This window comes from Varanus komodoensis, unplaced genomic scaffold, assembly GCF_004798865.1.
Source record: "Varanus komodoensis strain SLA01 unplaced genomic scaffold, ASM479886v1 scaffold80, whole genome shotgun sequence".
Classification (NCBI taxonomy): domain Eukaryota; kingdom Metazoa; phylum Chordata; class Lepidosauria; order Squamata; family Varanidae; genus Varanus; species Varanus komodoensis.
In genome coordinates this window covers 1,257,499-1,310,544 of record NW_025336482.1, presented here as the reverse complement: position 1 = coordinate 1,310,544, position 53,046 = coordinate 1,257,499, and the positions used below count along the sequence as shown (strand labels likewise).

Genomic DNA, 53,046 nt, shown 5'->3' with positions numbered 1-53,046 from the left:
GACCAGGACTGGGGAGAGATCCAACATGGGAAGCTGCTGGGTGTTAGTCTGGTCCAGTTTACTCACTTCTGTCCATGATTTTTGGCCACAGCAGCTGTGCAGGAGCGGCAAGCAGGCCTTTTTTCCCAGCCTCACCTGAGAAGCTGCAGATCAAACCTGGTGCCTGCAAAATAGGGGCTCTTATCCAGACTTCCTCTCAAGCTAACCTACCTCACAGGGTCGTCGTGAGGCTGCAGCCTTCTCTTAAAAGAGAAGGAAGGAGGAAATGCAAAGCTTTCTTTGGCCAGAGTGAAATCTGGGTTGCATTTCAGTCTGTGGAGGATTTATCTAGGACTGCTGCAAAGCAGGCGGAAGAGTCAGTGATGCCAGGCAGTCCGTTTCTCTTTTCGTTTGCCCTCTGGGCCAGCGGCCCTTGTTTCTTTCCCCAGAGCCCCCATTTTGAGCCAGCTGCTGATCCCCTTTGAATGCAACCAGCACTGCATTTCAGGGCTGGTTTTAAATAAAGGAACTTTCCTTGCACACCCAGAAGGAGCAGAAGCCATGTGCTCTCTCTCTGTGATGCTCTGCCAGGCACAGCTGGCCGCTGTGAGGCGGCTCTTGTGTGGTGCTCCACAGAAGTTGTGTTAGCAAGAGGGAGCAGGGGTGGATGGCTGCACAGCTTTGCAGGCCTCTGTTCAGCCTCTTCCACCTTGTGCCGGCCTGTCTTTCACCAGGTATTTTGCAGTGGCTCCTCAAGGTGGGCTACAAAAAACCTGCCACCCAAGCAGGGCGCAGGGGGAGAATGGATCCAGATTTGGATTCCTCTGAAGTAATGAAAAGCAATGTTAGTCCCGGCTAATTCAAGCTGCATTTCAGTGGCTTCCCATGTGCTTAGGTAGGACTTAACCTGGATCCACGTTCTAATCCACTTGTATGATTTCCTGCCTCTGGGTTTTCCCTTAAATCTGCACAAGCCAAGAAGACACAAGAAAGGGACAGAACTGTTTGTTTGTGGGGGCCCAGACATGAGCTGGTGCACGTGTTTTAAGGCCGCTGAGAAATGGGACAGATGCCATGGCAAGTCAAAGAGGGCAGCCAGGGGTTGGGTTTTCCTCTCGTGCCCAAGGGCATTCCAGTTGGGTTGGCCCTGTGCCCAGCTGGGCTGCTCTGAGTCATCACTGGCATGAATTAAATTGCCTGTTGTGTTGTGTGACAAAGTGAAACCTCTGAGCTGTTCTGTTTGGCAGTCAGGCTGAAGGAAATGATCCTTCTGCCTGGGGGGCGGGGGGCGCGGGGGGGCAGGGTTAGGGTTCAGGTGAGGGACTGCAAAAAGGAACTTCTCTGCAACTGACCAGTTTGGTGGAGGTCATTGGAGAAGTGCCTTGTTTCCCAGGCCAGCTCATTGCCCAGCGCTCGCTCGCTCGCTCGCTCTCTCTCTCAATCTCAATCTCTCTGTGTGTGTGTGTGTGTGTGACATGCCTATGAAAGTGTCAGTTGTGCACTCAGTGAAGGAGGCCCTGCATGTTGCCTTCCCCTGGCTGAGATCCCTGCAAAACTTCCCGCTGGGGCCTACATAACTCCCACTGCAGCCCATTTGCTGGGACTACAACTCCCTGCATCCCCAGCCATCGCCCGGTTGCTCCCCTCTCTATCCTCTCCCCCCCATTGGGTGTTCTGAAGGCAGCAGAAGCAAAGAACATGAGATAAAGACCCCAGTTATTTATTTATTTGTTTATTTAGAACATTTCTATGCCGCCCCCATCCCAACAAAGCCTTGGGGCGGATCTTCTGATAAGGGCTGGAATTTGCCGCAAAAATACAATTTTTTTCAGCTCATGATAACTTGCTCAAAAATTTGAGTTTTGGAGCGCTTCTGCGTCACAGTTCTGCAGCCTTCCTCCAAGGCTAGAAATCAGCCTTGGAAAGGCAGATCAGGGGTGCCAGGCGCAGAAGGGGGGAAGCAAGGGAGGGGGGGCAGCATTGTTCCCTGGGTGCCCCCCGCCCCTCGAAACCGGTCATGTAGGTAAAAAGCCACAGAAAAAGGGGGATTTTTTCTCTGTCACGCTCCCTCTACCAGCAGAGGTGGTTGGTGAATGCAGAAAAGGGGGGTGTCAGGAAATGTGGGGTGCTTGTCAGCAGTGTGATACTGTTTCCTTAAGTCCAGTTAGGAAAGGCATGCAGTGCAGGGAGCGCTGGACTCTCACCCAAAATGGAAAAACCAAAGCGGCGGGTGGCGGAATAGAACCCCAACAGGGAGCCCTGCACGTACCGTGGACTGCAACACCCAGCACCCTGGACCATCGGCTGCTGGGGCTGCTGGGAGTTGTAGTGCAAAGAGTCTGGGCAAGTTCCCTCTGGGTCCCCCAGGGGTGGAACTTTTTGGGTTCAGGTGGGATTCCCTCCAGTCACCTGGTCTGACAGCGGGCTGCCCTTGGATCTGTTTGCTTCCCTCATTGGGTAACCTCCCATAAAACCTAAATTTCTCCTGATTGCTCCCTAAGTCAATATTTACTCCCAAGGGTAGTGGAATGCTGCGAAGCAAAGGTGAAGGCAGACAGCAAATCCCGGTATTGCAGTGGATTTCCGCCTCAGAAACGGGGTTTCAAGTGCCTCAAGATTGTGGGTTACCCCTGGCCAGCAAGGGGGAACTTGGGGTCACACACGCTTGATGCTTCTTGTGACACTGCTTGGCTTAGGAATGCTGCATTGGCTGGGGATAATGGGAGCTGTGATCCACCACAACTATCTATCTATCCATCCATCCATTACAGGCATTTATGTCCCGTCCTATCACCAAGCACTCAGGATGGCTTACAAAATATAAAAGTACAATATAAAACCTCAGTTATTAGAACCAGTGTGGTGTGGTGGTTAAGAGCATGGGACTGGGACTCTGGCGATCTGGGTTCTAGTCCCCGCTCAGCCATAGAGCCAACTGGGTGGCTTTGGGCCAGTCACAGGCTCTCAGCCCAGCCTACCTCACAGGGTTGTTGTTGTGGGGATGAGATGGAGGAGGAGAATGATGTAAGCTGCCTTGAGTCCTTTGCAGGAAAAAGGCAGGATGTAAATCGATAGATAAATAAATAAATATAAAAGGCATCATGAACTTAAGAAAAAGGAGGGAAAAATAGAAAGTGTGACTGTGAAGGGAAAAAATCCTAAAACATCTAAAACCGTCGGCTTTTAAAAAAATGGTTGAATAAAAAGGTCTTTACCTGGTGCTGGGAAGAGTATAATGTTGGCGCCAGGAGGACCTCTCTGGGGGGAGCATTCCAGAGTCTGGGGGCTACCACAGAGAAGGCCCTCCTCCATGTGGATACCCTCCATGCCTCAAAGAGGGTTCCCGGAGCAGGGCCTCTCCTGCAGATCTTAAGGGGCATGAGGGTGTATAGGGAAGGAGATGTTCCTTCAGGTATCCTGGACCCAAGCAATTCCAGGCTTTATAGGTCAAAACCAGCACCTTGAATTGGGCCTGGACTTCAACTGGGAGCCACTGGAGCTGGTGGAGGACTGGCGTTATGTGAGACTAGTTGGTCCAATGGAAGGCTGCACCATCCCAGCCCACGGGGGGGTGCAGAAACTCAGCCCCCCCCCAGGCTGAGTCAGGCCCCCTCAGCAAGGCCAGGCTGGGGCCAGAACAGGCCACCTGGGGCCCCAGCCTGGACTTGCAGCGCTCCAACAGGGACACTCCTTTCCCTCATCACTGACTGCTTGCGGGTTTAAAACTTTGCATTGCTAAGCAAAACAACATTTTAAAGCCCGAAACGGCTCGCCAAGGACATTTAAGCAAAGATACAGTGGCATTCTGCCCCGCAACAGCTCCTCCGGGGTGGAAAGTGTCCCTTGCTGCTGAAAATCATCCAATAACCCTGACTCCAAATGCAGTTGCAACTCCCACTTAGCACACCTGTGGCTTCAGACACAGAACTCTCCAAATGCTGAGCAGTGCTGTGTGCATCCTTAAAGGAGAAGGTGTGTGAGAATCGCTTTATTCCTGGAGATTTTGACATGCAGGGCAATCTGCACCCTGCAAGCTGAGACATGCTTAGACTGAGAAATATCCTACAATTCCCAGTATCCCCCAGCAAGGAGAATGGGGATTGTAGGCCTTTTCCCTTGCAGGCTGGGCTGGGACTTGTATGGCTTTTTTCAGCCTAAACATGCAAAGGATTGGGCCCCAAGGTATTATGAAGGCCTAGGTGTGAAGGAAAGACGTTTTAATTAATGGAACCTTAGCAGACATGAGCAAATTAATTTTGCTTATGCAAGGCAGCAAAGCAAAGCAGAAGCATTGTGCATCTCCGGGCACGGCAGGCATCCCAAGGACTGCGGGAGCCATATGTCTGCATGAGTGTTTTCCTTTTGCAGCGTGTTTTGTCTTTGTTTTGAGGTCAAAACAGGGCAGTATGCAGCTATTTGCAAACATGACAGTAACCCTGATATGATGTCAAATGGTTGAAGAGCCCCAATCACAGGAGAACCAATAAAAACTTCTGTCCTGTGTAAAAAGAGGTTCTGGGAATTCATAGCCTTGCGACCAACAGCCGCTAGCTGCAATAGATTCTCCTCTTCCTCCTCTTGCATCTTCCTCCTGATTTATGGGACAAGAAAAGGGGGGTCAAAGGAGACCCGGGCCCAGCTTGGTAGGTGTCTCTTCCCCCTGCTCAAGGGGGCTGCTGTGGGGAAGTGTCCTATCAGCTGCCCACCCACAGCAACAGAAGGAATACTTCCCCAACCGGGGCTTCTCCTGCCTTGCCTGGGACTGGAGCCTTCCCGCCCACCCTGAGTTGGTGTATCAGCCAAGAGGTTGCACCTGATGTCGGTAGGAGGAGGTGGGGCTGGGAAGGCAGGTGGGTGTTGGAAAAGGGGCTGGGCTTGTCCGTCAGGAAACCAAGTTCCAGCTGGGAGAGAGACGCCAGTTAGCAGGCCGAAGCAGACCGCTCTAAGGCTCAGACGGGCGTACCTGGTGGGTCGCCCATCTGAGTCCCTAGACGGTGCGCGACGGGCAGGCGCCTCCGTGCCAGGATGAGGACCAACCGAAGGGACAGTGGGGACGGCACGGCCGTGCGGTTTCAGGCAAGTGTTCGCGCGCGCGTCCCGAGCGGGCAATTCCCTGCGGGCAAGAAGTGTGCTCGTCTCTGAGGCATTGCAGCCGCGGTTGGATCGTGGGAAAGCACGCGAGCCATCCCAGCTCTCTGCACATGCATTGGGCTGCAAGCCCCATTAGCCCCAGCTGGCTTGCTCCAGGGAGCCATGGAGGCTGTAATCCGGCACAGGTTAGAGAAAGCTGCTCTCATCCGTATGCACGCGCAGGAGGGAGCAGGTAGTGGGGGAGCACTCTACACATGCCGAGAGGTGCCCTTTCCTTCCTCAACTTCTGGGTGAAAATGCTGGGCTCTGTGAGGGGCTTGGGGCACCTTTTTATACCTTCACCTTAGGCTGGAGCCAGAAGACTCGAAGATGATGAGTAGATCTTGGAGCATGTGCTGAGAGCTATACTGTGCAATAAACTTGGACAGCTTGGGGGGGGGGGTTGTTCTGAGCGTTTGAGAAACGCGTATGGAGGAGTTGAGAGGGAGACATTTTCTTGGAATCCCATAGAAGTGCGTTTATCTGAATTATGCTATTTGCTTTCCCGTTGTGTTTGTGTGCGTGCATTTTCTGTGGTGTTTTCCTTAGGACTGCTCCCTTTGGAGGAAGAGTCTGGAGTAAGCAATTTAACTCAAGGTATTTTCCAATCCATTCTGAGTGAGGAAAAAAGCTTCCCCAAACTTCTGGCTTTCCAGCTGGAAATTCTACATTTTTAAAAGAATTTTCTGTCTTGGAGATGAAAGTTGTATGAGTTTTTCCCCTGAACTTGCTTAGGTTTGCACTCTGAATTACTGAAGCCCCATTTTCTCAATTATTTCTTAATTATCTAATGTCTTAATTAGTTCAGCCCTACTTCTCTTAAATTTTCACTCCTCTGGATCACAGGTGTTTTTGGAACGATTAACTCCTCCTCCCTTCACAGCAGCAAAAAGGCTGACATTCAACCGGTGCATTTGCTGGCTCGGCTGTGCGGTTTGTAGGGGGAGCACTAACGTTTGGGGGCGCTGCAGCGACAGCTGTTGCAAGTGGCCCCCGAATGTCGGGCCTGGATCCGCGTTTCTCGTTCTGGGCATTGCTTCGCAGTCTCCCGGCCGGTGGGGCTACTCTGGTGCGCAAGTAATTCGCAGAATTGCTCTTGCTTCAGCTGTTCCCCCCAGGAAGGCTGGCCGCGCATGATGGTGCAAAGCCCAAGGATGGCACAAGCCTGGGGATGATGGGTTCTGTGGTGATGCCTGTCCAGAAAGCAGCCGGTTTCGGGAAATGTGATGGTAGGATGCACATTTTACTGTGAAGTCTGTTCTCCCTGACGGCAGGTCGAGGTTTTTGTTCTCGTACCCATCCCGTTAAAGAGGCATTTTTGATCCAGACTCTGGCAATTTCTCTTGTCTTTGGAAACTGGGGTGCGGGGGAGAGGGATTTGGTCAAGAGGTGGGTGCATGCATGTTTTTCTCTTCTGGGCTGCTCCACAGGTTCAGTCTTCCTCTCCGCTTTCTCCACACACCCTCCCTGACACCCCCAATTTTCCAGCAACTCCCTGACCTAATTTTTAATGCAGGATTTCTGGAATGCTCTCCCTGCCTGCCAGGGAAGGGTTATTCCTCCGTGTTTTCTTTTAAAGAAAGGGGTTTTCAACCGAGAAATGCTGATCGGCTTACGAAAATGTTTCCATGGCCAGTAATTCTTCTCACTGTAGGATTAGGGGGTTTGATCATCTCGGATGCTCAGCCGAGGCGAGTAAGTTTCCTTATGGTAACGGGCGCAAGCGGGCACTTTGCTTCCACTGAACACAAGCGGGTTTTGGCTTGCATGGTACACACAACTGGTCTCACTGGGCTGCATCAAACGTAACGGTGCTTAGTTGGACACGCTAGCCGCTGCGGGCGGACAAAGCTTTGCTGGCACCCGTCTCACTTTCGAAATTGCGCTTTTCATCCACCTGGAAGCGGCTCTGGAGTTTGTCACACTTGCGGCTTGAAGCGAACGCTGGTCCTGGCCTGAGGCGCGGCGGCGGCGGCGGCGCGCGGGCGGGTGGGGGGGCGCAACTTGGTGTGATTTGAACTTGCAGATCTCGGTGGAAAATGTCGAGCGGATGTGTTGGTGGCGTGGAAAGGGCAAGTCTTCTTAGGCATGGTAAGGAAAGGAATCGGAAAGAGGGCCACCTAAGTGCCAAGAGCACCCGTGGAGAATTGCAAATAGTCCCGGTTCCCGGTTTCTTAAGAGGATGTTGCAGAGTTGGAAAAGGGGCCTGGGAGGGCAGCGGTCCGGGCTGGAGAGCTTCAGGTGGCAACCTCTAGGGCTGGTTCAGGAAAATGGTGCGTAAGGGCAACACGAGGGAGGTGCGCAGAATAGGGCACCGGGTGGAGAGAGCAACTCTGACCCAAACGTGGTCCGTTTGGGGCAGGATCACAGGCCGGGCAGCTCCTAGTCAGACTATGGAACTCGCTTCCATACGAAGTGACAGCCACCAACTTGAGTGACTTTAAAAGGAGGTAGAGCATATTCAAAGAGGAGAAATCTATCTGTGGCTACTGCCCTTCATGACTGTGCTCCCTCCGGAGTTAGCGGCAGTGTAGTGTACTCAGGTGCGCCAGAGGTGGGAAGCAGGGGCTTGCTTGTGCAAGCCTGGTTGCCCGCCCGCTGCAGGGCGCTGGACCCCCTCTTTGATCCAACAGCAAGACTTGTTTTCCGCAGTTTGCATTTGAAAGGGGAGGGGGCTATTGCAACTTCACTTCCAGAGGTGCTCACTTTTCAAAGGTGTGGAGGGGGAGGGCAAAAGAAAAACTGTGGGTTCACTTTCAGTTTTTGCAACTTGGAATTCAGTCTTTACAAGAAGAATCTGCAGATTCAGAGTTGGGGTGCACAACACAACCTATGTTTGGGGAACTGCCCTCCAGGTGATGGGTTACCATATTTGCAAATCAGCATCTGTGCAAAGGACTTACCTGTATGAAATTACACAAGTGTATACATATTTGGATCTTTTGCCAAGTCATGGTTATTTTAAAAACTCTCGTATGTGGGAGTGGGGGTTATTTGCACAATTTCATTGGTTTGCACAGGCACAATCACAAGTGAACAAACTGTTCAGAATAAAAAAGCAAATAATGGGATGACAGATGCCTGCCAATCGATGAAACAGCAACTGACAGATTTTCATTTAATTAATTTAATTAAAACATTTCTATGCCGTCCTATGCAAGGAGCCTCAGAACGGTTTACCAAGATAAAATAACCATATAAAATACCTAATAAAATGATACAAAACTACAATTCATAACTGAAAAAAGGGGAAAAAAAAACCCATGGTATAAAATTGATGTTACTATTAAACAGCATCCCTAGGTAACCGGCTTGAGGGGTGCTCAATTCAGCCCTCTCCAAGATGGACTGAACCCTCTAGTGTACAAGCTCCAGAGCTGGATTTTTATTTTAAGAAAAAACTAAACGTTTCACCTCTTGCCCTGCCTCTCCATAGGAGGCCTGGGGCTGGCAAGGGAACCGTGTGCTTAGCAAACTCTGCCCAGAAGTTCAGCTCGTCCCACGGGTGAGTTGTTTCCATCAAAGTGCTGTCTAAAGACAGACAAACCTCTTGGACAGCTGGGTAAGGAACAATGCTTTGCTCCTTCTCTGGACACTGTGAGGGCAGCCACAAACAAGGTTTATTCCAAACCACTAATAACTGTTTTGGCTAACAAAGAAAACACGTTTGAACCACCCCGCCGTTTGGGGACAGTGAAGCGGACCACAAGCGTGGGGGAAACGGGTGGCAAGGAGTCTGTGAAGTGCCTTGTCCATCGCAGCTTTTCTCTGGCACCTTTCAGGAACGCTTTCTGTGGTGTTCCCTGCTGACAAGCCTCTTTGGGTGCTGCTGTTCAGCACCACGGAGAGCTCCCCCTATGCCCAACATGGAAGCTGCTATGGCTAAGGTGCCTCGCCGACGACGCTATTTCCGCAAAAAGGTGATGGGGCACTTGAGGGAGGGGGCTTAGGGTGATGGGAAACCAAGGCGAAGGCGGGCCATACTGAGCTCATTTGTGGGGGGGGGGGGGGCTGCCCACTTTGTGTGAACACGATGTGTATGCTTGTGTGTGCAAAGATCTGAGGCCATTCCACAATTTTTCCTTCCCTTTTAGGTTCCAGACATGGAGGAAATAGAAATTTGGGAGCAGTACACAGTCACTCTGAATCGCGTAAGTGGCATTTAGATTTCCAGTGTGTGAATTCACGATGAACAACATTCTTTATCAGGGTGCTCAAAACAATTTCCTTTAGACTTGCTTATTGATGGAATTATTGCTTTCGTTTGTCTATCTATTCTATCTGTCTTTCAATGTATATCCTGCCTTTTCCTGCAAAGGGCTCAAGGCAGCTTACATCATTCTCCTCCTCCAACTTCTCCCCACAACAACAACGCTGTGAGGTAGGTTGGGCTGAGCGTCTGCGACTGGCCCAAAGCCACCCAGTGGGCTCCATGGCCAAGTGGGAACTTGAACCCGGATCCTCTGAGTCCCAGTCCCATGCTCTAACCACTACACTGCACTGTCTCTTTGCAGAGTTACTGGAATTCGTTTGTCTCTCCAATGTTCTCTGTTATGTTTTATGAATGATGACAAATATTAGCAGAAAACATGAGCATGTTCCTCTTTTCACAGGATCCCCGTAAGGGGTTCGGCATTGCCATTTCAGGAGGCCGAGATCGCCCTAATGCTGTTGATGAAGACACTTCAATTTTTATTTCCGATGTGGTGTCAGGTGGTCCCGCGGATGGCCGCCTCCAGTAAGTGACATTGAGAAACCCAGCTGTATGGGGCCATCTCCATGACAGGAAGACCTAGATGGTTGCAGCACAAACATTCTGAGATGTCGTAGCAAGTTAGGTGAAGGATAGCCTCATAATAAAAATAATAATTTTGGGGGTGAGGCTTATTTCAGCTGGCTTCTTCCTCATGAGGACCAGGATCTTAACTGTGGTGGCCCTACAGTTTCATATCCCACTGCAGGTAAGGCCAAAGTGAGCTAGATGGATCAAGGACCTCCCTCTCTCTTTAAGGCCAGTTCTGATATTCCTATTTAAACGGGGCTGTTGTTCAGAACCATGAGGGCTAGAACCTTAGCTGAGTTTTAGAGAAGAATGCTGTCATGTTGCTGCAGTGTTTGCAAGTGGCCCCAAGTTCAATCCCTGATTCCCCCTTTCCTTTTTACCTTCATGCAGTGTGCGTGACAAGATTGTTATGGTCAATGGCCATTCCATGGAAAATGTGTCCTCCTCGTTTGCTATTCAGACCCTGAGAACCTGTGGAAATCAAGTTAATATTGTGAGTGCAGACAAAGGGAAGGGGTGCTTTTTTGGGGGTGAGCAGGCTCCCCATCCCCCAGTGCTACTCTTTTGCTTCTTCACAAACCCTTGGAAGAAGCCAGCCCTTTCCAAAAATGGCGCAGAGGTTCTGCCAGCCAAGTAACACCTCAAAACCAGCTAACTTTCCCCTTCAAGCACATGCTTCTATTAATCAGAAATACATATTTTTACAAAGGGGACCCATTAAAAGAAACGCTGTCCCTTTCCTCAAGCATCTCTCCCCCTCAACAGCAGGCAAGGCGTTAGGCTGGTGTCCTGAAATGTACCCAAATATTCCAACTTCTCTTTTGGGGGGATATAGGTCAGGCTGCCTCCCTGAACCACCAAACTGATCAGAGCAGGCCTATCAGTACATTTCAGCAGTTCATGTTTCATCCCCCTCGCTTATCTCTCCAGATCAACAGTGGGGGCAGTGTGGCCTAGCGGTGAGGGTATTGAACAGGGACTTTGGGCATGCATCTTCTTCTAGATTTTTTGATGCGCTGCTTTTCCCTCCCCACAGACAATAAAAAGACCTCGGAAAGTGCAGCTTCCAATCACCAAATTTGGAATTGCCAGAAACCCGCCTCGCCCTGGTCAGAGCTCGGTGGAAAGCCGTGAGGATGAGTTGGAGGACAATTTCCGTGCCCCTGCGGCGCGTGAGTCGCCACGCAGAGCCAGTGGCCGCCGCCGCAGCCGGAGTACACGGAATCACAACCGGGGTTATGAGGGGGATTCATCCAGTGAAAGGAGCTCAGGCCGTGTCCGCGGGGAGGCAGACGTCCACCGCAGGCCTCCCACAAGGAACAGGAGACGTAGCCGGCCCCGCGAAAGTGTTAGCAGCTGCTCCAGCCAGGGGGCGAGCGCCAGTGGGCTGACGCTGATGTCCGGGTTCAAGAGGCTGCCGCAGCAGCACGTCCCCTCGAAGCCGATCTGCTCGGTCCTGAGGAAGAACATGGAGAACCAAGGTAGAGCTGAATCTTCCTTGCCCTTCTTGGGGCAGATTCCTTCCCTTCCTGTGCCCCCTTTCTCCAGCCTGAGCTCCCCCTCCACAAATCTGGCAAAGGCCTCCCCAGAAATCGGCCACTGTGCAAGCCGTCTGCAGTGCCATCGCATTGCTTCAGAGGAATAGCGCACTTAACGGATTCCAAACATTAGGTGGCCAAGGAAGAAATATGTCCTTTAGTCCTCTGGGGCTGACCAAGTGACAGCCTCGCCCTCGTCCCCTTCTCAGCCCTCTCCCATTTTGGGTGTCTTCCCAAACATTGGCAGTCCCCCTGCCCCTCTGCCCCTGCTCTACCACAGTGAGAGCTTTCAACAACAATAGACCTGCAATTTGGGTATTTTAGCCCCTACCCTTTTGCCCTCAGCTCTGCCCACCACGGGGAGGTAGCCCCTGAGAAACAGACTTTGCGCCTCGGGCTGGCAGAGGTTCTGCACCCCGTCCAACACCCACTTGGCCGCGCAGGGCCTTTCTTGCACTGGCCCCAAAGCATTGGGCAGGATGGAGTTAGTCAAGCCAAGAGTTCTTGCTTGGGATATGAAGGGCTGAAGAGCAGGCCTCTGGGTTGTGCGGGACACATCACTGTTCTCCAGAGCTTAGCTTACAATTTCTTGTCCCCTTGCAAAAGCTTTCATGTTGAACCTTTTTATACTGATACTTTTTATACTGATAATTTTAATTTTGTATTTGTAAATCAATGTATTTTTTGTATTGTTATATTTAATGGTAATTTATTATGTACTATTGTATTTCAATGTATTTTATCATGTTGTAAGCCGCCCCGAGGTTTCGGCAAGGGGCGGCATAGAAATGTTATAATAATAATAAAATAATAATAATAATAACCTCAAGCAAAGTACCTGCTGACATGTTGGACTCACTGCTTTCTCTCCCCCCACCCCACCCCACCCCCCTGCCTGGAATCAATTGACCGACGCAGAATACGGTTTAAGACTCGGGAGCCTGATCTTCATCAAACATATCACGGAGACGGGACTCGCAGCCAAAGATGCGTCTTTGAGGGAGGGAGACGTTGTACTGAAGGTATGCTGTGGGGCAGAAGCGATGGAGGGAGTGTTTTGGTGTCTTTAGGCTGGGCGACCCACATGTCTCTTGCAGAAGTCCTGCAAAAACAGTAAGAGAGAAAGAAAAGCAGACCTTCCACCAGAATCGCCGGTGTGCAGTAGCGGAAGAAGTGTTGTTAATGTTCAGGCATGGTACCATTCATGACCCCAAGTGTCTGCAGCTGTGCCCTTCTAAGGAGCTTTATGCCAATTCCTGCAGGTGTGCTCACCTTTGCAAGCATGGACTTGCGCACATTTCTAAAATGCACAATTGCACATATCCGTCAGCTATCCAGGCTTAGGACCTGGATATCTGGAGGAGCATCTCCTTTCCTGGGTGCCTGGCAGCCCCCTAAGATCGGGGTTGGAGGTCCTCCAGAGCTGCCCTCAAAGGAGATCAGGAGGGTGGAAACCCAGGTAAGGCCGCCATCACCTCCTTCTGGAAGATGCTCCCCAGAAAGGCATGCCTGGAGCCAACACATTATTCTTTTTGTCGCCAGGCTAAAACCTTTTGATTTTGCCAATATTTTAAGGTTTACATTGCTATAGAAATAATGCTGTGCTTTATTTTGTTTTTACTGTAAAACCATCCTGAGACTACCAGGCAAGAGACACATTTTAAACAAATAAATAAAATATAGGGAAATCCATATTTGTACACTGTGACTTATGGGAGGGAATGTACACTTTTGGGTGCAGAGAATGGGCACTTTTAAAAATGCATGTTTCTTTGCTGAAAATGTGCATATTTTCCTGACTGAAAGAAAATGGAGAAAGAAAAAAAGGACTATAAGACCCTATCTTTGCCCAGCCATTAAAGAAGAAAAAAATCCATCCTTTCCTAGGTGCATTTCAATACCATGAATGATGCATTCCAATTCTTTGCCAATATTTAGTTTTGCATCGAAGCCCTTTAACACTAGCACTGCAAAACTCCAATTTAAAATACAGATAAACATTGTAAATGTTGCCAAAAGCCATTCTTAAAATGCAAGGGGAAAGAAGGCCAGAAAACATTTGAAATATATACCCCCACATTTGTGTAATTTGCTAGCTCCTTCCGGTTTTTTTTAGGATATTAATTAGAAATTGCATGGCTGAAGAGAAGGAAAGCAAATATTTTCAGCTTCCTTTGGCTGCGGGAGAAGACAAAATCAACAAGAAACAGAATGGGGAAAGGAAAGGTCAAAGATCTTTCACCGAGTGGCACCTTTTCGGTGTTTTGACCTACCGTTCCCATCAGCCCCAGCTGGCTTGCCTAGAGCATGGGAAGACGGAACTCTAGTGTGAAGCTTCTGGAGGGAGCCACTCTGGAAAGTCTAATGGGGAATTGGGGTGGATGTGACATCGCCGAGGTATAAATGGGCGAACTGGTGTGAGAGTTCCTTTCTGCACATGGTGGGCATGTCGTGAGCGGAGCCGGCTGGTGCCGGAGGTCAGACTAGATGGCCCGGAAGACCCCTTCTGACTCGCTCTGTTTCTCTGTTGTAGATCAATGATGTGCCCATTGCGAACATGTCTCTGGAGGAAACCAGCCGTCTGATCGAGCAATCGGAGGGCAGACTCACCTTGCATGTCTTGCACAATAAGAACCAGCTGCTGCTCAACATCCCTGATGTTCAAGACAGCGAAAGCGACAGTTCTCCACTGGATGGTGAGTGGAAGGAACCGCAATGGTTTGTCATCATGCAGACACTGCAGAGGTACCTAAACCTTGTCAGGAGAGGACCTGGGAAGACTCTAGGGCAGGTGAGGCACATTCAGGTGGCACTGCCTCAGCGTCCCAAAACTCCACTGCTGTGAAGAGTGCGGGAAATGCAGTGCATTCTTTTCAAAATGAGCAGGTGGTGGTGGTGGTTGTTAGTCACGAAGTCGTGTCCGACCCATCGCAACCCCATGGACAACACTCCTCCAGGCCCTCCTGTCCTCCACCATCCCCGGAGTCCACTCAAGCTCACACCCATTGCTTCAGTGACCCCATCCAGCCACCTCATCCTCTGCCGTCCCCTTCTTCTTTTGCCATCTATTGTTCCCAGCCTTAGGCTCTTCTCCAGGGAGTCCTTCCTTCTCATTAGGTGGCCAAAGTATTCGAGCTTCATCTTCAGGATGTGGCCTTCTAAAGAGCAGTCAGGGTTGCTCTCCTCTAGCACTGACCGGTTTGATCTCCTTGCAGTCCAAGGGACTCGCAGGAGTCTCCTCCAGCACCACAATGGGCAGGTAGCACCCCACAGCCTGCGTACCTGGTGATCCTTTGCACAGCATCTCTGACATTTGCTGATATTTTGTGCTGCACCTTCACATGGAGAACCAGGCTGGCTTCCTTCTGGGAATGGACCGACATCATCCAATCTGTTCTGTCTAGATTTTGCAGTTTTTCAGGTACCTTTCAGTCACCCGTCCACATATTGACGGAATTGGATTTTGCACAAAGATGTTTATGTGCAAATTCACAAGACTCTGCAAATTCCCCCAATGTATGCCTAAAGATTTATTGATTTATTTTGTGCCACCTAACTACTGAAGCACTGCTTGTGGGCATGTATGGTCAGTGTTTTGTTTTGTTTTTTTTAAATTCTACATCAAATTGTGTGAAGTTTAAAAAAAAGGTCTGAAAGACTGCAGAATTTGCGTGACTTCATAAGAGCTTTCTGATTTCCTTCCTTCCTTCCTTCCTTCCTTCCTTCCTTCCTTCCTTCCTTCCTTCCAGCTTGTCCACACAGGTCAACCTTTGTTTATCCGACCTTGCTTTGCAAGGGCAGACTTGAGCCATGGGGAATTTGGAGGGGAAAATTCTTGCTTGGCGGCATCTCCCACCCTACACCCCGCAAGAGTGACTTTTACAAATGCATCTAGAAAACACATTTAGGAAATGCAAGCTTAAATATACCTTATAGCAAAATTTTTGTGCAGAAATACCATAATGAGACTGAACGGTTATACCTGTGCAAACTGGACACACACCATAAACTCTCCATCCCTCAACAAAAAGGTGTAATTGAATTGCATGTTGCTTGCTTGCTTGCTTGCTTGCTTTAAAGTGCCCTTAGGACAATCCAAACTGACACTCCTGTTCTGTTGTTTTCCCCCCGATTAGATATTTCTGATCTTGGGTCAGTCACCTTGCCGGTGCTGCCACGAGCTGTGGTCAGTTCCTATCCCCCTGAATGCTCACCAAGGAGTTCTCTTTCGTAAGTGAATCTTGTGCCTTTGTCTGCAGGCCGTGTTGTCTTTTTCTGGCTGTGATTTTCATTTTGCAGAGGCTTCCCCAACCTGGAGCCTTCTGCAAGTGTGGAAAGGGTGGTCAGCTTCAACAGAATTGTAGCGTCTACAGTGTTTTAGGGTACAACCCCCAGGACCAAATGCCCTCCAAGTTTGGAGGCTTCTATGCACCAAGGGCAGACCACACCCTTATTAAAACTCTCCAAGAATTGCAGGGAATGACCCAGGATTGGATTTTTGAAGGGTTTCCTTTAGTCTTTCATGACTTTCTTTTATCCTCACCCTCCTTGATTGTGGGTTTTCCTGCCTTCCAATTTGATTATTTTGGGGGAGAAGCGTTGCCTTTCCTTGTGGAATTCTGTTGCTCTGATAGCTGGCCACCAATTTGGGGGCTCCAAAGCAGCCTAGAAGAAAGAATAACATTTTGAAAGGGAAAGGGTGACCAGGGTTCTAAAAAATCAAAGGCATGGCAGAATATTGTCTTCCCCTACTCACATTATAACTGGACTGCACTTTCTCCCCCTGGACTAGGAGAAATTCCCACAGGGAACCGGAGCAAGATGAAGAGCCGACTATGGATTTATTCTTTGGTGAGTTCCAAACTCTCCTTTTCCTGAGGTATCATATGACATTCAGGTGATAGGTAAACACTCCTCTTTCCATGGGGTCTCCTATCCAATACAGCTTTCATGATGAGTTTTAAAGGAGCTTCCAGTTCTGAGCTCAACCCCCCACCCCATCATATCATTCCATGGAGCACCATGGATAGCTCCTATAAAGCTCAAAATAAAAGCTGTAATGGATAAGGGACTCCACTGGGCTAGGTGTTAAGACCCCCAGGGAAGATCTCGGGTCTATACTGAATCAAAACTTTTAGCTGCTAAGCAAGTCTTTCAAATCACTGTACTGAGACTTTTAAAATGGTGTTTATGCTATTTTTACTGCCTTTTGCACGCTGTGTTTTCTGAATTCTTGTGTGTCTCCTAGAGAGCTCCACCATTTCACAGTGGAATGGAAAACTGTGTGCGCCTCGCCATCCTTAAGCCATCCAGATTTTTCTTCCGCACACACAAAAAAGACATAGGCTATGGAAATAACTCGCTTTGATTTTGTGGCTTCACTAACACCCACCCCATGTTCCCTTCCAGATGATGAGACCTCTCCCAGGGATCACGGTGATCGCCAGCCTGCTGTCCCCTTCCAGATCACCAATAATTACAGGTAAGGGCCATGGCAGCAGCAAACAGGTATGAGGCGCAGCAGGTGAGACCATGCAGAGAGCAGCAGGTGGCTACACAGCCCTAAGGTGACCCCCCCGCCCCCCGGTTGCTAGATCAGGCCCTGGGGCCCATTGTTCTGTCCGTGAAGTGGCCACAAGGACACCCACAAGCAGGGCAGGGGGCATGGCACCCTGCAGCCCATGTTCCCCAGCAGCTGGGGTTCACTGCCCCAGTACTGCAGGCAGTATGGGGCCCCCGTGGATGGACCACACCTCCTCCATGAATTTGCACGGTCCGCATTTAAAGCCCCCCAAATGGCCATCCGAACACCTTGTGGCGGTGAGTTCCATAGGTTAACTCTCTGATGTGGGGGGAGGCCTGCCCACCATCGTGGGGTGACCCCTTTGAGGTCTCTTATTATGAAAGACAGTCTCTCCCTCCACTTTCCCATTGAACTTTCCTTGCTGTGGCTCCGCTGGCATTCCTACCCCACTTCCTGCACTTTTTCCCCAACTCTGATGTAACCTCATTTTCTGCTCTTGCACTACAGCCCTCTTCCTAAAATTGTGCGTTTCATCAAGGCCAGGAACATCGGCCTCCGTCTGACTGGTGGCAATGAGGTGGGTATATTTGTCGCCAGTGTGCAGGAGGGCAGTCCTGCTGAGATGCAAGGAATCCAGGAAGGTGACCAGATCTTACAGGTAAGCCTGTGTCAGCGGAGGTGGAGGAGGGTGCTGGGTTCAGGAGGGCTCAGAACAGAAATGGGGCAGCTAGGAACACAACTGTTGATTGAGTCTTTTGCGTCGGACAAAAAGTTGGCCTCACCCAACATCCAGTTTCCAAGAGGGGACAGCCAGATGTCTTGGGAAACTCCTCCAGCTGGAATTTAGAGACCTTCACTTTGCTCCTGCTGTTACCTTCGGATGTCTTTGGACTTCCCGCTCCCATCAGCCCAAGCCAGCAGATAAAGAATGATGGGATGCTTTGCTTTCTCATAGGCCCCCTTTCCCCAAGTGTAATTCCTGAAACAGAAGGGGCAGAACTAAAATTGGATGGATGTACAAACAATGTGAAATTCACACATCCCTCTTTTTTATGGATTGTCAGGCAGCTTTTGTTTCCAGCATCTGCTCCTTGACAGATTTGGAGAGAACGTTTCTGTATGTATTTCTGCAACTTAACATTTGCAGAAATGCCCAGGTTTTCCATGAATGACACACATCCCCTGAGAAATGCATGTTTTCATACTAGAGAATATGGGGAAATATACCTTTTGTTTGAGTTGGCAAAAGTTCATCTCTCTCTCTGCCTCTTGGCTATTCTCTCCCTCTGCTCACTTCTGATTAGGTGAATGAGAGACTCTTCCTTAACCTGACTCGGGAGGAGGCTGTTCAATACCTCATGGATCTGAGACCAGGAGAAGAAGTGGAACTTCATACCCAGAACAAGCTGGATGGTAAGTAACTTCCCCGTTGGACGTTTTGCATCCACATCTGTTGCTGTCATCAGAAAGAGCACAGCCCAGATTACCTGGCAAAACAAATGCTTGGGACACATCTGGGAAGACCATGCATGCAAACCTCTCTGAATGCCAGCAAGGCTGAACAGTAGAAGAATATGACTGGGGGTTAGGAGAACCATAGAGTGTCAATCCCTATTAAAAGGGACACACTTTTCATCAGTTTTGCAGGAGCTTATGCTCCCACGAGCTTTTCTGAACTGGCACATGGCTGAAAGCGGCTCGACACCCATGCTTTACGTGCCTTGCCAAATGCCAGCAAGGCTAAGCACTGGAAGAATGCAACTGACAAGAATTGTGGTGGGCACTGCTATAGGTTAAAGTGCTTTTTTCCAGTAATTTAAGCTTTTGGAGAGGCTGGATGATCTCTCCCAAGGCCAGGAAGCAGAGGAGGTAGGCTGAAGGAAGTTCCGCCTGGCGCCGTCGTTATTTGTTTCTCCGTGCCAGGCCAGGACCTTTTTATTTAAACAATATTTTAATAACTTAATATTATTTATTGGTTTTAATTTTTACAGCCAGGGTGAATCCGGATTTTAGTATGTATTATTTATATGCTTATTTATTTATTGTGTTGGAAGCCGTCCCGAGCTCATGCGAATGGGACAGCATACAAAAACTCCAAATAAATAAATAAATAAGGAAGGAGGTGTGAGTCTCATGAATGGCCCCCAGGCTCAAGATCTTCCGACAGGTGATCCTCAAATGCCTCCCTCTCTCTGTTCTCCACAGCATACAGGAAGATAGTCAAGTCCACCAAGGCCGACTCGTTCTACATCCGCACCCACTTTGATTTTGAGAAGGAAACGCCTTCTGGGTTGAGCTTCACCCGTGGTGAGGTCTTCCATGTGGTGGACACCATGTACCGAGGCAAGATGGGCTGCTGGCTGGCCTGGAGGATGGGGAAGGATTTCCAGGAAACTGACAAGGGGATCATCCCAAACAAAAGCAGGTAAGGGGGTGCCTGGGATGTGGCAAAAACACAGAAAGGCTTTGCACCAGACTCTGCGCCCAGAAGACTGAAGAATGTGGGACCAATCATCCAGCACCTTGGTGGGGCATCTAGTTTGAAAAAGCCAAGTTGTATTTTATATTATAAAATTGTATTTATTTATTGCACTTAAATCCTGCCCTTTTTCCCCAAAGAGGAGCTAGAGGCTGCTAACAGAACCCTTTTGCTCCCTTTCTGGTTTATCCTCACAACAACCCTGTGAGGTGGGTTAGGTTGAGAGGCAGGGACTGGCCGAAAGGCCCCCTGTGAGCTTCATGATCAACAGGGAACTCCCAAGCGCCAGTCCAACTTCTTCCCAGGCATCTTCCCATCCAGCTGTGCCATAACCATGAAACCTAGACACCTGAAATTTGGTAGGTATTTGACGGTCATACCAGGCACTGGACTTCAGCCTTTTGTGGATTTTTTTAAAATAAGTTTATTTAAAATTATAATCCTAAAAAACAAAAAGAAAACTACAAACAACATCCATCATCAAAAACATCGAGCCCACTGGGTCAGCCCCCACACCCTCCTTTTTCCATTTATGAAAACTTTAAAAGCATATTTAAATCTATGCGAAGTCCTATTTCTCTAGCCAATACTAAAAAGAGTCCCAAGTTTGATAGAAGTCAGTATCTTCCTTCTCCTCCAATGATAAAGTCAATCTATGCATTTCTGCACAGTCCAGGGTCTTTTTTAGAATCAGCTCGTCGGTGGGTGCTTCCTCACTTTTCCAGTGTTGAGCAAATGCAATCCTCGCCGCAGTGATTACATGCAAAATCAAGTACATTTCTTGTTTACTAGTAGTCTTTTGTCGTTACTGGTTTTTCGGCGCCAGGTAAAGACCTTTTTATTTAAACATCATTTCAATTGTTAAAACATATGATCTGGCCTGGGCAACTTCTTCTTCCTTCTCTTTCTCCTCCTATATTTTTATTTTATACTGATAATTTTAATTTTGTATTTGTAAATCAATGTATTTTTTGTATTTTTATATTTAATGGTAATTTATTATGTACTATTGTATTTCAATGTATTTTATCATGTTGTAAGCCGCCCCGAGGTTTCGGCAAGGGGCGGCATAGAAATGTTATAGTAGTAATAATAATAATAATAATAATAATAATAATAATAATAATAATAATAATTTTTAAAAGCTTGTTGTAGCATCTGCAGCAACCAAGTGACAGAACTGCATTCAGGGACTCTCAAGCTAACCTACCTTACAGGGTTGTTGTGAGGACAAAATGTTGAGGAAAACCTTGCAAGCAGCCCTGAGTAAAGAAGGTGGAGCTAGAAATGTAATGCAATAATATTTCATGTACCTGTTTCTAATACTGGTAATTATTATTGACCAGGTATTTTAATAATGCAAAGACTTTTACTTCGGTTTTAACATCGTGTTGGTATTTTTACCTGCTGCTGCGCCTTTTCCACAACTTAACTGCAGCCACTGTAGTGAGTCTATTGCTGTTTTAGTGGCATTATCGGTGTATTGTTCTTTGTAGTTGTAGGTTGTGTTTTGTTACTGTTTTCTTTTAATTTGGTTAACCGCTCAGACAGCCTTTTGGCTGCTGGACAGCACTAAAGTGTAAAATAATAATAATTATTATTCCACTGCAAATTTTGTAAGGGCAATTGGATAATAATGCTTCTATACTTATGCGGATCTTGTGTTGCATCCACAGGGCAGAACAAATTGCCAGCCAAGAATCGGCCCTCAAATCTTCGCAGGCGGCCTCCACCTCCTCGGGGAACCGGGCTGAGTTCTGGAAGTTTCGGGGCCTGCGTGGGGCCAAGAAAACCCTTTGGAAGAGCAGAGAGGACCTGTCTGTCCTTACCAAACAAGGCCGTTTCCCCCCCTATGAGCGAGTTGTGCTCAAGAAAGGTGCGAAGCCCTTTTGCAAAGCTGGGAGTTGTACTCGGTCTGGGCAGGGCAGTTGTTTTGCATGCAGGATGGATTATTATTTAAGATATCTAGATCACCACCTCCCTCTGAAAGCTCTCGGAGCTGTGCATGACCATGGAAGGCCATAAAGACATGAAGCACTTTTTAAAATGTGAGCAGGCTGAAAGCAGGAAAACACGACATTGACTTTGTTTGGAAGGCTAGTTTTCGAAAGAGGCATCTCTGAACACTTTCGGAAAGCTGAGGCAGCAGCGCTTCCGACACAGATAGACTGCCACTGAAGCAGGAGGTTTTGTCCTGCCATTACGAGAGCAACCACTTGCAGCCTCCCCCCTCTCAATTTATCTAATCCCCATTAAAGCTTCTCCAAGTCCCTGTAGGTTTGTAACCCCATATGCCGCAAGTCACAACTACTTTTTAGTGGTCCTTTCTTCTACATTGCCATATGAAAGAACTAGAAGCTTATGTATATGGCAGGGCCTAGGGAGAAGGATAATGCATAATGGGGGCTTTCAGTTTTTACTCCCTGCACTGGCCCAACCTCCACGTGGACTAGAAACATTGACTTTGCATTTGAAAGGGCAAAATGTTCTCAGGGCCGATCCCAGAGTGGCCTCCAAGACTATCTTTTGCCCCCTGCAGCAACATTCAAGCGTCCTGTGGTGATTCTTGGACCAATTGCTGATATTGCGATGCACAAATTGAATTTTGAAATGCCGGATCAGTTTGAAGTGGCTGGTGAGTCCTCCTTTGGTACTAGAGTTAAGGGTTAAGGTGCTGACTCTCCAGTGGCCTGGGGTTCTAGTGTCGGTCTCCAGGTCTCTCTAGGGGTCCAGATGCCTTTCTATGGCCTCACCACTTTCTCCTGACCCCCAGTTCTTGGGTGGTGTCCTGGCTTTGGGGTTGTTTTCTCCCCTTCCTGAAAGTCTGGAATTTCTCTCCCAAGGGTGAGTTACTGGGATGAAGAGTTTTATGCTAAAATATGCTGGCGATGATCCTACCACCTTCTGCTTTCAGCCCCATATGCCACTGTGCCCCCAAGCACAACTTTGAATGTAATTCAGCCCTCGGGCTGAAAGTGATCCCACATCTCTGGATTGGAGACCTGGGCAGGCCCAATCACTTTCTGGAGGGTCTCAGTTCAGTCACTCACTCTTTGTCTTGATCCTAACCTACCTCGCAGGGCTGTTGTGAGGCCAAAATTATTATTGTTGTTGTTGTTATTATAACATTTCTATGCCGCCCCTTGCTGAAGCCTCGGGGCGGCTTACAACACAATAAAATACATTGAAATACAATAGAACATAATAGATTACCACTAAATACAAAAATACAAAAAATACACTGAGATACAAACATAATAATATAAAATTAAAATTAACAGTATAAAATAAGTAAAAAATAAAAATGGGGTGGGAAAGAGAACCACATACACCATTGCAAGGTCTCTGGAAGATTTGCAGAAAATGAAGTGAACGGAGCAAGTGAAAACACAGCCACAACAAGACCAAGGCGCTGTCTTCAAAAGTCCAGGGACAATTGCTAAGACTTTAGGGTCTGTGGTTGTATTTGTGCACACCTTACACACACCCCTCTTTTTTCAGGGAGTGTCTTCAAAGACGATGGATTGACCAAAGTGATCAAGCTTGAAACAGTTTGGGAAATTGCAAGACAGGTGGGTTCTTTTTTCTTTGGCAGTGCTGAGAACAGGGACAGGATAGAATTGGGACCTTTCCGGTAAAACCTCTGTGTATGCTTGTGTCTTGGCGGGGCTGCCCTCCCTACACTTTCTCTGCCCCCTAAAACAAAGTTTTAGAAATCACGTATTTTAAAGTTTACTGTTTTGTCTTTAAAAGGCCTGCAAAGCAAACAAACTGCCCAAGTATTTTGGCAGCCGCCCATCCGAATTTGGGCCTGCCCCGAATCTGGTGTGGAATCCCATTAGATTCACTTGGAGGTACCCCTTCATGCAGTCATACGAAACCACCCAGTGGGACAGCCCAGGCCAAGCCGGTGTCTTCCTGTTGTGGCGGATTACAGCTCCCAACATCCCCAGCCAGCCCTTGCCCAAAGCGCAGGGAGCAAAAGTCTGCTCGCTTGCTCCTGACCTGGGATCCTGCAGGGGCACTCTAAGCCTTGCATTCCCGATCGTTGCCCATGCTGATGTCCAGCCCAGACTGGAGAAGGCTGCCCAATCTGCTGCCCCACTTCTCTCGGCAGGACAAGCATGCGCTGCTGGACATCACCCCCGTGGCGGTGGAGCGTCTCAGGTACATCCAGTACTTTCCCATCGTGATCTTCTGCGAGCCGGAGAGCCGCCAGGGCGTCAAGGCGATGCGGAAGTGGCTGGCGCCCGAGTCCAAGAAGAGCTCCCGCCGCCTCTTCGCCCAGGCCACCAAGATGCGCAAGTACTGCAGCCATCTCTTCACGGCCACCATCAGCCTGGCCGGCAGCTCCGACAGTTGGTACCAAAGCCTGAAGGAGATCATCTGGACGGAGCAGGGCCAGCTCGTCTGGATGTCGGAAGAGAAGGTGGGCACCTCGTCCCGGGGGGCCTCCAAACCCCACTCGCTTTCCTAGGTCAAACACTCTGAGCAGAGCATGCCTTAAATTTGTTTCATAGAGCTTTCGATTTTTTAACTTTACTTTCCCAGGACCCTTAAGCTAAAAGGTACAATCCTGCACATGAAAAGATCAAAATAACTCCTACAACTCCACTCCAGCAGGGAGAATTCTCAGAGCTGCTGGATTTATTTCTCTCCAAACAGGCATACAGCGATGCCCTAAATCGTTCTCTGGTTTAATCGTATGTTGCTTGGGCTGCCTCATTTGGGTCAGCAGGTGACCCATGCATTTATAAATGCAACCAGAAAATAAATAAAAATAACAGTTCCCTCTTGGGAGCCATTTATTCCGAAGAAACAAAGAGTTCCGCTCTCCGGCTTGCCAAAGCTGCCAAAGGAACCTAGCTTATGAACTCCACTACTCCTCTGCAACTAAATTCTGCCACCTTTTCTCCACAGGTGGATGCCTCGGCAGAACAGGGGCTGAATTTTCTGAGCCTTCCCTCGGCCATCCCTCCTGGCTATCTGACCTGTGAGAGTCACATTAACAGTGACTATGAGGAGACGGATACGGAAGGAGAGCTGTTCACAGATCCGGAGATGGAGGAAGGAAACTGGAATGCATCCCTGATGCGCTCGTCCGAGCCCACTCAGGAAGACCTGTCTGACCGTGGAGCAGCTGCTTTGATCTTTCCCATTGAACTGGTAAGGAGAGGCAGGCAGAGTTGGAAGGGTTCCTAGAGGTCATCTATTCCAGCCCCTGCTCTGAACAAGGCCTGTGGTCCAGGATGCAGTTTCAATAGGGATGCAGAGCAGCTTCAGCCCGAGGGATGAATTCCATTTTGGGAACGCTTTTGAGACCAACACTTTTCTGCAGTTTCTCCCCTCTTCTACAAGCAAAAAACTGCTCTCATAAGGTGTAGGAATGGACAGTTCCGGCTTTACGCTGCAATATGTTAGCACTTGGGGTATCTTGGCTCCCCTCTTTTTGTTTTGGGCCTCACCCACAATTGGCATGCCCCCCTTTCCCTGCCGGCTCCCTCCACAGTCTTTGGAGTTCAGTTCCTATTTTCCCTGTGGTAAGGAATTTTAGAAGTGGATTGATTTCTGTGCGACCCAATAGCCAAAGCATTGTTGGGGCTTATAACTGTGATGGGATTTGTAGTTCAGACTCCCTGGGGGGCCCAAGTGTGTTGAAGCTTCTACATTCAAAGCGGATGTTCCCTTTGTTCAAAAGTTTTGGCAAACGCTATTGATCCACTCATAGCTGGTTTGCCTCAAAGCACTTTCAGCTTTTGGATATGGATGCTGCTAGGGGCAGAGGACTTCTTTTGTTTTCCCTTTCTGCTTATGTTAAACGCTAGAAGTGCCATGTAGGGAAATGTAAGAGTTGCAACTCAGAATACAAACCCCTCATAACATGAAGGATGCGGTGTGTGTTGCGCACACAAATTCCCGAAGTCACACTTGTGTTCAGGAAAGCTGCATTTTTTCAGTCCATGCTTCAAAAAATACATGCTGCAAAAAATGTGTGGTTTTTAAAATGCAGGCTTTAAAAGCAGTAGTATTTGTATGCATTACTCGGAGAGAGAACGGTGCCATACTGAAAATAAATGTATCCAGAATTTTGAATGTTCCCCGTCCAACAAAATGAAAAAGCAGGTTGCAGACAAGGGGATCAACCAAGACCAAGCTTGTACATTCAGAGAATTTTGGCCGTGCATCCCTCAATCTCTCATCAGCTGTGTCTTGGTGGTGCACCTAAGGGTTTGGTTTCTTGTATCTTTTTTAAATTTCTCTCTCTCTCTCTCTTGCTCACATAGCACAATGATGACCAACCAGCCCAAGGAGGAGAGCGGAAGGAAAGCTTCCAGATGATGTGAGCATCCGCCAGTCCCCATCTCAAGGCATCGGGCCGAAATGGGAATGTGGGGTGGGAATTTCACTCCGAGCGCCACATTCCTTGTTGGAGAAGCTCTTGGGCTGCATTTTCATGGTGGGTGGGCCAAAAGCAAAGGAGCAGGGCTGTAGTACCAAAAATGCCACCCTGTTTTAGCTATGTTTTAGCTACCAGCTGTTAAACTTTAGAGAGGCATTTCTCCCAGACTGCTCCAGCCCTTCTAGTTCTGGCTTACGAAGCTGCCCAGGTACTCTCAGCCTCTCCTACCTACTGGGTTGTTGTGTGGATAAAAGGGAGGGGAGACCGCCTTTGTAAAATACCTTGGGTTCTTTGCAAGGGGCAGAAAGGCAGTGTATAAATACAATTTAAGGATATCATAACAAATATTCTTAAGACCTTAGTGGGGCTGGATTACTAGTCCCAGCCCTGAGAATAGGCAGAATATTAATAAGTGACTTTGGTCCAAGGGCTCCGGATTCCTCTCCTTTGCTCTGCTTATTTGTGCTGCAAAGCCCTGGGGGGTGTCAGAAGTAACCGACCCAAAATGTTTCACTCCATTTATGACTCCGTCTTTCTCTTTGGCAGGGAATTCGGGCGCAAAGCTCTGCAGAAGAAATTCAGTCAGGCATATGATTCGGATTCAGACCAAGAGTCCTGCTTTGGTTGGGGTCCTGCCACAGATCTCTAAACTAATTTAAAAAGCACTAACTTCCCAACACTGCTTTCAATGATACTGGTGGTTTCTTCAGAGATAAGAGGAAAAATTCCCAAGGTTATTCCTTCTCTTACCGGGAGAAGGAGAAGAAGCGGAGAAGAGTGATGGGAAGATGTTTTCACGAGTTCACTCCTGCATATATTTGGGTTCAGACCAAGAGTAAAATGATTGATGAGGTCTTGCCATAGATCTGTAAACTAATAAATAAAGCACAATTTCTAGCATTTCATTCAGTGGTACTGCTGCCATTTCTTCCGGGACAGAGAATAACTTCCCAGACTCTGTTTTCTTACCGGGAGGGGGGACAAGAAGCAGAAAAGGGAGCAGAGTGGTGGGGAGCTGTTTTCATAAGCTCAAAGCCCCCCTTTTCCAGGTGTGCCTTCCCTCATTCCTCACCTTGACTCATTTTTTAGCCATCTCACCCCACAGAAGAGAAATACATTCCCATCCACCAGTGCTCAAGTATCCCAGCTGCCCCAGTGCTCAAGTCCCTGGTGGCCCCTCTCCTGTCCTCCCCTCATGGGTAGCTATCCACAAACTCGGGTTTCTTGGGCACCTCCCACAAGGTACATAATCTCCATCTTGCCAACATATTGTCCAGAACTTCATGTATAGCACTTCCTCCCCACTCCCTCCCTCCCCCTCTGCGTTGTCTGAGGCCCATTCCTCCAAATCCACAAACTGGTGAGCTTCAAGTGTTTCTGCCGGCTGACATTCCCAAGTTTTACAACTTGGTGTTTTCCCCGAGCGACACACCTGAAGGTCAACAGTCCCTTTGCATGTTTCTGCAGTGTGGGGAGATACCTTAGCTTGTGGGCTGTTGGATCGTTGGCCACCTGAGTTCTTAATCTGACTTGCAATGTCACATACACACCAGCCTGATGCGGAGTCCCAAAATACACTCCTCGAATTGCTAACTTCACTTTGTTCTGGTGCTTTTTCTGAGAATTCTTGTAATGTTGATGCTGTTTGGCAGGGCCTTTTTTGTCATAGAACGCACCGGAACAGCATTCCAGCACCATTTTTTGATGGATTTTTCCAAGGGATTTTTCCGATTGTGAATCGCCCTGTTGGGCATAGCAGGTCGGCGGCAAAAATCATTAACATAGTGCCTGCGGGCTGCTGGTGTGTCAGCGCTGCTTGTGAGGGCGCTGCTCGGCTCGGGTCGCTGCTCGGCTTGGGATCGGTCGTGTGGTCGCGCGCTGAGTGCTTCCTGCCGGAGGCGACCATTATGTTTATGTGTGTGTAGAGTGACTGGCTACGTGCAAAAGGTAAATAAGTTCCTTATTTCAAAAGAAGTTGGTGAATTGAACATCTTTTTTATTGTAAAAATGTGACCCCAGGAGGTGAGTTCCGGCACTTTTCTTTTTAACGAAAAAAGCACTGCTGTTTGGGGATAACACCACGCCTGTTAGAGGCATCTTTTTAAAGAAAGGGGAAGACTGCATTGATCTGTTGCATCATCTTCATGCACCCCAGATGGTTTGGGCTGGTTCAACCCATCCCCTGACAAAATACAAGATTTTGGTTGTGTAAACCCAGAGGAAGCTTTTTGTGGGGGGAGGGGGCTCCTCCATTCGTGCCAGGGCACAGCTCCCAGGGGCCCTTCATAACGAAGAGTTCCTTTTTATCTTTTAAGATGACAACAGGGTGAAGTTGCAGGAGGAGAATTCACCTCTTGGGCTTTGGCTAGACAAGCATGGAAGAAGCACCCCCAGGTCTCCCATGCCCAAGGATTAATCACAGTGCTTGGTATTTGCAAGCACCTGGGGCATGTCAGGAGTTCCCTTTCCAGCCCCACAACAGCCCTGCACAGTAGGTCATGCCACTGCTTCTATTCCAGAGGGAAAGTCAAAGTCTTATCATTGATATCTTAGGTATTTCCTGTGGCAGAGTCACAAAATCCCGAAGCAGCTTGGCCTAAAACCACTGAGAGTTTCTGACAGGTGGGAGGCCAAGGGGCTGTCATCCTACCACTTGCCTGCAGAAGACAGTGCCTGTGCTTTTATGCCCAAAGTGAGGCAGCGAAGGAAAGAAAACCCCTTTTATTTTTGTGACTTTCAAAAGAATTTCATCCTGGGGCAGAAATGACTTAACAGAAATTTCATTAACAGCAGAAATGATGGGACCTCTTTGCTTCCTGTTGTCTTTTCCAAAGCCAAAGATGAGCTTGTCAACTCAGAGCTGAAATGGGTGGGCTGGCTTTGCAAGGAAGGGCATTTCTGCCCGGCAAGGACCCCTCCCCCCATTTCCAGCAAGATGGCTTCCAGGAACACAGAAGCACAGTGCAGCTGAACCAAAACAAAATGGTATTTATTATTTTTCCTGCTATTGCAAACATCCCTCCGCAGCAGCTAGAATATTCCCCCGGATATTCAAGAGGCAGCAGAACCTTGTATTTCCGAGTAAAGACGCCACACGTTCCAAACCCTCTGAACAGTTTGTGATGCCCTGACACAGAGGTGCCCTCTGGATGTTTGCGCTACAGCTCCCAGCAGCCCCAGCCAGCATGGGCAACGATCAGGGATGATGGAAGTGGTAATCAACCCCCTTTTCAGGGGGCACCAAGTTTTCCTTTATAACTAGCTCTAGCTTAATGCTGCCTCTCCTTCGAGGACCTCTCCCCCTGTGTGGTTTTGGGGCAAATTTTGTTGGTTTTGGACAAACCTTGCACCTGGAGCATTGTTTTAAGCCTCTCGCTGCATGGGAGGAATCTCGGCAGTCTTCCAGCAGCCGACGACTGCTTGGATTATTTTATGTGCACTCCCAGCTCCAGGTCTGGGGCTCTTTGGCAAGACAGGCCCTTGGGGAGGGGGCTTCTCTCAGCCATGCCCCCCGCCTGCCTGCTCTCCCTCTCCATGGCCGGTACAACTCGCTTGCTGGGGAGCAAGGGAACCGCAGCACCTCTGGCCCTGCTCCTCACTCTGCTGTTGTCTGGGTCAGAGTCAGAAACCATGATCAAAGCAGGCTGCAAGAGCAGGGGGTTCTTGAAATCAGTACCCCGTTGAGTCTGGGCCCTTGGCAGCGGCCCACACATGCCGACCTTTGGTGCTGGTGCTGGACTGATAGAGAAGCATGCAGAGATTCAGTTGCCCAGCAGCACAGGGAAAAGATTAGGGGGCACCCAGCCTGCCAGACACCCACCTGCCTGCCCAAGGAACCCTTGTGGGCTCTTCCTCCTCAGCAGGTATAGCTTTTGCACCTGGATCACAGGTTGTCCACAGAGAAAGCCGTTTCTCAGCTAAGGGCCAGCTCTCACATCCTTGGCTGTCCTGATCAGCCCCAAACTTCAGAAGTGGCTTTTGATCTTTATTTGCAAGAAGGGGAGATGTGCCAAAACCCCACTGCCAGGTAGGACAGGAATGCATGGCAGAGGGATGGTCTGCCTAAGCCCACACAAGGTGGCCAGAGCTGTAAAATGACTGTACCACTTCAAAGAGCCGCTCAGGGGTCCCAGTGTTCAGAGGGGCCTTGCTTTGGCTTTTAAAGTAAAAAAAAAAAAAAAACCTGCAGAAACAGCTTGCAAACCCCATAAGGTAATCCCTAAGATTCATACACATCTTCCAAGACTTTTCTTTCTTTTAATGTCAGGCAAGCATAGCTTTCTCCCTGCACTGCTGCCGTCCCCTGAAGTGGTACAGTTTGACCTCCTGCAGGACTCTACCACTGGAAGGGACAAGGGAGGAAAATAATTCTGCAGAACGAGACCGGAAACTGCCTCTCAGTCCAGAAGAACAACATTCTCTGCCCCCTTTGGGGAAGCCAAACCCCGTCCTCAGGGAAGCAAAACAGACGTCCTTCTGCGGTGCAGGCAGGAAAGAACACAAGGCAAGTGCTGAACAGCCACGGCAAGGCTTAGAGAAGCTGGCGCGAAGGCTTGTTCCGGCCGGAAAAGTGCGCCGAACTCCTGAAGATGTTGCAGAGGGGCATCTCAACCGCTCCCCCGTCAGAGGAAGATGGGCTGCTCCTGGCCGGTCAAGAGGCGGTAGGTGGAAGCTGGCATGGTTTTGATGTGGACCTGCAAGGAGGGAGAAAGCAGGGGCTGAAGCGCCTTCAGCGACAAACAGCCCAAGGTTTTCTTCTGCAGCGTGGCTTTCCCAGCACTGGAGAGCGCAGGAACCCAAACGAGCCCGGATGCTGTCTGTCGGCCCCAGAACTGCTCTCTCAAGCTTGTACGCTGCAGTCACTTGTCCGAAAAGGGCAACCTGGAGCAGTGGTCAAAGCTGGGCTTTTCCCAGCCTGCTGCCCTCCAGATCTGTGTCGGGTGGTACCTGAAAGGTGGCAGGTTGGGATAGGATGGATTAAAGCTCGAGAGGAGCTTGTGGGAGGCCCAAACCTGAGTTCCAGTGAGGCACCAAAGTGTCTCAGTTGTACTCTTTTGCCCTGGCCTGCCTCACAAGAACGTTGTGAGGGCAGCAAGGGCGCATAGTCCCCTCTGAGGTCCTTTAGATTTTCAGAACATGTGTAGAAAGTAAAAAGCCTCAACTCAACGGCCTTCTGGGGCATGCAAGAGGAGAAGGCCGTCGTCCACACACCTCGCTGACTGCCTGGGTGAGAATCTGGATGATCTTTTCATGGGACATGGCCACCACGCTCTGCCCGTTGATCTCAATGATGCGGTGGCCCACGCGGATGCCTCCGCGCTCAGCGATCCCGCCACGCATGAGACTGCAGATCTGGAACGGAGACAGGAAACAGGGGCAGCGGGGAACAATCCTATTAGAGCAGCACGTTTCAGGGCACCAGGCAAAGTGCCTCCTACTGGCACACGCACACACATAGTTCTCCCCTCTAAGCACGCAGCTTGGCTGGCTTGCTCGAGCCACCTAAACTACTCACAATGCCATTTTCCACGCAGAATCCCAGGGGGTATTTAGTGTCAGGACGCCGAACAATGGCTGTGGTGACAGGCGGGCAGTGAACCACATTAAGTGTCACCTCGGTCTGATTTTTCAAATCCTGGAAAGACAAGAAGGTTCTGGAAGGAGCTTTGGAAAATCAACCCTTATGTTCCACACACCAGCAAAAAAGAAGACACAAAGCCAAAGCTGCTACTATGTTCTGTCTAGCTCAATATTCCGATTGGTTCTCATTTCCCTGCCTCTTAAGCAAGGAACTTCCCACGTCATGATTTGTGATATTTCATGTTTAAAGTGCAGAAGTTCCAGATTCATCCAGAAAAGGCAGAAGACTCCAAAATTAATTGTCCTATAGCATATGAAAATAGCAGAACATTTAGCAACATGAAGAAACACAAAACCCGATAACACGCAGCTAAAAACACATGTTTAAACAGTTCTTTAAACACCTGGGCAATTTCCCCCCACCTCTGGTACTCCCAAAAACCTCTTGCTTGCTTTCATCGACTAACAATGCACTTTTCTAACAGCTCACAGAAGCAAAGAGGGAAAGGTAACCCCAGAGATCACCAAGGCCTTCCCCTCCACAGCTAGCACACTTCTCCACCTTTGACAACGTGCCCCATGATATTCTGGTGGAGAAACTGGGGAGTTTTGGGATACACCAAAGCACCGTCTGGTGGATTAGGGCAGGGTTGAATGACCGAAAGCAGAGGGTAACCATTAGCGGGGAATCATCGGGATGGCGGCCAGTGACAAGCGGGGCCCCCCAGGGCTCTGTCCTGGGGCCGATCCTGTTTAATCTTTTCATTAATGACATGGAAAAAGGGGTGAACAGTCTGCTGATCAAATTCGCAGATGACACTAAAACTGGGGCAGTGGCCCCAACTGAGGAGCAGGTACTCCGGATCCAGAAGGATCTGGACAGACTATGGAAGTGGGCAGGAGACAACAGGATGGCGTTCAATGTGGATAACTGCAAGGTCTTGCACTTGGGGCACGGGAATGGGTGCCATAAGTACAAGTTGGGGGACAAGTGGCTGGAGAGCAGCACTTGTGAAAGGGACCCTGGGGTGCTGGTTGACTGCAGACTGAATATGAGCCAGCCGTGTGATGCGGTGGCCAAGAGGGCGAACGCCACCCTTGGTTGCATAGCCAGAAGCGTGGCTTCCAGGTCGAGAGAGGGATTACTGCCACTCAACATGACTCTGGTGCACCCGCAACTGGTGTATTGTGTTCAGTTTTGGGCCCCTCATTACAGAAAGGATATAGCCAGGTTAGAGTCAGGGCAGCGAAGGGCCACAAGGTTGGTGGCCAGTTTGCAGGGGAAGCCATATGGGGAGAGACTGAGGGAACTGGGCCTCTTCAGCCTGGAGAAGAGGAGGCTCAGAGGGGATCTGTTGGCGACATGCAGGTATGTGAGGGGGTGTCACACGGAGGTGGGCAGAGACCTGTTCTCCCCTGCAGAGGAAGGCAGGATGCGCTCCAACAGAGCCAAGCTCAGGGAACCAAGGTCCCATTTAGATGCCAGGAAGCACTTCCTGACAGTCAGGACCCTGAAGGTGTGGAATGGGCTTCCCCGGGAGGTCGTTGAAGCCCCATCGGTGAGGGTGTTCAAAGATAGGCTGGACATGCATGGTGGGCATGTCATGAGCAGGGCCGGCTGGAGCCGGGGGTCAGACTAGACGGCCTGGGAGACCCCTTCTGACTCGCTCTGTTTCTGTGTTTCCGCCATCCCCAATAGCTGGCGCACGAGTTCATTGCTGTGGACCTGATTTAGCATTGAACGTGCATGACGCAGATATGGCGGGGGAAGAGGGCACTTCCTCTCTTCCCAAGCAGCAAAACAACATGTGGGGGGTTGCTCTTATCACGGCTGTGATGTCACACACGCCACATTCTCACCCGGATGATGCTCTGGCACGACGCAAGAGGCAGGCCCACCAGGCTGGTCCCGTTGACGGACATGATGCGGTCGCCGATGCTCAGCTTGCCCGACCGCTCAGCCGCCCCCCTGTGCATAAGGTTGGCGATGACCACAGTGGGCAGGATGGAGCCCCAGCCCGACTCGACGATCACCACACCCAAGATCTCCCCCTTTTGCTTGGCGATGGTGACCTACAGGGCGAAACCCCGAAGAATTTACAAACGGTTGGGGAAAGCAAAGAGGCCAGGATCTGTTGAGGAAAGGGCCGCTCCAGCCAATGGGGAGCAATGCTGCTATCTTTCCAGGTTTGCTTATTTTGGTTATGGTGAGCAGAAACAGATTTAAACCAGATTCGCTCACAAAAAAGAGATTCTGTATCCAACCCAGATCATGTTCTCATCCAAGTACAGTAAATCCCTTAAGCCTCTAGTTTTCTTTACTTTGATATTAAAAACCTCTGCAGAATGGACACATGCGTCGATTTCTTCAGCCATGTTGGTGGCATCCGCTTATCTTCAATACAACCCAGGAAACAAGAAATAAATAATAAATATAATTAGGATGGATTAGACCTTTTTTGACCTCATTTCCCATTGTATTTTTGCCGATATTCTTTGCTTGTAGTTGTTTTCCAGCATGGATTGTTGGATTATCTCTTGGAAAATAAATTCATTGAGAAAAGCATTGGTCAGGCAGCGAGAAAGACAATAACCTTGAATTGCCTGGACAATAACCTTGAATTGCACAGTTGCTTCGACCCAAGGCCACATGCAGAGGAAAACCTGCTTTCCCTCCAGCCCCGGTTCCAGGAAATGAGGACACCAATCCAAAACAGCCTTTGCACAGCGGGGACTCCCACCCTCAGAGAGGAGGCCTATCAGTTTCTCTTACTTCCATGCAGTTCTCTTGCTTGGAGAAGTGGGCCAGGTCCCCATTGTACAGTTCCTCCCCGTCCTCCAGGGCGTCGGTGTCGGACTGCCGGGGATTGAGCTGCGTGGGGTCAATGCCGCTGGCACACAGGAAGCGCTGGTACGCCACGCTGAAGGCCTGGCCGATTGCTTGAGCGATCAGCTGGGCCTGTGGGAAGCACAAGGCAAATCAGTGCGTCCAGCTTCACAGCTGGCTGTCCCTTCACAGCTGGGCCCACTGCCATGCCCAGGGGGCATCCGAAGAAGCCAAGCTGTTCCGTCCAAGCTGTCTGATGGCCCCGCCAGGCCTGGAACAGGACTGCACCTGAAGCAGCTGCTCTGGGATTTAAATAACAGGAGGGTCATTTAGAAATAGTTTTTATTTTCCTAGGGCTCCAATATCACCACAGATGGTGACTGCAGCTAAGATATTAAAAGATGCTTGCTTCTTGGGAGAAAAGCTATGGCAAATTTAGGCAGCATACTAAACAGCAGAGACATCACCCTGCCGACAAAAGTGTGTACAGTCAAGGCGATGGTTTTCCCAGTTGCAATGTATGGCTGGGAAAGCTGGACCATAAGGAAGGCTGAGTGCCGAAGGATTGAGGCCTTTGGATTGTGGTGCTGGAGGAGACACCTGTGAGTCCCTTGGACCGCAAGGCGATCAAACCAGTCAGTCCTGGAGGAGATCAACCCTGACTGCTCTTTAGAAGGGCAGATCCTGAAGATGAAACTCAAATACTTTGGCCACCTAATGAGAAGGAGGGACTCCCTGGAGAAGAGCCCGATGCTGGCGACGATGGAGGGCAAAAGAAGAAGGGGGCGGCAGAGGGTGAGGTGGCTGGATGGGGTCCCTGGGGCGGTGGGTGTGGGCTTGGGAGGACTCCGGGGGGTGGTGGAGGGCAGGAAGGCCTGGAGGAGTGCTGTCCATGGGGTCGCGATGGGTCAGACACAACTTTGCGACTAGCAACAGCAACAACATTTAGAAATGCTGTGCAACCAAGTTAAAAATAAATTCCTGTAAGAATGGAAGTGGATGTTTGTACTTGGCTGTCTTTTCATCAGCGCCGAGATGGTGAATCCTGGCTGCCGGAAACTTGGCACGCATGCAGCGGGGTTCCTACCATTGTGTCCCTTGTGGCTATTTGATTTTTAAAATGCATGACTTTTTCAGTGTGCAGGAATGTTTCTCCAAACTCACATCAGAGGAATGAAAAACGTGGCAGATCATTTTATAAAGCTGCTTCTCGGCAGAGGTGTCTGCCCTACGAGGTAGTTTCCGCCGAGCCATCAGTACCACGATGTTCCCGATGTCGGCGATGTAGGAGATGGTCTGGAGCGCGTGGTCCATCATCGCCTCCTGCGGTTGGGGAAGAGAAGCGAGCTCCAACAGCGGTGCAGAAGAGCTCTCAGCCCTCGGGGGCCACACACCATTGGTGGGCGGGGCCAAGGCGAAGGGGGTGGGGCTGTGGACAAAAGTGGGCGGGGCTAAAAGCCCGATCCTTTTAGCTGGAAGCTCTTCCTTGCAGGGATTTAGGAAGCGGGGAAAGCTGTATGGAAACCAGGAAACTGTCCAACCAGGACTGTCTTCAAGGAATAAACTATTTGAAATTCCCCCCTTCTGCAACAGGGGCAGAAAAGAACACACCACCTGTGCAGGGAGAGAACGAATCTGAGGCCGGGGGTGAGGGTGCAGGACAATGCGACAAGTGACCTAGAACCGTTCCCCAAAAGACAGTCACCTGGGAATCCGCTGTCAGGACCTTGATTCTTCGAGTGGAGACGAAGAGATCTACCTCCGTCATGGGCTGGGATTCGCCTTCGGGAGCCTGCAAAGCGAATTGGCATAAGGAGTGGAAGTCAGGCACAAGACAAAGCCCCGAGAGCTATTTCTGGGACTGGAAAGGAAATCTGCATTTCCTCCAGATGGGAATATGACAACAGGCCATGACCTTCCTTGGGCTCAGCTGAAAGTTCAGATCTAATCCAAAACCCTACCCTTCCCAGCAGCTGTCTGTCTGGAGTCAATAAGTAGGGCATGATGGAAATGGAAGGCTCCCATTACGGAAGACTGAAAGATAGACTGCCTTTGAATATGGAGGTTCCATTTAGTTTTCATTCCAAACCTCAGAGCCATGCTGGCTTAGACCAAAGGCTTATCTCACCTGGGTTTCCTCAAAAACCGTGGCTGACCAGGTGCTTCTAGGATTGGGCTGTTTTCAGGTCAAAGCAGTGGGAAGGCAAAGGGCAGGGGAAGTGGGGAACGAGCCGCCCCAAACCCTCAGGGACCCGGGGAGGTGTCCTTTTTGACAAAGCCTTGTGCACTGCTGCCTGGCTCACCTTAATTCTGCCCATGGCCTCTTGTGCCTGGGCCATGCGGACGCTGGTGGGCGGGTTCCTCTCCGAGACCAGCTGTGTGGAGCCGAGGTACTTGGCCCCAAAGATCACCCCATCCAGCAAATCCTCAGGCTCACAGGGGCCTGGAACTGAGCAGAAGGGCTGGTTTATCAACATGGGATTGAAACAAAAAGTGCAGTCTTCTAGTCCTCAAGATGAAGCTAGGTTGCCCTCCCAGCCTACCCTGCTTGGCAGCTTCTCCCCACCCTCAGCTGTAAGCATTCAAATCAACTGCTGCGATGGGGAAAGTCTTTCTACAAAAGCTCTTTTTTTCCAGCTCTGCCTGGAGATGACCTGTTTGGAACCTAGGGCCTTGTGCATGCAAAGCAAGGACTCTTCCACTGATCCCTGGTCTATGCCTTACAAATAAAGCATATCTCTAGTCCTCATGATCCTGAATCAATGTTTGTTGTTAGCAGGAGCCTATTCAATGAAAATGTTTTATTTCAAGGGAACAGTAAATTAGCCGGAGTTGTTTGCTTCTATTATTTGTACCCCCCACCATCTCCTTCTAGGTCAACTTTTAGAGAAACTCATTTGCTACAGGGGCAAGCCTGCAAATTTCTAGCTGGCTTGGACAAACTGGGAATTGGAGGACTTCTCCTCTAGAGCATACAGGATCCTGCTTCCACAGGGACCCCGTCCAAAATGTTGGACTCATGGCCAGCCACCAGACCACGAGAGACGCCTGAAATGCCAGCCACGTAACAGATGACCTCTGGGAGAACATAGCCCTCAGCAGGAGAAAGAGAAAATAAAACCACGTAACCTGGGACCAGACTCCACAAATTTGCTCACCTTCCTTGTAGTCCGGGAAGGACGACAAATCAGCTCCTTTCTGTGATGATAAGAAAGAGGAAGCAAAGCAAAGGTTGGTGTGGTCAGGGCAGAGGAGAAGGTACCCTGAAGGAGGCCTGCAAAAGCTTGGCGAAAGCCCTGGTAAGTTCTCCACCCAAGCTCCCTTTTTGAAGGCCGAGTTGTGCAGGTAACATGATGCCGATCTGGCATTGCCAAGGCAGCCTAAATCCCACAGGTGTGCTCTAAGCTGCTGCTCAGTATCCGCTTACCTTGCTGTTGGACTCAGTGTGTCTTGCTTCCGAGTAGACATATATATAAGATTGGATTGCAAAGAGCAGGGAAGAAGATGAGGTTCAAAAGGTAAGAAGGTGGGGGTTAGAGGGAGCAGAAGGTTCACTTAGAGGAATTAAGCCACGCAGCTTAGAGTCCCAGATTCCCACTGAAGTCCCATCTTCCCCAGCCACTCTCCGTTCTGGCTGGGGCTGATAGCAGCTGCTGTCCAAAGCACCCAGAAGCCACCAAAGTCTGATCGGGCACTGCGTGGAGGCGTTTTTTAAAGATGCCAAGGAGAGCAGCGGGGCTTTTAAAAGCTAGAGGAAAGCACTTTTGGGAGAGCAGGAGCTGTGGAAAAGGGAGAACTCCCTCCAGAAAGCTGCTGCCTCCTTCACCCCGCACCCCACTGCAAGCAGGCATGTAAAAATCGCTCTCCCCCCGCCCCCCCGCAGGCTGTCCTCACCAGCCTTGACCCCTTGGGCCGGAGGGGGCTCCCACCTCTGCCCGGAGCCTTTCCCGTGGGATGCTCACAAGCAAATCGGATCCAGAAGCCGGCTCCTCCTCGCAGCTTGACCCCGGTGCGGCTGCTGCCCAGCCAGGCTCTGGCGAGCTCCGGGCACCCGAAGGAGCCGCTTCTTCCCCGTCGCCCCCGTCCTGCTGAGCCCACCGGCAGTCTGCTTCGTGCTCCGCCGGGGCCGACCCAGGCAAGGAGGGAGCTATGGGCCTCTCTGGCGCCAAGGCCCTCTCTGCAGCCCGCCCGCCCTGGCAGTGGCCGCCAGCAACCATGTCCGAGCAGGCCAGTGGAATCGGGTCGCCCCCGTCTGCCGGTGGGCCCCCCTCACACTGCAGCAGGCTGAGCAGGTCCTCGCAGTCGGCCTCGGCCGAAAGCAGCCGCCGGCCCTTCCGCCAGTGGGCGGGCTGCAGCAGCTGGTGGGAGGCCGCCCCCAGGCCATGCCCCGTGGCAAGATGCAGCAGCTGCCCCCGGCCCCGCACGGGCGCAAGGAGGGGGGCCCTGTCCGCCCCCGAGGCCTGGCTCTCCTCGCTGTCGGAGGCGGGGAGGAGGCCGTCTTCGGAGGTGGGCGAGCTGTCCCGGTCCGAGGGGCTGAGCCGCTGCAGCTGGGCCAGCAGGTCCTGCAGCTGGAGCCTCTCGGCTCCTGGATACTCCTCGCCGGCCTCGGCCTCTTCCAACTCCATGAGCAGCTCCTCCTGATCAGCAGCGGCCGGGCCCTGGGGGGCACTCCTCGCTTCCGCCGCATGGCCTGGACCCCTCGGCGGGCTCTCTCGGCACTGCTGGTCCTCTGGGCTGGCACCCTCCTCCATGGGGTACCTGCTGGGACAGGTCCAAGAGTTAAGCCCCCCCCAGGTCAGCGGGTGGCTGAGACCCTCCTCCAGGCCAGACGGGCAGGGCAGGTGGCTATCAAAGAGAAGAGCTGCCTCAGCCTTCACGGCCGTGGTACCTGCGCTCCGGAGCTTCTCCCGCCAGGCTGCTGGCCTGACACCTCCTGTATGGTCCTGGGGCGGGGCGAGCCTTTTTCTTCCAGGCATCTTACGACGTGTTTGAGAACCTCCGTTTTTACGGCTGGGTTTTAAGTTCTTTGGATGTGTGGGATAGTTTTATTCCTTTCTGCCCATTTTATGTTTAATGCTTGTATTATTTTTAAGCATGGCGTGCCAAAAACACCTCAAACAAGCAAGCAGATGTCGTTTGGAAAAAAGAAAAAAACAATCCAAGGTGAATTGCTACCAAAAGGTTGGGGGTGGGGGGAGCATTTCATGCACAGACAAATTGCTTGCTTGAAAACACCTACTTAAAATATATTTTTTAAAATTTATTTATTCATTTATTTAGAATTTTTGTATGCCGTCCTATTGCCTGAGCCTCGGGATGGCTTACATAACATAAATAAACATAATACAAATAGTGCAAATTAAAATCCAGATCCACCCTGGCTGCAAATTAAAACCTATAGATATTAAAAGTTGTTAAAATGTTGTTTAAATAAAAAGGTCTTAGCCTGGTGGCGAAAAACAAGTAACGACGGTGCCAGGCGGACCTCTCTGGGGAGCGCATTCCATAGGTGGGGCGCCACCGCAGAGAAGGCCCTCCTCCGGGTACTCACCCTCCTAATATCTTTCACGGAGGGCTCCCGGAGAAGGGCCTCTCCCGCCGATCTCAGGGGGCGGGAGGGCATATATGGACGTGGGTGCTCCTTTAGGTATCCAGGTCCCAAGCCATTTATTTAAACTATGGTTAAATATAAGCCAGGATCTGAAGTCAAAGTTTGATCCTGGCGTATCTCCATTAGTTTGTTGGCTGTATCTTTTAAAGGAAGAACATGTGGGGATGGTCTCTTTTTTGGATGGTTGTAGGCTTGGCATTGCACAAGTGAATTCAGAAGCAAAGTGCTGAATTTTTGCTTTGTCCGTGAAGAATGTTTTGAGGAGAAGCTACTTCAGCATTCCTGGAAGTGCAGGAAACTGGAGGAGTTCCTTGCAGAAATGAAACAAAAAACAGGAAGGGGTTTTCTCTCTCTCCTGCTTACCTGGAGACTTCGACATCCACATCTGCATAGCCCGGGACACTGTGATCTTGCGGGTTCAGGAGCCACCTGGGGTCCTCTGCCTGAGCTTGGCTGTCTGAGCTGCAGGGGCTGGATTCCATGTTCGGCAGCATGGGAGTAGCCCGGGGACTGGGTTGCTGCTGGACTACAGGAGAGTCTTTCTGGACTGGCAGCTCCCCCTCAGTGGCCGGGGCCTCCTCTAATTCCATGGTGGGAGATTCGAGGGGCTTGGCGGAAGCGTCAGCCGCGTCTTCTGTGAAATCCATGCTATTCTCGCTCTGCTGGGTTCAGGCAGAAACAACCCTACACTTGAGAAACCAAAAATCAGAGTGAAACATGAGGCCCAAGATGGGGAGATATTTCAGAACATGGAGACTTGCACCCGTTTGCAGAGTTTGGGGTTGATTTAAATAATTTTCAGGTGATTAATCATGCTTGGGGATGCTTTCATGTAGTTTTCTTGTTTTCCTGGCCACCCTGCGCATTGTCTGAAGAAAGATGGGCCTGAAATGTGTCCACTCGTTTATCTAAAATTTTTCTAATCCATTGGACTAAGAGTGTAATCAAAATATAAGTTTGCATTTGGTCCTCCTTGGGTCGTGCTTTTTTTGCTTACTTAAGCAGGTGGCTATTAGTATTCTATTACATTTACATCCCATTTCTTGCAACAAACCATGATACTTTATAAGGTGCTGATCTCCATTTCAGCCTGACAACAACAAGCAAGCCAGGTAGGCCAGGCTGGAAGTCTGTGAAAAGTAACCCAAGTGAGACTCGTGGCTGAGTGGGGACTACAATTCGCACCTCCCAATAGTCTTGCCACAACACCATACTGGCTCTCCTGCTGGCATTTTTAAGGCTTTTGGAGGTGCTTTTGCAACCCTCAAAAAAGCCTGGTATTTTCATCTTGTTTCTCAAGGATCATGTTTTGTGCCTCAGAGCTCTCAATAAAAGACAACCAAAAAACCCCAGCAAATACATTGATCATTACATGTTCGCATTAAGCTCATTGCAATGTTTATTCTGCCATTTGCCGAGAACCTGACAAACCAATTTGGAAAGCAGGAAAAGAATAACCAAGAATAAAATTGCCAAACTTGGATCAGAGGCAAAGAAGGAAGTGAATTGTTTATGTGCTTTTTTTTAAAGTGAGATGCAGAAATATGGCTTAGCTGTTTAGTTTTTAAACTATAGCTAGACAGTTCCTCAGCTGAGGATTTCCAGAATTAATCCGTTTTGGATGCAAAGAAGAAAGAAGCTGTCTATAGACATGGGCTTTTGCTTTTTGAGAGGTATAGCTCAATTTCTCTGCATCTTCTACAGGGCGATTCTATGACTATTTCCTCTTGAGTAACTCCCAGTTTTCAGTGGTGCTTACTCCCTTTCAAACATGTGCAAAACAAGGGATTTAGGATTGCAATATCCTAAATTTCAGGGTGTGAATTTGGGGGGGAGGGCATATTTAGGACTAAATTTGCTGAAGCGGTTACATTACAATTCTGTCCATATTGACCTTTTCCACTCAATCCCGTTAATTTTCCATCACTTTTACCCGTTTGAAATTATGCTTTGTTTCATGCTGCCTGCAAACAAAACTTTATAAAAGCAGGATAAAGAATACCAAGGCAATGAACGCATTTCTTTTTACCACTGAAAAGCAAAACATATTCAATAAGCTTGCTACAAAACGCGATGCATCATTGCTACAATTTCCCCCCTTACGCTGTTATTTGGGTTTCGACGCTACATTGTTTTCAAGCTGACCTTGTAATGTACCAGACAGAATGCACAGTACAAATATTTTTAAATAAATAAAATCACAATAATCGCCATCATCATCTAGATGTCATTCGTGCTGTCTTTGTATGCAATCTCTTTCTTCGGTAAACAACTTTTGCACTGCCACCGAACAAGGCCAACCACGTATTGTTTGGTTTGGTTTTTCCAGAAACTCCGCCATGAGGACTAACTCCCAAGTCAACAAGCGCAAAACCCACCCTTTCACAAGATTAAGGTGGGCCTCGGTGTCAAAAGACTTCTAATATAATAAGAATTAACTGCATGGGCAAACTTACTTCTTGAGGGGAAAAAGTTTCACTCAGCAGGAGCTTCAAGGAGGAGTTTGAACCCTTAATTAAGTGCAGGGTGTTCTTGAGCAGCCACGCAGGATCAGGACCCTTCACGCTGCATCCGGTCATTGCACTTTAAGAAATTTGGGCTTTTCTCGCCATTTAATTTTTCCTGATGATACTTTTCTCTCCTCTCTCGCTCTCTCTCTCCCTTTCCTGGAATGAGCACGTGCTCAGAAAGGATTCTGGGGAATGTAGTTTTGTACAGCTGGGAAGGCTCAACTTCTCTCTGGTGCGGAACAGCTGCCTACTCCACAAAGAGCCCCTGACTAGCTGTCATCTTCCCTGTGGTGAAGATTTCTGCAGCACCACGAAGCTTGCACATACCTTCTTGCAAAACTGAGAAGAATTACAAAAGCCACCAGCTTTAGCCTGCCCTGGAAAGCTGCATTTTGAAAAGGCAGTCTTGAAAAGATGGCTTGTATTTTGGAGTCAGGTTTCTGGTTTCATTCTGGCCTAAGGAATGATGCTTCCACAAAGATCAGACCAGAAGACTTTCTTTCCGTCCGTCAGGCGAAACCAAATACCCTGCCCTTTGTCAGAAAAGCCAAGGTTGGAAGATTGTCTGTGTCCTGATCCGGTTTCCTTTCCGAGCCCGGGGTTCAATTCCCTTGAATAATCCATGAGTGTAGTATTATTCTCATCTCCAAAAAGGCAAAGAAGAAAAAAAGCAAAAACGCCACAGGCCAGAATCAGGAGGAGCTGCAGCTCCTTGGTGGTGTTCCCAGAGTCCATCTAAATATCAAAAATCTTGCAGCATTCAAGGTGTGACGATACAAATGGTACCATTGCAGAGATGCTTAAATAAAAATTAATCATTTCCCCCTTCCTTCTCTTCCTACCTGGGATGAAACCATAGAACCTTAGAGGAGAACAAGGCCTCTGAAGTCATCAGCGGTGAGGGAAACTGAGTAGGATCCTCATTCATTGCAGCATGCTGGTTTTGAGCTGCATAGGAGCTGTCTGCAGTGCTTCAGCCCACCCCCAAAATAGGTTCACCACCATGGATAGATCCTATAAAGTACAACAGAAAAGCTGGAGACGCACCGGCTTCTCCTGCATCATGCCCCTGCCCAATGCGGGGCCAAAAATGCAGGGCCTGGTTACCTGAAGGAGCGTCTCCCTCTTCCCCTTAAGATGTGGGGCAGATGCTCTTCTCCAGGTGCCCCCCCCCCACTAAGGAGATTAGGAGGGTGGCTACCCAGGGAAGGGCCTTCTCTGCGGCGCCCCGATGGTGGAATTCGCTCCCCAGAGAGGTTCGCCGAGCACCATCACTTTATTCTTTTCGGCGCCAGGTCAAAAACTTTTTATTTTCCCGATGTTTTAAGACCTGACTGTTTTAATTGAGGTTTTATTATTAGCTAAACTTTGGGATGCTGTGTTTTTTATTTATTTTCCTTACATTTTGTATTGTTAAACTGTCCCAAGACTTCAGTAATGGGATGGTCTACAAAAGGTTTAAATAAATAATTAAGCCCTAAATGGGCTGCATTGGGGTGGTCCAGGCTTCTTCTTTTAATATGGTATTTCTGCAAACTTTAATTGGGCATTTTTGCAAAAAAACAAACAAACAAAAAACTCTCATTTTTTAATAGCCCATGGAGCTCAAACCCTTTTGAGACTTGAAACTCAATCGCCTTGTGTTGGGTATTAGATGGAGAAACTCAATTCCAAAGGGGCTGCTGGCACTGTTTTCAGGAAATGTCTTTAAATCCACCCATCCCAAGACAGATAAGAATATTGTGGGATATAACTAGATGGGTGCAAGAAACAGTGAAGAAAGCTGACAGGAAGAAGGTGGCAGCGACTGTGAAATGTCACTTGTGACTACCCTGGACGGACCGGGGGAGGTGGGGGTCCTGGATCAAAGCAAGCCAGAACTTTCCCTGGAAGTAAAAGTAAGAAAACTGAGGCTGTCCTACTTCAGACACATCCCAAAAGGGAAAACTCCCTGGAGAAGACAATGGTGCAAGAGCAAGTTGAGGGCAGAAGATGAAAGGAAAAACCAAATACAGAATCACAGAATAGTGGAGTTGGAAGGAGCCATGTAGGCCATCGAGTCCAACCCACTGCTGTTGCAGGACACCAAGTTGTTGTTGTTGTTATTAAAAACTTTTGTATGCTGTCACCACATGCCTTGACATCTCAGGATGGCTCACAGTACATACAATTAAAATACAATAAAATGATCTTTATAAATAACAAGTTCAATAAAAGATCACATAAGGACAAAAAACAGAAAACAAAGAGACTACACCAAGTCACACCATGCCCAGTTCCATCTTGAATGTCCCCAGTGTGGGAGAGCCCCCACCGCTCCAGGCAGCTGGTCCCACTGTCCTATCGCTCTGACCATGAGGAAGCTTTTCCTGATATCTAGCCTGAATCTGGCTTGCTGCAGCTGGACTTGATCATTCCGTGTCCTACATTCTTTTATCAGTGAGAAGAAACCTCGGCCTTCCTCTTTGTGACAGCCTTAAATCCTCTAAATTTGAAGGATTTATAGAGGGATCTCATGTCCCCCCTCAGTCTTCTCTTCTAAGGCTGAACAGGAAGGGCAAGTGCCAAGTTCTCTCAGTCTCTCCTCATAGGGCTTTCTTAGAATCACAGAATAGTGGAGTTGGAAGGGGCTCTGAAGGCCATCAAGTCCAACCCACTGCTGGTGCAGGACACCAAGTCACACCATCCCATTCAGGTGGCTGCCCAGTTTCTCCTTAATGTCCCCAGTGTGGGAGAGCCCCCCACCTCTCCAGGCAGCTGGTCCCACTGTCCTATCGCTCTGACCTTGAAGAAGCTTTTCCTGATATCTAGCCTGAATCTGGCTTGCTGCAGCTGGACTTGATTATTCCATGCCGTACATTCTGTTATCAGTGAGAAGAAACCTTGACCTTCCTCTCTGTGATAGCCTTTGAAGGAGTTATAGAGGGATGTCATGACCCCCCTCAGACTTCTCAAGGCTGAACAGGAAGGGCAAGTGCCAAGTTCTCTCAGTCTCTCCTCATAGGGCTTTCTTAGAATCACAGAATAGTGGAGTTGGAAGGGGCCATGAAGGCCATCAGGTCCACCCCCTGCTGTTGCAGGACACCAAGTCACACCACCCCACTCAGGTGGCTGTCCAGGTTCTTTTTGAAAGTCTCCAAACCCTGGATAGTTTTTGTTGCCCTCCTCTGGGCCCTTTCCAAGTTAAAGGGTCTTTAACTTAAATCTTTCTTAAATCTTGGTGCCCAGAACAGGACACAGTATTCCAGGTGAGGTCTGACTAGTGAGGAGTATAGAGGAACTACTACTACTAGAGAATTGGAAGTAATGCCTCTGTTAAATATGAGACGGATGGACTCAGTTAAGGAAGCCCATGGCCCTGAACCAAGAAGAGCAGAGCTGGGCAGGACCTTTGGAGGGCGTTCATGCATAAATCAGAGACAATGGCACATCACAACAACACCTCACAGGGATGCAGTGAGAGGGGGACCAGGTGAGTTGTCCTGAAAGGCAGGACCTAGCCTAATCCTAAATAAAATGAAAGCGGTGCCTTTGAGCCAGTCCTTGAATCTCCCCTGGCCTACCTCACAGGGGGATTGTGAAGATGAAGGGCCACATGGGCTCCATAGCAGGGGAGCATAAATGCAATTTATTTATTTTATTTATTAAAACATCTATATGCCGCCATTTGCTGCAGCCTCAGGACAGCTTACAAAAATGTCAATATAAATAACAATATAATAATACAAATCTCAATAAAAACAATCAATAAACAATACACAATACAATAAGTAATCAATAAAGTAAATCAAATCATACAAATCAAAAGCGACTGTTAAAAACCATTAAAAATACCAGTTTTTTTATTTCATTTTTCATTTTTAAAATACTGTTTCAATAAAAAGGCTTTTAACCCTGGCCGAAAAGAATATAAACTCGGCGCCAGGCCAGGCAACGAATGAATAACTTTTATCGATGGACAGAGTCGTGATTATTGATCGGGTCCTTGGTCCCGGGGCACGGACGGACGCCGGCCTCGCCCGCGGGCCCCGCGCAATGAAAGACGCGCAGCCCCTCCTGCAGGACGCGCGGCGGCCCGACACCCGGGAGCGCGGCGAGAACTACGCTTCCCAGGTTGCCCCGCGGCGCGGCGCATGCGCGGGGCGCCCGGGCCGGCGAGCGGAGCGCAGCGCAGCGCAGCAGGCGGCATGGCTTGGCGGGCGCTGCGGCTGCTTCCGCGCGGCGTGGCCGCCCTCCCCGGGCCGTCGCCGGCGGGCAGGAGCTACGCCAAGAAGGCCGGTAAGCCCGCGCCGCCCCCGGCGCAGAAGCGGCCCCCGCCCCGCCCCGCCGCAGGTCCCATCAGCCCCAGCCACCTGGGCAGGGAAGGCTCGCTGCGGAGCCCGTGCCGGCCACGCCGCCTTGGGGGGGGCGCGAAGACGCGCAGGCCTTCCGCTTTTGCCCCCGAGTGGGCGGGGGGCGGCAAAAGAACCGTGCAAGCATTACGAAAGAGCTGGTGCAGGAGCAGTTTCGTGCGCAGGAAGCGGCTAGTCCTCATGGTTGTAACCTCATGCCCAGGAGTGTTGCCTGTTGCGTCACGACGTGCTTCCTGTACCTGGAGTGTTTTCTCTCTGTGGGATCCTTTCCGAATCCGCAATTCCTGGGCATTTAACCCTGGGAAGGAGGGTAGATGATTCCACCCCGAGCCTCTCCCCCCTCCCCCGGTATGATAGAAGAAACCTGGTGTTTTGCCTCCAGCGCGCCCCTCCCATCCTTGCTCATCTTAGAAATGTACCTTGTGATGTAGGCTTTCTGGGGGAAAAAATCGAAGTGGAATAATGGTCTGTGTAAAATTTGCCCAGGGAAATTTGCATTGGAAAAATTTCCTCTGTCCTTGAGTGCTTACCATGTTTCTTTGACTTGTCTATAACACAGAATAATGCTTTATTTGAGTTGGGAAATTAAAGCGCATTTAATGGGGTTTAAATGTTGTGTGTGTGTGTGTGTGTGTGTGTGTGTGTATGAGGCTTCGGCAAATGGAGCAGCATAGAAATTTTCTAAATACGTAAATAAATAAAAAACATTCATACATGCGTGTGTGTGTATCCCAATAATTTTTTGTGGGGGGGAGGGAATTGTATGGTTATAAAGACAGTAGCACATACTTCTCTGGGTTTTCATTTAAGAAAAACTGAGAAGTGCTTTGAACCATTGGCATGCTAAAGATGTAGTTCTTTACTTGTTGTGTCCACCACGTACTCTTTGTATCTACACTTTACACTTTGCACATGCTCCATTGTGCATAGAAACAAGGATTTCTCTCTTTTTGCAGTGATGAAGATGAAAGGAAAAGGGACACCTGCTGAAGCCCCCAAGGGTCCCGATGTATGCAAGGACCCCGTGTTGCTTACCACCCACGCCATGGGGGTAAACATCTACAAGGAGGGCCCAGAAGTGGCGCTGAAGCCGGACTCGGAATACCCTGAATGGTGAGAGGCCACGGCAGTTGGGCTTGGCTGTCCAAGGGATAGAAAGGCCCTCTGGCTGGAGCCTGGGATGGAGAGGCAAAATGTCTTGGATTCCGTTCCTGCTCTGGTTGGTAAATACGGTACTCTGTGTGCGCGTATCCCAGCATTCTGTGCAAATGCAGGGAAAGAGTGTAGGTCATGGGTCCTCAGACTACAGCCCGCAGGCCGGAAACCGCCCGCCAGTGTCATTTACCCAGCCTGCCTCAGAGCTTTTGGACTCGCTCAGAGAAAACAATCTCCAAACGAGTCTGAAAGCTCTGAGCCGGCACAAGCGTACTCTGAAACGCTTTCAGTGTCGGAGACTAGCAGAGAGCTGGCGCACGCGCCAAATTGTGACAGCTCCCTTCGGTGCGCATGCGCCGGCTCTCTGCTAGCTCTGGCTTGCTCCTGCTGCTGTGCTGGTCTTGCCGGCGTGAATGGCGCACGGGCCGGCTCTTCCCCGTTGCACGCATGCGTTGGCTCTGAATACGGAAGAGAGGAGCGAATGTGGAACCGGACATTGCCCATCTCATTGGCCAAAAGCAGGCCCACACTTCCCACTGAAATACTAATAAGTTTATCTTGATTACAGTTGCTCTTCATTTTAAATATGGTATTGTTTTTCCTGTTTTTTTGCAGTACAAATAAGATACGTACAGTGTGCATAGGAATTTGTTCTTTTTTTTTTCCAAACTACAGTCCAGCCCCCAACAGTCTGAGGGACAGTGAACTGGCCCCCTGTTTAAAAAGTTTGAGAACCCCTGATGTAGGGTCTGATGCCACACCAATGCAGCTGTCTGGGAGTGTTGCATTTCTTTTTTAACAAATCAAGTTTCTAGTCCTCGTGACTGCAAAGAAAGATGGGAATGTATAGTGGGGTAGTGCCTGGCAGAATCCCAGAAATTGCATCTCTGGGAGATGCTTTGGCTGAGGAATGGGATAAAAATACTTTAAAGGATTCTTCTCTAGGCATGCTTGTAGAGAGTAAAATATCCCAGACTGTTGGGAGTTTTAGGGCTCTTCCTGTCCAAACATGCCTAAGATTGCACCCTAAATAGAGAAGTACATTCCAAGGGTGCCTTCTTAGAAATAGGCTCTGTCTCTGGCTGCAGTACCTCTGGGGGATCTCCTCTGGACCTGTGGTTTTAAGCACAGCCATGTGGTTTCCGCATCATGTTTTAAATGAATGCAAGGCTACCATTGTGCAAGACAGCTTCCTGTTTTCTTTCGGATCTGGCCTGTGGCTGAACCTCCCTGCTGCGAAACTCCCAATGCCACGGAAGAGGGACATCCCTTTTGAAAAACCAGGTTTGTATTCTGGGGTGCACCTAGAACCCTTGCTGGCACTGGTTCCCCCAGTGGTCAAGGCAGCCCAGGTTGCCTCCGGCCAGCTTTTGCGGGTTCGCCACCTGCGGCGTCTCCAGGACAGGGATTGCGGGACAGGGATCTTACATTCCGACTCTGAAGGATGGATTACTGCAATTTGCAGCACCCAGAGCAGAGCCTTCTCCATGGTGACTCCCTCTCTGTGGAACTGCCTGCCTCTGCCTGCTGTTTTCTGCACTTCCCGAAAGCATTTTTACTTCAGGAAGCCTTCCTTGCCGGGGCAGCCATGAATTTATTCATACACTCTTTGTGCTTAGTGTTGTTTTGCCTCTTTCAGTGCTGAAAGTGTGTGTTGTAAATCATTTTAAAGCCCACATGTTTTTAGCAGATAAAGCTAAAACAAGGTATCAAAATATGGATGTTGTTGTCAGTTTTGAGGTTGTGTCCGACCCATCGCGACCCCATGGACAGCATTCCTCCAGGACTTCCTGTCCTCCACCATCCCCCGGAGTCCACCTAAGCTCACACCGACTGTTTCAGTGACCCCATCCAGCCACCCCATCCTCTGCCGTCCCCTTCTTCTTTTGCCCTCCATCGTCCCCAGCATCAGGCTCTTCTCCAGGGAGTCCTTCCTTCTTATTAGGTGGCCAAAGTATCTGAGTTTCATCTTCAGTATCTGGCCTTCAAAGAGCAGTCAGGGTTGATCTCCTCTAGGACTGACCGGTTTGATCGCCTTGCGGTCCAAGGGACTCGCAGGAGTCTCCTCCAGCGCCACAGTCCAAAGGCCTCAATCCTTCGGCGCTCAGCCTTTGTTATGATCTGACTCGGCCATACATTGTTGTTGTTTGTTGCAAAGTTGTGCCCGACCCATCACAACCCCACGGACAACCCTCCTCCAGGCCTCCCTGCCCTCCACCATCCCCCGGAGTCCACTCAAGCTCACACCAACTGCTTCAGTGACCCCATCCAGCCACCTCCTCCTCTGCCGTCCCCTTCTTCTCTTGCAGTCAATTGTTCCCAGCTTCAGGGTCTTCTCCAGGGAGTCCTTCCTTCTCATTAGGTGGCCTAAGTATTTGAGTTTCATTTTCAGGAACTGGCCTTCCAAAGAGCAGTCAGGGTTGATCTGTGGATATGGATAGGAAATCAATATGGATAGGAAATCATAAAAAATAATGAAATCTGACCCTATTTAAATCTCTGAGCCCCCTAAGACACTTGGGGGCTTCCCCAGCACCTTGCTGCTTTCCTAATTTTTTCCTTCTTTCTGTCCCCTCTCCACACTTTCCAGGCTTTTCCAGATGTATATTGGTCCCCCCAAGAAGTTGAACGAACTAGATCCGGAGACCCACAAATACTGGCGTACGCTGCGGAAGATTAATCTCAAGCAGCGGAACAGGGTGGGCAAAATCTGGGCACTTTGATGCAGAGCTGGAATGGAGATGCTTCCCGGAAACTGGACTGTTTTTGTATTCTTACACTTTGTGAATGGTGGAAATCGACCAATAAAGGGCTTTGAGCGTTTCTCGCATCTTTTCTTGCGTTAAACCTGAACAGATCAATTCCAGCGGGGGCAGGCTACAAGTCAGAGAGAGTATCTGGTATGGGGCAGATCTATTTCTCCATCATCCATAAAAGGAGGCTGAAGGAGGCCATCCCAGGAAGCTGATGGGTGGGGGAATCAAGAAAGAGGAAAGGAGGGGGCTTCTTCACCCAGCACTGAGTTGAATTGTGGAATTCACTCCGTGAAATTTTATTTATTTATTTATTTATTTATTATTTATTAAAACATTTTTATGCCACCCCATTCGCTGAAGCCTCGGGGCGGCTTACAACAATAAAAAGTAATTACAATATAAATTACAATAAATATAAACATTAAATTAAAAATACAATATAAATAAGCCGCCCTGGCCAGATAAAATCTAGTAATACTAACAGTTAAAATGCCGCTTAAATAAAAAGGTCTTCGCCTGGCGCCGAAAAACAAATAACGACAAATTCACTTTTGCTAGCACTTTGCAGTTGGAGGTGGGGCCAAAGGCAAAAGGGGTGGAATTAAAATATTAATTTTATATTGTTATTTTTGTATTGTATTTTATTGTGTTGTAAGCCGCCCCGAGGCTTCAGCAAGGGGCGGCATAGAAATGTTATAATAATAATAGTAATAATAATAATAAAAAGTTGGAGCCAGCTGTATTTCAGCCTTTTGCAATGGGGAAACAACTTCATACACACTGAGAAGGCCCATCAGGATCCGTGGCTGAAGGGATATGGCTTCAGGTTCTGCAGCTGCCAGGCAGACCAAGTTTGCCTTCCAGACCAGATGTTTTGCGACCTTCCCGAGAGGCCCAATTGGTGGGATGCTTAGTGCGGTGTCAGGACCACAGGGCAACCTTGTCAATGCAGGGCAGCCCATAGTAATGTGAGAAGCGGACTTGTCCAAAGAGTTCTGCTTCTGAGCTTGCTTTCCTCGTTTAATTCTGTGTAGCTCGAGGCAGAGCTGCCTGGAGAAAACAGAGGCAAATAAAAGCCTTTATTTATGTTTCTGGGGCAGCAGTGTGCTTCTGCTCTCATGCACCAGCCACGAAACAAGTTACTAGGGAGAAGTTTGTGCTGCAAAGCTGCCATTGCACACCTAGCTACTTGAGAGTAAGCCCCACTGAACACTATAGGGCTGACTCATTATTTACTTATTTAGGATATTTTTATTTATTTATTTATGGATTTCTATCCTGCCTTTTTCCTACAAAGGGCTCAAGGCAGCTTACATCTCCTCCTCTATCCTATCCCCACAACAACAACCCTGTGAGGTAGGCTGGGCTGAGAGTCTGTGACTGGCCCAGAGTCACCCAGTTGGCTCCATGGCTGAGTGGGGACTCGAACCCAGGTCCCATGCTATACGAACCAATTGTATCAGGATGGCTTACAAGATAATATAAATAATAAATAGAAACAATGGACTACGATAAGATAAAATGCAACTGAGGATTTTAATATTAATAAACCCAGATTAAAGTTATTTAAGCTTTAAAATGTTGGGCAAATAAAAAGGTTTTACCTGGCACTGAAAAGCATATAAAGTCAGCGCCAGGCAAAGCATCCACAGTGGGGCGCCACAGCAGAGAAGACCCTCCTAAGCTCCTTCAAGGAGGAGACTTTGCTTCCTTCCAATCATACTGTGTAACGCATTATAGAACAAAGACGAGAGATTTCAAATATTACTACCAATAATAATAGTAATCCGATTTTTTTACGGAATGCAAAAAGGAATCCGTCGGTCTCGTTCTTCGACCGCGGATTTGTCACTCTATTTCTCTATATCGGTTCCCTCCCTTTCCTGCCCGCTCGCCTGGAAACGGAGCAAGAGGAATCATAGAGCTCTCAAGTGGGCTGTGCAGAGCGGCGCCTCCGCGCTTGCTCCGCCCCTAGCCACGTTAGGAGGCAAGCCGGAAGTGAGTGTCCGAAGGCGGAAGCGCTGGCGAGGAGGGGTGTTGCCCAATGAGGGGCGTGGCCAACAAAGGGAGGGAATCAGGTGGTGAGAGGAGGAGGAGGAGGAGGAGGGAGGAGGAAAAGCAGGTGAGAAAAGAAAGGGGGGTTATTTGGGGAGGGTTGAAGGTTGGGGGGCTATGGATGGGGGAAATTAGGGGGCTGAAGCCTTCTTGGGGGGGTTATGAATGAGGAGGAGGGAAGACACAGGCAATAGCTGCCTTTGAGGGAGGGGACAAGAGCCCCTGTTGGGACACAGAAAGGTAGGGAGATTTGGGGGTCTTAGAAACGCGGGGAGGGGACTCCTTGTGCTGGAGGAAAGGAAGGCATTGGGAGGGATAAACGGGGGAACGTTTTTGGGGGATAAGGCTGCGCTCCGTTTCTGTTGGG

The 53,046-nt window shown here is 49.4% G+C and overlaps 4 protein-coding genes across 8 annotated transcripts in view; 3 read left to right on the top strand and 1 right to left on the bottom strand.

Moving 5' to 3' along the window:
• Window positions 1-9,212: 9,212 nt before the first annotated feature.
• On the top strand, window positions 9,213-26,482 carry TJP3 (tight junction protein 3). The gene is made up of 19 exons (XM_044455902.1): window positions 9,213-9,260; window positions 9,723-9,847; window positions 10,283-10,385; window positions 10,929-11,373; window positions 12,349-12,452; window positions 13,964-14,126; window positions 15,567-15,660; window positions 16,223-16,281; window positions 16,840-16,912; window positions 17,462-17,612; window positions 18,259-18,367; window positions 19,160-19,379; window positions 21,110-21,309; window positions 21,973-22,068; window positions 22,935-23,005; window positions 23,551-23,862; window positions 24,354-24,599; window positions 25,718-25,773; window positions 26,380-26,482. The coding sequence occupies exons 1-19, from the start codon at window positions 9,213-9,215 to the stop codon at window positions 26,480-26,482; spliced, it is 2,778 nt and encodes a 925-aa protein (XP_044311837.1).
• Window positions 26,483-28,801: 2,319 nt separating this feature from the next.
• Window positions 28,802-42,501, bottom strand: APBA3 (amyloid beta precursor protein binding family A member 3). Of its 4 annotated transcripts, none has more exons than XM_044455987.1 (12): window positions 42,308-42,501; window positions 40,215-40,540; window positions 38,170-39,001; window positions 37,399-37,438; window positions 36,544-36,689; window positions 35,946-36,032; window positions 35,405-35,563; window positions 34,187-34,372; window positions 33,274-33,486; window positions 31,349-31,468; window positions 31,045-31,185; window positions 28,802-30,527 (listed from the first exon to the last, which is right to left on the bottom strand). In XM_044455987.1, the coding sequence occupies exons 2-12, from the start codon at window positions 40,496-40,498 to the stop codon at window positions 30,456-30,458; spliced, it is 2,280 nt and encodes a 759-aa protein (XP_044311922.1). In that variant the 5' UTR covers window positions 40,499-40,540; window positions 42,308-42,501; the 3' UTR covers window positions 28,802-30,455. The 4 variants fall into 4 exon arrangements, with proteins under 4 accessions (XP_044311922.1, XP_044311925.1, XP_044311924.1 ...); XM_044455990.1 differs by having other exon boundaries at window positions 38,203-39,001; XM_044455989.1 differs by having other exon boundaries at window positions 38,170-38,998.
• A 4,039-nt stretch (window positions 42,502-46,540) lies between these two features.
• Window positions 46,541-50,691, top strand: MRPL54 (mitochondrial ribosomal protein L54). Of its 2 annotated transcripts, XR_006417167.1 has the most exons (4): window positions 46,541-46,639; window positions 47,670-47,826; window positions 48,957-49,152; window positions 50,459-50,547. XR_006417167.1 is itself a non-coding variant. In XM_044455936.1 (3 exons), exons 1-3 carry the CDS (start codon window positions 46,549-46,551, stop codon window positions 50,589-50,591), a joined length of 381 nt encoding a protein of 126 aa, XP_044311871.1. In that variant the 5' UTR covers window positions 46,541-46,548; the 3' UTR covers window positions 50,592-50,691. The 2 variants fall into 2 exon arrangements, 1 of the variants encoding a protein (XP_044311871.1); XM_044455936.1 differs by lacking the exon at window positions 48,957-49,152 and having other exon boundaries at window positions 50,459-50,691.
• A 2,021-nt stretch (window positions 50,692-52,712) lies between these two features.
• The window catches only part of CUNH19orf25 (chromosome unknown C19orf25 homolog), a 7,067-nt gene continuing 6,733 nt past the window's right edge, over window positions 52,713-53,046 (top strand). The window contains exon 1 of the mRNA XM_044455891.1: window positions 52,713-52,746. The gene's annotated coding sequence lies outside the window, so the exon portion shown is untranslated. The remainder of the gene's footprint in view (window positions 52,747-53,046) is intronic.

Coding starts and splice junctions, on each gene's coding strand:
- TJP3 (XM_044455902.1), top strand. CDS start 9,213: ATGGAGGAAATAGAAATTTGGGAGCAGTACACAGTCACTCTGAATCGC. Junction 11,374..12,348: donor GAAGAACATGGAGAACCAAG/GTAGAGCTGAAT, acceptor TGACCGACGCAG/AATACGGTTTAAGACTCGGG. Junction 16,913..17,461: donor CAGATCACCAATAATTACAG/GTAAGGGCCATG, acceptor CTTGCACTACAG/CCCTCTTCCTAAAATTGTGC.
- APBA3 (XM_044455987.1), bottom strand. CDS start 40,498: ATGGATTTCACAGAAGACGCGGCTGACGCTTCCGCCAAGCCCCTCGAA. Junction 35,564..35,945: donor TCCTGACAGCGGATTCCCAG/GTGACTGTCTTT, acceptor CCCCAACCGCAG/GAGGCGATGATGGACCACGC. Junction 30,528..31,044: donor TCACCCAGGCAGTCAGCGAG/GTGTGTGGACGA, acceptor CCCTCCTTGCAG/GTCCACATCAAAACCATGCC.
- MRPL54 (XM_044455936.1), top strand. CDS start 46,549: ATGGCTTGGCGGGCGCTGCGGCTGCTTCCGCGCGGCGTGGCCGCCCTC. Junction 46,640..47,669: donor GAGCTACGCCAAGAAGGCCG/GTAAGCCCGCGC, acceptor CTCTTTTTGCAG/TGATGAAGATGAAAGGAAAA. Junction 47,827..50,458: donor GACTCGGAATACCCTGAATG/GTGAGAGGCCAC, acceptor CACACTTTCCAG/GCTTTTCCAGATGTATATTG.